At 46.1% G+C, this 70,843-nt stretch overlaps 2 protein-coding genes across 7 annotated transcripts; one reads left to right on the top strand and one right to left on the bottom strand.

Moving 5' to 3' along the window:
- Positions 1-23,964: 23,964 nt before the first annotated feature.
- Positions 23,965-29,682, bottom strand: Rps24 (ribosomal protein S24). Of its 6 annotated transcripts, XM_006252531.5 has the most exons (7): positions 28,560-28,735; positions 27,718-27,783; positions 27,428-27,637; positions 26,260-26,370; positions 25,674-25,691; positions 24,374-24,393; positions 23,965-24,050 (listed from the first exon to the last, which is right to left on the bottom strand). In XM_006252531.5, exons 1-5 carry the CDS (start codon positions 28,560-28,562, stop codon positions 25,686-25,688), a joined length of 396 nt encoding a protein of 131 aa, XP_006252593.1. In that variant the 5' UTR covers positions 28,563-28,735; the 3' UTR covers positions 23,965-24,050; positions 24,374-24,393; positions 25,674-25,685. The 6 variants fall into 6 exon arrangements, with proteins under 6 accessions (XP_006252593.1, XP_006252595.1, XP_063131846.1 ...); XM_006252533.4 differs by lacking the exon at positions 25,674-25,691; NM_031112.1 differs by lacking the exons at positions 24,374-24,393; positions 25,674-25,691 and having other exon boundaries at positions 24,007-24,050; positions 28,560-28,594.
- Positions 29,683-30,050: 368 nt separating this feature from the next.
- Positions 30,051-69,045, top strand: Polr3a (RNA polymerase III subunit A). The gene is made up of 31 exons (NM_001414889.1): positions 30,051-30,255; positions 32,687-32,822; positions 32,954-33,091; positions 34,147-34,318; positions 34,571-34,725; positions 37,073-37,312; positions 37,425-37,587; positions 37,704-37,840; positions 40,279-40,382; positions 41,481-41,622; positions 43,200-43,340; positions 45,509-45,578; positions 46,264-46,391; positions 46,531-46,669; positions 47,751-47,915; positions 49,366-49,538; positions 51,320-51,431; positions 52,278-52,396; positions 52,975-53,112; positions 54,858-55,028; positions 56,325-56,438; positions 59,421-59,507; positions 59,589-59,671; positions 60,727-60,897; positions 61,776-61,869; positions 62,060-62,152; positions 63,286-63,450; positions 63,975-64,139; positions 64,337-64,468; positions 66,114-66,246; positions 67,703-69,045. Exons 1-31 carry the CDS (start codon positions 30,212-30,214, stop codon positions 67,849-67,851), a joined length of 4,173 nt encoding a protein of 1,390 aa, NP_001401818.1. The 5' UTR covers positions 30,051-30,211; the 3' UTR covers positions 67,852-69,045.
- The last annotated feature ends 1,798 nt before the right edge of the window (positions 69,046-70,843 follow it).

The following is a 70,843-nucleotide window of genomic DNA, read 5'->3' as shown; positions in this document are numbered from 1 at the left end:
TTTTTATTCCTATTTTTTGAACTCCTGTCTCTCCCTCAGTTCCAGTGAGGAGAGAGATAATCTCAGGCCTTCCTATTCAAAGCTTATTTTGTTAAAGTTGTCAGAAATGGACCTGGTATTACTGGGTATCTCATCTGATTTTTAGTTTGTACTATTTTATGTGGAAGAGGGGGACCTGTATCTGTAGGAGCATTCACTTCTCCGGCCAAGGACCTCAGATTTTCCCCAGCTTGGTTTTATTTTTTTATTTTTAATTATGTATTGGAGGTATGTATATATGTGAGTGCAGGTTCCCCCCTTAGAGTCTAGAAGAGGGAGAAATATTCTCTGGAGCTGGAGATAAAGGTGATTATAAACCTGCTTGAAACCAAACTGGGGTCCTTTATAAGATCAGTATGTGTTCTTAACTGCTGATTTCTCCAGCCCTCTATCTCAAGCATAACTTAACCAAAGAACTATTGTTTACATGGAGGCTACTGCCCATACCAGGTCACCCTAGCAGCTCCAAAAAACTAGAGGAAAAGTACAAGGAACAAGAGGTGCCACCACTCCTAGGACCTCAAGCCACTTCCTCATTTGTTTAGTCTTTATCAAAATGTAGTGTAGTTGATAAAGTGCTTACCTGGGTACATGAAGTCCTAGATTCAATCCCCATAACTACATAAAACCAAGCATAGTGGTGCATGCCTGCAATCCCAGCACTCAAGAGAGGGAGACAGAAGGTTTAAAAGACTAAAGTCATTCCTCCACTACATAGTGAATTCAAAGTCAACCTGGGATACATAACACAAGCCCCATATTTAAAAAAAATTTAAAAAGGCAAAAAGGAAATAGGGGAAAAGGTAGGAGGAAGAGGATAGGGATGGAGGAAGAGTAGACAGAAGAGAGTAGAGGAGAGGGAGAGGAGAGGAGAGAAGAGAAGAGGAAGAGGAAGAGAAGAGAAGAGAAGAGAAGAGAAGAGAAGAGAAGAGAAGAGAAGAGAAGAGAAGAGAAGAGTTAAGCTAAGTAAAGTGATGAAGGCTTTTTGTGTTGCATAGTATAGCCACAGCAAATGAAGGCTTCTTCGGCTTGAAACCAGAGGAGAAGAAAGGGCAAGTAAAACTCTACCTGCAAAGATACAGAAGACAGGCTCAGAAAGAGGCCATCTTGGCTAGGATTTTGCCAGCTTGACACAAGGTAGAAGTGTCTGGAAAAAGGGAAACTTCATTGAGAAAACATCTCTATCAGATTGGTATACAGGCAAGTCTGTGCTCTTGACTAATGGCTGATATGGAAGGGTTCAGCTCATTGTAGGCAGTACCATCCTAGGAAGGTAGTTCTGCATGGTATAATAAAGCAGACTGAACAAGCCAGGGAGAGCAAGCCAGTAAACAGCACTGCTCCATGGTCTCAATTTCAGTTCTTGCCTCCAGTTTTCTGACTTGAGTTTCTTTTCTGACTTTCCTTCATGATGAACTATAAGCTAGAAGGTAAAGTAAGCCCTTTCCTTCCCCCAAGATTGGTCATGGTGTGTATCCCATTGATAAAATGCAAACCAGGACAGAGACAAAGAGAAAAGAAAGCCAGTGTTATTGTTGAAATCTGAAATGTTCCACACAGGCTCAGGTATTGAATGTTTTCCCAGCTAGTAGTGCCGCCTGGGGTGGTTCTGCAGCCTGTGGGAGGAGGGGCATCACTGGCAGAAGTAGGTCACTAGTATAGGTAATCCCTACCCCTGATTTTGGCCTCGCTGTCTCTGTAAGGAGCCACAGTATCATGTTCCCACTACCATGGATTAGAGCCAGTCTGCCATGCCTTCTTTGGACTGAAATGCCCTAAAAACAAAAGCCAAAATAAAGCTCTTCAAATTAGTCATAGAGACAGAAGAGTATAGCCTCCCATTCCAAGAGAGTTGGACGCTACAGACAGAAACAAAGAAAGAAGCCATCTTGCTCTCTGGTGGCCTCTGAGATCCTGCTCCCATGAACCCTGCCTACCATACTTTCCAACTGAAAGCCCTTGTCCTCCTCCTCCAATATCAGCATACTTTCCAATCCTTGGTACGTGAGCTCACTCCAGTTGGCAGTTTTTCTGCAAGCCAATATTTCCACTAACAGCAATGGAATGGTGTCTTCCATGAGGCACCTGTGTGGAGGCAGGGGCATCATTCAAGGACTCTTGGACCTATCCCAAGGGACATGACCTGAATACCCTTTCTAAGAGTCCAAGAGCCACATACCTGCAGAGATTTCCCCCAAATCCTCTGGGTAAATCTGCATGTTAGGCTCCTATGGACAGCCAGGTTATGTTTGGAGAAGAGAGGAAAAGCCTGAAATACTCCGAGAGTTACTAACATTCACCTCATGTCCAGCCATGACATGAAGGATTGCTTGTTTTGATTGCCTGGAACTGACAAAGTTATAACCCTGCCAGACCACTACATCATTAGCAAGCAAGCTGCTTGGAGTCAAAAGACTTGGGTTTAAATGATGGCTGTACTACCAACCGACTCAATGACCTCAGGAAAATTTCCCAACTTCTCTGCCACTCAGATTTCTCATTTCAGGCCAGGAATATATCTGTCAGTTAGAGAAAGTGGGCACAGAATGGCAGAGGTTTGGTGTCCTGTAGATCAGGAATATTTTCTCATTTCCCAGGGAAATAGGACCTGACTAGTATGGTTTAGAAAATATTTAGCAGAATAGAAGGAGAAACATTTTTCCCAATGGTGTAGCCACTGTCACATTGTCCATGCTCCTATAAGTAACCCTAATTAAAACTTATCGGATCACCAAAAATTGAGAAAAACAGAGGAAGAAGAAGAGGAAGAGGAAGAGGAAGAGGAAGAGGAGAAGAGAAAGGAAGACGAAGAATGAAGTGGAAGTAGAAAATGAGAAGAGGAAAAGGATCAATGTGAGAAGGAAGGGACAAGAGAGGTGATGGGGAGAATGGATATAACCAAAATACATTGCATACATTTATAAAAATATTAATGCGAGAAAAATTTAGCAAAATAAAGCATCAAAATACAAGTGTGCAAGAGGTTGTCTGTCCACCAGACATAGAAATAGCCAGCAATGAAGAGGCATGGAAGAAATGTGTTACAGTGTTGTGGGCTTGAAAGGAGTCAGGGTAGAATAAAGTTTGGAAGGAGATAGAGATAGAAGAACCCAATGACATAGTAAAAAATGCCAACAGTTGGGGGTCACACAACATATTAAAGCATCACAGCATTAGGAAGGTTGAGAATCACTGGTCTAGAGCCTTTCCCATTCTAGGGAACCTTGTCTGTGTGTGTTATTAATACAGAACTTCATCCTTAGGCATGACTTGTAGCTTGTGGTCACTCAAGAACCCAAAGGATCCTACAATTTGTCCATATTCTAATCCTGCTACTCTGCGTTTGGTGACAATGGATACTTGGTTCACCCTCCCTGCATTCTTCCTCAGGTAGAGCATAATTGATGTAGTAAGGTAAGGATGTAGTGAGGCAAATGATTCCCCTGTGAGGACTATGACGAGGGATGAGGAAGCACCAGACCTCTTCATCCTGAGCAGGTAACTGGTGGTTATGGCCAATGTTGTTAAAACAAACACATCTACCTACTACCTGCCCCCTCTCAGCCACTACCATCTCCTTACTCTGCTTCCCCAGTCTCTTCCATGGCTCTGAGGTTGTTTGGGAGAATGAAGAAATAAATTAATGATGTTCTTCTGGAATGTCCACTTCCTAAATTCCCAGGTTCTATTGGTCAGAAAGATGCATTCTGCATGGCCCTATTCCCTCTGTATTAGTGAGGTAGGTGACCAGGAGTCAGATCGGCGGAGAGAAATGCCCTACATGTAATCACAGGAAGAAATTTGGAGCTAAAACATTGGTTTCCCATCAATATTTTAGATAGGGCCTCACTATAACCCAGACTGGTCCCAAACATGGGAGCCCCTACCTCATCCCCCTACTTGTTAAGATTATAGAACTTTGCCACTGTACCTAGTCCAATCTACATGAGAATGTATGTGTGTGTGCACATACAGAGCCAGGCCAGGGAAGAAAATCACCAACTTGACCTCCCAGACAGTTAAGTGGAGGCCATGAACTGTGGGGAGCAGAGCTATGGTAATACCAGAAATCCACGAGGCATATCCTACCATGTACAACATAGCAATAGCATCAGATAAAAATGCTGCCTAGTTAAGGGACCAGATGGAGTTGGGGAGATAGACTCAGATGCAAAGTCATGGACTCAGGAAATAAATAAAAGTCAAAAATGACAGCGATTCAGAATGTAAGAACTGAGTTCAGGATGGCCAGGTCTCTTTAGCTAGTGGTAGGAAGCTGCCTCACCCCAGCTTACCTCCACCCTCAGATGACCCCTCAACAGAAAGAACAAGAGGATGCATCTCACTGTTCTCCATGGTCTCTTGACCATGGGACCACATGCTAGTTGGGTACTCAGTACTCTCCATGTTATTCCAGTCCTCTACACCTTTGTTCTTCCTGTTCCCTTTCCACAGAAACCCTTCCTGCATGTCTCACTTTGTTAATATTATAGTCCAAGACTAAGCTCAGAGGCCACCAAACCAAGCGAGCGTCTCCAGTGCTTAAAAATCTCTCATCTCTTCACGACAGGCTTGTCATGGGTCCTTGGCTCCCACTAGACCAAGGTCTGTCTTGGTTATCTTTGGAACTCCAACACCTATCACAGGACTTGGTGTGAAGTTACCTAATTAATGCAACTCAACTTACATAAGTTCTAACAGTGGAGGAAACAGTGGCTTGGGCTGTAAGAGAGAGAAGGGTAAGGAGAGATATAACAAGGTTGGACATGAGCAGGTTGGAATTTGATGTGATGTCCAAATGCAGACAGAGCCATACAGTACTCGGGGATGGTTGACGAGAGGGTTGTAGGGGTCTGCTACACTGGGCTGGTGACTAGAAGCATAGGAACAACATGAGCTCATTTAGTTAGAAGGTGACTTGATGACAGATAGAAGCAGGGAGAGAACAACACCCTTCATGATGTCCTGAAATCATTCTAGGTAGACATAACCTTTTTACACGAGGGCAAGAGCATGGCAGTTGAAAATTTTACTGTTGCCCAAGTGTTGGACACTGGGCACAAGCCAAGGCAAAGAGAAAGAGAGGGGCACTAGCAATAGATGTATCCCAAAGAGTTTCAACAAAGACCTGACCCAGACCCTCAAATATGGGCCCCACCCCAAACCAACACACACACACACACACACACACACACACACACACACACACACACACACACACGGTGAAAGGGAAAGGAGGACTCAAGAGAGTCACACTCTGAAAAACGTCACTAGAGAGATGAGAAGGTAGTGATTTCCTGCCTGGCTAGGTACCTGCTAATCTGATATTGTTGGGACAGAAGACTGTAGGGTCAGGAGGGAAAACAGGAGTGATTGATGGATGTCCCAGCTCTCTGGAGCACAGTGCTCACATTCTCCTGGAGATCACCAAAGGTAGAAAGCTTCATGGAAATGCCCATACCTCAAGCTGAGGCCTATGACAAAATGTTGAGGGACTCTACATTCCCGGTCCCATGATACTTCCTAATGGTCACCTGAAGGTACAGATGTTAGAAAGTGGATCAAAACCCCAGAACAGTCCAGGACAAACAAGAGCCAACCCAGAAAGAAGAGTAGAGATGTGTGATATTTACGAGGCTGAAGGACTTCCCAGTGCTTTGTGCCAACCTGAATTGAAGACAGTCTCTGACAGTAGTCCCACAGTTCATGTGGAGACCACCACACAAGCTAAAGGAGAAAGCCACACAGAAAATCAGACTACTAGAGTCCCCTTTGACCTTTGTGGGAATTATTTCTCCCTAACCCCTAAGGAAGTCCAATCTCTGACCCCAGAGCAGACCTAGTTACTGACCAAGCTGGTTGGTTGGTAGTAGGTAGGTTCTAGGTCGGACAAGTTGTAACAATATGTACTGTCCCTGCAGCTCCTGTCCTCCAAGTCCAGGTGTGACTCTAAATGAGGTGAGGGGAAATTTCCACCCTTCATTAGCCTAGAGTGTTTTGTTTTAGTGTATGTGCACATGTCTACACATGTGCATGTTTGCATGCATGTGTGCATTTTTGTGTGTTTGTGTGTGTGTGTGTGTGTGTGTGTGTGTGTGTGTGTGTGTGTGTGTGTGTGTATGTTTGACTCCAAGTTCTAAGTAGCCCAGACTAGCTTGGACATCACTATATAACCAAAAGATGACCTTGAACTTCTGATCCTCCTGCCTCTACCTCCCAAGTACTGGTATTATGGGCCTGTGCCACACCAGTTTTATGCAGTGCTGGGGTTTAAAGCCATCTCTTTGTACATGCTAGGCAAGCACTGTACCGACAGAGCTACATCCCTAGCCTGAAACCTGTTTTGACCTCCACAGCTGTCAAGTTATGGACTCCACTGTAGCCAGTGTTAAAGGTAATTTGACAGGGTTCAGCAGTAAGAAGTGCCTGGGGAAAAATTAAACTATTTCATTTCTCCACACCACCAAGTTGACACTCGTCAATAAGCCTGTTGTGCAGAGGCCGTCATGGAGCACAAAATGGGGAACACCTCTCAGCTCCCCACCTCTGTTTCTCACACACATAGAATTCAAGTCAAAAGCCCCTCAGTCTTAATCACCAAACAATAACAACAACAAAAACTCACCAGCCCCTCTCACTGTATGTCTTTATACTGTCATCTGCTCTGGCATTTTAATATCCAACTTCCCGTTGGAAGACAGATGCCTGGATGTTCACACCCAGTTCTAATGGCTTAATACCCTGGGTACTGGAGTGGGGAGGGGACTTTGAAGAAGGGGGAGGATGAAAGCCGCCACCACATTGAACACAACTTTGGAGCAAATGGGTTTGAATATTCATTAAACAACATTTAATTTAAACACCCAAACTCTGGAAGCAGCAACATATGGCCTGTTTTACTTTACATAAACTGAATAGGAGGTGGAGCCATTAGTTTCTGCAGACATAATGTTCATTACCAATGAAGAATGCCTTCCTCTGAGGGTGTCGCAGCATTGTCCTGGGCCCATAGGCCTGATGCCCCTGAGGGTCAGACAAGCCTCCACTGAGGGTTCCCTGGTGGCCCACTTTTGGAGCTGCTACATCAGACAAAGCCCTGCCCCACGAGGACTCAGATTAAGGCTTTGTTCTCTCCTCAGTTCATTCTTGAGTAGAGTAGGTTGGTTGGCATTTTTGTTCTCCTGGACCGAGCCCCCTTAGTAGCTAGAGTCAATGTCTGGTAGCATAAGTCACAGTAGTCAGTGGCTTACCGGCTTCTCCATGTCACCTGCCACCCAGTGGCCTGGGACCTGACTGTGTTTACAGTTGTACAGAAAGCTCTGGCAGGAGCCAGGTATGTATGTCCCCACCCTGTTTATATCAGTCCATGTCCCTGTGCTCCCTGGGTGGGCATGAATATCAGTTGTGGATTCACTTCCAGGGCATGGTACACGGATTCTTGTGCTAGATACAAATGTATAAAGTGTGAATCTATTTTTGAATGCACCTGTGGCTGTGCATGTGTACAGCATGTGTAAGATGAGGGGTGTGTGTGTGTGTGTGTGTGTGTGTGTGTGTGTGTGTGTGTGTGTGTAAAAGGATTGTGGTATGTAAGAACAGAGGTACATACAGCTTCATACATGCATTTGTGGAAATGCTCTCTAACTGCCTTAAACAGTAAGGGATTCTTAACTTGCTGCTCACAGATACCCCTTATGGGGTTCATGAATAGAATGTCCAGGAATGTGAATGTATTAATAAAAAGGCACTTGAGGCAGCAGGGGTTGGTGTGGGAGGGGGGAAGCGGCTCAGTCAGCAAAGCACCTGCTATGCAAACATGAATCCCTGGCCCTGTATAAAAATCTAGGCATAGTGGTGCACGTCTGTAACCCGGCACTTGTGGGAGCAGGTGAGGCAGGGTTCCTTGAAGCACACGGGGTGGTCAGCACAGCTGAATCAATGAGCTCCAGGCAGAGAGCAATGAGGGAAGGCAACTGAGGTAGACCACAAGCCCCACATGCATGTGTACACAGGTGTGTGCACACATACAGAGACAGACAGACAGAGAGACAGAGAGACAGAGAGACAGACAGAGACAGAGACAAATTCAAGGCCAGCCTGGGGTACATGAAACCCAGACTCAAAGTAAAGAGAAAATTTTGGAAAAAAAAAATAACCATGGGTTCTCATCTCAAACAGATAGGCATTTTGCTATAGGTCCTTAACAAACATGGTTTTCTTTATAAATACAAGTTTCTATTTTCTTTTCTGTTGTTGTTTTGACACTGGATCTTGAAATGTTGCCCCCAATAGCTTCAAATTCACAATCCTCCTGCCCCAACCTCCCAATTGCTAGGATGCCAGACACCACACCCAACTCATTTATACATTTACAGACATTTCAGAAAGGAACACACAGGCCACCCCCCAATGGGCGAAGAGAGATGAAGGACCCCATGTGTGGTCTGCAGCAGGTCCCTGTGTCTAAGCATGTGTGTACGGGAACCGTGGCGGCAGAGGTAGATGTGGCCCCAGCTAAGGGAGACAGTGGGAACAGAAGGGAAGTAAAAATGAGCTCGTCCTTGCTCCAAATGTCATCTTCATCCTGGGGGGTCTTCTGTAAGCCACTAACTGCTGTGACAATGCAGGGGGACAAATTTCTCCCATGGCTAAAACCACACTGTCTCCTTTCAGAAAGAAACTCTGTTTAGAGTGTTTCTTGCCCCCTACCCTGCAGGCTAGTGTGGGGCAAGAGCTTGGACAGAAACTTGAAGATTTTTCAAATAAAAGCTATATCAGGCTTTGCCCCAAACTTCTATCACTGCCTGGCGTCCAAATATTAATACCAGCAAGGGCACTTCTCCTGAGCAAGCTGGAGTATCTAGGGACAGGTTCCTCCCCTTGGTGATGGGCCAGGTATCTGGACTCTTTCACCCTGTGGTGCAAAGGCTCTCTCTGACGGTTGTGAGTAGACCGGAGAAAAACCACAACATGAAAGCAGATCTTTTGAGCACCATACAGACAAGCTGATCGTTTTTAATCTATGATCTGCCCAAGAGTCTGCTTTGTTTTTATTTGTACTTAAGTTGTCCTTGTGTCTGTCTCTAGCAGTTTACATGTGATATAAGTACTTACGTTTCTCCTTTCCCACCTTCTGGCTATGCACAGGACTAGACAGATAGTTCAGTGGTTAAGAGCATTTGCCATTCTTGCAAAGGACCCAGGTTTCATTCGTTGCATCCACCTTGGAGGGTGGGGGATGGGGTTCAAAACCAGCTGCACTTCCCGTTCCAGAGGATCTGGTGCCCTCTGCTGGTTACTGCAGGTACCTACCTGCACATGGTACACATACATTCAAGTTGCACATGCAGACACACACACACACACACACACACACACACACACACACACAAAATCTGGTATCATCTGTGTTAAAAAAATTTTTTATTGTTGTTGTTTGAAACAGGATGTCATGTAGCCCAAACTGGCCTCAAATTCAAAATGTACTCGATGCTGACCTTAAACTCTTAGTTCCCTATCTTCACCCTCCAGTGCTGGGATTACAAACTGTACTGCCGTGCCCTGAAAAAGTTGTTTTTTAATGGCAAGTAACAGATAAACATTTTGTTTTGTTTTGTTTTCGAGACAACCTCTCACTATCTAGTCTAGACTGTCCTAGAACTCACTCTGTAGATCAGGCTGGTCTTGAATTCAGAGATCCATCTGCTTCTGCCCCCCAAGTGCTAGGATTGAAAACATATGTCACCATACCTGCCTACAGATTAACCAACTTAAACCACCTTAAATAAATATTTTTAATGATTTTTTTTAGCCTTAAATAATATTGATTAGCCTCTACAACGGGAGCCCAGGGGTATTGAAGTCTTTATGTAGCTTCTCAAGGAGCCAGCTATCTTACTCTCCTCTCCAATTTTAGCAGCCTTTCTTCATGTCAGAAAAATGTCTGTGGTGGAATCAGTGAGCAGGTCTGTACATGATAACTTTTGAAGCAAGAATTTCTATCCTTCATAATAATCACCAATTCTGATAGGGCCAACTTCAGCCAGTCAAGTTAGGCAAGAATGCTTCCCTATGCTGATTGGCTGAACTGCAGACACTGTGCTTCTATTGGTTTGGACCAATCTAAACACCACCCCACCCTAAGCCACAGAAATAGTGGGAACAGTAGGAATACAGAACACAGTAGAGAAATAACTAGAAGATCCGGCAAGATTTATTTTCTCACAAATCACTAAGTCAACATCTCTGTGTCCAACTTAATAGGAAGTGCCTGGGGCAAGAGACACTTTGTGATCTCTGTTGACCAAGTGCAATTGACCATTGAGCAAATCTTTGTGTCCAAGACATAGTGGCAAGAACTCATCCTGCTGCAGAACTCATTAGCGGACACTGAGAATTCACTGAGAAATGAAGAGTTGTCCTTATCCGTCCCCAGCTTTAAAGGGAAACCCCTCTATGTGATCTAATTCCTTCCAAATTAGAGACAGGTGGGGCAGGTGGCTGAAGAGACAGCTCGGTGGTTAAGACGACTGCTGCTCTTACAGAAGACTCAGGTGCAAATCCCAGCACCCACATGGCTGTTGCAAAGCACGTGCCGCTCCAGGCTCAGAGGATCCAATGCCCTTCTCTGCCCTCCTCAGGCACCAGGCACACGTGTAGGTAAAGCATTCACACACATAATATAATAAATCTTTAAAAATTGGGGACTGGGGTTTAGAAAGTGTAACCTATAGACTCTTTGTACAGCTGACATCCACAGTGGGGAAGGGTCCTAAATCTCAGCACCTGACATGAATTACTGTTGCTACCATCACCTTGTGTTAGAAAGAACTTTTTTAAAGAAAGATTTATTTATTATACACAGTAGCTGTCTTCAGACACCAGAAGATGGCATTGGATTACATTACAATGGTTGTGAGCCACCATGTGGTTGCTGGGATTTGAACTCAGAACCTCTGGAAGAGCAGTCAGTGCTCTTAACCACTGAGCCATCTCTCCAGCCCCTAAAAAGAACTCTTACCCAACCTCCTTGCTGTTCTTGCTGCCTGTGTTCCAGCCCAGTCCTTCCCACACACCCTTTGCTCAGTCAGTCAGTCAGTCAGTCAACAAATGCTTATTAGTGTATGCTAGACAATGTTTGAGGCACAAGGACCCAGCAGGGAAAAGGAATGACATATATAATCCCATGTGCTTCCTTTTTGGCAGCAGAAGTTGGTAACCAAGAAGATCCTGAAAGAGCCTGATGAGGAGGACAAACAAGAGCCCACAGAAACGCTCACACAGACACAGTTGTGGCCAAGGAGCAGATGTGAAGCCCCAGAGGGCTTGGGACAAGAGAGCGAGTTTATCAGATTGACATTTTCATAAATGCAGTCCTCTGAGTGGAAAAGTAAGTGGGGAGGGGAGAGATAGTGGTGCGACTCAGTTGGCAAAGCACTTGCCTAGCACGTTCTAAGCACTGGATTCTGTTTCTAGCACCATACTGAGTCTGACGGCAGATGCCTATAACCCCAGAACTCAGGAGGTATAAGCAGGAGGATTTAAAGGTTCAAGGCCACCAGGCATGGTGAAGCATGCCTTTAATCCCTGTGCTCAGGAAGAAAAGGCAGGCACCAGCAAGCAGATCTTTATGAGTTCAATAGCAGATTCAGGCCAGCAGGCTACAGAGTGAGACTCTCTCTCAACAAAACAAAACAAAACAAAATGCAGAAACAACAACAAACATACAAACAAAAAAGAAACATTCAAGGTCATCTGCTGATACAAATAAAGTGTGAGGTCAGCCTGGGTTACATGAGACCTGTGACAAAGGAGTAACTGAAGGGACAAAGGTGTGGGGGTACAGTAACACTGTATGGAAATGACATGGGTAAGAACATGTGTCAATGGCTTAGACAAGAATTGAGCGATGGGGTGGTAAGCAGCTGGACTCCAGATGCGAAAGAAGAGACAATACCAATGAACATAAGAGGAGGGCTCCAGGTTGCAGAGAAATGAGGCTTTCTGTCCAGTCAGGTGAAGGGTCACCCTCCACAGAGCAGTGAAGAGAAGCAGGAAGCAAATGAAAACAGAACCCCAGGGGTTCCGTGTCTGACCCAGGACTTTCTACGATGCACACATAATGGCTCGCACTCCTGCCTCGCATGCCTCCTCCAGTCCTAGCACGTCCTGTAAAGAGCTGCTACAGCCCCTGCACAGTCAGCCCTGCCCACATCCACACCCCCAGCCTCTTTCCCGTACATTCTCTGGCCCAGCACAGCACATCTCCAGGTTTGTGCTTCCCACTCTTCCTGAAGAGGCCTGTATCACATCTGCAGCTCCCAAACACGATCCCTTCACCTCCAAAGGGGAAACGGCAGGCATTGTGCAGTACCAGGTAGTTTTTAAAAAACATCTGCCAGTTATAGTCTGTTGCCCTGGGTTTCTGAAGTTCAACTAAGAGGTTCCCAACTGCAGGCTGGAATGAATGTCCAAGCCAGCTTGAATCCCAGTTGTTCAGGCTTGAAGTGACAGTGCCTGGGAGGATTATAGAAGTTGGTTGCCCTGAAAATCTGAGTAGAAAAAGCATTGACAGCATGCTCTAGAGTAGATAGAGCCAGCCCACCTCTCTAACAAGGCTGTTGAGATGGCTAATATAGATTGTCGACTTGGCAAGATCTCAAATCACCTAGAAAACAAACTTCTGGTCATGTCTAGGAGTACGTTTCTAGATTGACTTAATTGAAGCAGGAAGACTCATCCTAAGATCTGGGCTGACTCTTCCACAGGCTGGGGTTCCAGGATGAATAAAAGGGAGAAAACAGACAGAGCAGCAGGATTCTTCTCTCTCTACTTCCTGGCTGGAGACAGAATGTGACCATCCTCATCACTCTCGCCACCATAATGGACTATTTCCCCTCAAACTGCCAGGCAAAGTAATCTCTTCCTCCCTTAAGCGCTTTTGCCAAATACTTGGTCAGAGCGATGAGAAAAAGAACCGCACTCCACTGGCTGCTTCCCTTCCATTTCTGCTCAACTTCCCCAGCCACTGGGTTCCATTAGCTCCCTCCAGGGGAGGCCGCCACCTCTCCTGCTCCCTGGCTCTGCATCCAGATGCATGCTGTCTGGTTGGTTAAGAAAACCAACTGGAAGTTTCAGCACCAGACTGCAAGGCTCCTCTCTCTTCAAGGAAACCATCGTGAGGTCTGTGGCTTGCCTCCTCTGGTAAAGTAGACACAGTGGCCTTCCCACTGTACCTTGAGGTTCAGGCTTCATGATACAACATAATAGCTTACACCTAGGAACTTGTGCACAATAGGTAGGTCTTAAAGTTTCGTTTTGCTTTGTGGCACTAAACTACCAACAGATTGCCTGAGACAAGAACATCTTTTTGAAAGATGTTCAGTTTACCCAAAGGCAGTCTGTTCCTGAGAGGGCCAGCCCAGGGGACAACAAGGCAGGGCACACTACAGTCCCCAGTTTGCTTCTGAGGCAGGCACCTCCTCTCACCTTCAGGATGTGTAGAAGCCAGAGAGAGATCCTTTCTCATCTCTCTGCTCACTCACCTTCCGCCCAGGGACGTTACGAGAATTAATGGGATGACGGATGAAGCGCCTCCAAGGAAACAGGGTACATAAATCCAAAGTGTTATTATTAAATTCCAAATTTAGTCCTCGGGATCAGTGAGACATGACAAAGCTGGGCTGGAAGCAGTCTCAGCTGCATGGACAGGAAGTCCCTATAAAATCAGAACCCATGACATACAGGCTTTGGGGGCCGAAAGAAACCCTAGTGCCCCCCACATCAGTCTACACTTCACAAAAGGCTGGGAGAGGCACTAAGAGTGTCCCAGCACAGAAGCAGCCAGCTTCTGCTCATCCTGCAGGGACAGGAAGTTCCTGTCTTCTTCCATTACCTTTGAGTTTTAAGAACTTGCTCCTGGGTTCGGGGCTCTCAGTTGGGAGAATGTTTGCCTACTTTGCATAACACCCTGGTACAGTAGCATGTATCTGTAATCCCAGCACTTGAGAGGTGGAGGTAGGAGGACCAGAAGTTCAAGATCTGGCTGGAGAGAAGACTCAGCTGTTAAGAGCACTGGCTCTTCTTACAGAGGTCCTGAGTTCAATTCCCAGCAACCATATGGTAGCCCACAACCATCTATAATGGGATCTGATACCCTCTTCTGTCATGCAGGCATATATGTAAATAGAGCACTCATAGACAGAAATAAATAAATCTTAGGAAAAGAAGTAGTTTAAGATCGTCTTCCTCACTAAATTGCACTAAAGGACACACTGAGCTACATGAGACCTCTTCTCAAAAACAAACAAGTGGCCTATTGTCTAGTCACACCCATTCCCATGCTTCCCATGCCCAGTACTACTTTTAGGCTTTTCCTATAGGATAGCCATGGCCAATAAAACGAGCGTCTTTTCACTCCCAAGTAAAAGCCCCTCACATGCTAACAGACCACACACAGCCATGATCAGAAGTCAAGACCCCTTGACACTCTATTATGCATGGATTCTCCTTGTAATTTCAAAGCCAGATATAACTCCCAGAAAACCCATAAGACAGGACAGAAGAGCAGGTCCTGGCCCTTGCTCCAGGAGCCCATGTTCTTCTAAGGCAGACAGCTGTACACTCAGCTCACATGAAATCACAGCAAGGTATTACATTACCTACATTTAGATTTGGGACCTTGCGTCTGCATTGGAGAGATCTAGATAACACACCTCTAAACACCCCCAGGGGGAGATCTAAGTAATTGGGACTTCTTAGAACAGAGAGTCACAGCGCTTAGAGGAGTCCACCCATGGGAGGTTTGGGAGGAAGGGCAGACATGGGATGGGACATCAATAGACACCTATTAAGTGACTCCTAGTGTCTTAAATTCTCAATTTTAGTTTGCTTTTCTCTCAGATAGGAACACTGATTGGGTTGGTTGGCATGTAATCTCTGGGGGCTAAGGCAGTGAAGTTGAGACTTTTAGGCCAGTCTGGGTTGTACAGTAGCCTAAGGTCAACCCAGTTAATTCAGCCAGACAGTTTCAAAACAAACAAACAAACAAACAAACAAATGATGTGGGGATGCCCATCTCACAAGGGTTGTAGCTCAGTAGTAATGAATTTAGCTAACATGTGCATGTGTGTGGTTCTGTCCCCTACACCACACACACACACACACACACACACACACACACACACACACACACACCACAACCTAATTTTATATTGAGAAAAGGATTTCAAAAGGATGTTTTAAAGGTTTATGTGTTACTTAGTTTTAACTGTCAACCTGCCAACCCAGAATCATAGGGAAAGAGAGTCTTAAGATATATCTGTGGGGATTATCTTGATCGTTAATTGATGTAGGAAGACCCAGCCTACTGTAGGTGGCACCATTCCCTAGACAGGGGACCCTGAACAGTATGAAACTAGATAAGAGCAAAACAGCAATTGAGCATGTATGCATTCATTTCTCTCTGCTCTTGCCTGTAGATGTGATATAAATATCGGTCTCCAGCTCCTGCTGTTGTGACTTCCCAAAGTGATGGACTTGAACCTAGAATAATGAGCTAAAAGAAACTCTTTCCCCTCCAAAGCTGTTTTTGTTAGGGTATTTTTCATAGCCACAGAAATGACAATAGAATAACACATAAACACATGAGAAGATGGTCAAAGCTATTAGTTGGGCTGCTTTGTTTACTTGTCTGTTTGTTTTAAGATAAGGTCCCTCTATGAAGCTCTGGATGTCCTGGAACTTGCTATATAGAACAGGCTGGTCTCAAACTCCCAGTTATATACTTGCCCATACCTTCAGAGTTCTAGAATTAAAGGTGTGTGCTCCCATGCCTTGCAAAACCATTAGTTATTATGAAACATAAATGAAAACTATAATGAAGGCTGGAGATTTAGTTCTAGTTTATAATATAGTCTTTGTCTAAGAGAAATAAGTCTCCAGTTTTGATCCCTAGAGTACCCATACACACCAAAAAGAGGCAATCATAAACCAACTATGCGGCAGACACCTGTAATCCATCACTAGACGGGTTAAGGCAAGAAGATCACATATCCGATGCCATTTGAGGCAACTGTAAGGATTTGAATGAGAATTGCCCCCATGAACTCACATGTTTAAATGCTTGGTTCCCTCAGTTAGTGGAACTGTTTGGGAAGGAAGAGGAGGTGTGGCCTTGTTGGAATAGGTGTGTCATTGGGAATAGGCTTTGAGGTTTCAAAAGCTCATAACAGGCTCACTGTTTCTTTCTGCCTGCTATCTGTGAGTGGGGATTGAAAGCTTTCAGCTACTGATCCAGTATCATAACTGCCTTGTTTCCCACAACAAACATGGACTAATGCTCTAAAACTGTAAGCAAACTCTAATTAAATGGTTTCTTTTATAAGAGTTGCCTGGGTCATGGTGTCTCTTCAGAGCAATAGAACAGGAACTAAGATAGCTATGTAGTGATTTCAAGACCAACTTGAATCATACAATAAGATCTTATTTCAAACAAACAAACAAAACAGAGCTGGAAATGTAGCTCACTTGGTAGAGTGCTTCCCTAGTATACATGAAACCCAGGATTTGCTCTCCAGCATCACATAAAACATAGAGGGCTATAATGGCAGCACTTGGGAAGTAGAGGCAGAAGGGTTGGAAGTTCAAGGTTACCTTCAGCTACATATCCAGTTAGAGGTCAGTCTGGGTAACATTGTAAGACGTTGTGTCAAAAACACCAAAATCATAATTAGCTTACCCCTTCACACTCTGTTCAGCAGCTAAAATCAACACTACAGATATTAACAAGTGTTGGAGAAGATGTAGAGAAACTGGAGCATAAAGCTTGCTCATGCTCTAGAGGGATTTTTCTTGCATCCATCCCAAGGAAGCCTCCAGCACTGTCTGTTTTTCAGTTCTGCTAAATTCCAGTCAGTTTTCTAATAAAAACCCCTCATGCTCCAGAGGTCTCTGGTCAAAGGGACCTCCTCCCCCAAAGAAAAAGCATCCATTGTTTTCCTTCTGCCACAGCAGAGACTGGTACTGGTCCCTAAGCCATTCTCCACTGATGGTTTAGGGTAGAGCTGACCTATGTGGAGAAGGTATGACTTCTCCCAGATGTGCTGATGTTGGGGGAACTGGATCCTTCACCTAGTCATCTGTAATGAAGCTCTCCTAAGACCTCTTATGCTGAACTCTTGTTTCCTTCCCTAGTTCTTAGCCCACCTGTGATTTGTACATGCCACAGCACAGCACTCATATGAGATAGTGAAGAAGAAAAACTATCTGGGCCATTGCTGACCCTAGGGAAATGCTGCATCCAAGCCTAAGACTTCACATATATGAGTGCTAAGTGTCCTGCCTACTCAAAGCTCTTTACACTGAATCTAAGTTACTTGCAGCCAAGATCTCCTCCCAGCCCACTGAATCTATGGCCTAGAAAGCACCAGAGTTGATATGTCAAGCCTCATCCTCCCAGGGGTCACCTCTGTGCTTGTGACAGACTGTGCAGGATGACACAGGACAATGATCTAGAGAGCATGGAAAAGGTACCATGGAGCTTCATGAATTCAAGGATGTAAGGAAAGGGGCTGAGGGGCAGCTCGGATAAAGCATTCTCTCTCCCTGCTTGTTCCATCTCAGCACCACAAGCAAGTGTGTATTGAGGGGATGTCTGTGTGCAGGGGTGGGGTAATTAATGTTTGTGTACGTATAAATGTACCTGAGCTTCTTCAAATGACACATGCTGTCAGGAGGGGCATGAGTTATGGGCGAAGCAGCCTGAAGCCCAGTCCCCTTCTCACCATTAACAAATTCAGAGACCTCAGCAAGTCATTGACACTTCTCTCCACACTTTTGTGGAGGGACTAGATCAGCCAAAAAAAATTCCCTTTGCTTCTCTGGGAAAGCAGATACCTTGTTTAACATGTGCCCTCTAGTGTGGAGGCTTACAGCTCAGTGGTCTTGCTGGTGGGATGGGCAATTTCTAACCAAACGTTGCGTATCATCAGGCATGGTGGCAATCAGCAGAGGGCTAGACTCTCCCTTGGTATTGGGTACTTTTATAAGCTCATATTGGGCAATGCCAGAGGCTCAGTGCCTAACTGGGCACTCAACTGCTTGAGTGTCCAGCCACTGTCAACATAAGACACAGTCCCTGCATTAAGGAGGGAAACGCTGAAGTCACTCTGAGGCGATGTATTTTCTGAAGAAATACACAGTGCAGCCAAGAGGAGACCATGATGTAAATCTTTCCTTCTTCCAAATGCACAGAATAGAAATCTATATAGAGGCAAATCCTGGGTGTCTAAGGACCTGAAAAAAAAATCCAATTTGGTAGGTTCCACCTTACTGCCTTGCAAGTCCCTGGAAAGGCTTACTGAAATGAACACCAGAGATGGATGTCATGTCATAGCTCCCGCAGCCCCCTCAAATCACATGTCTTTCAAAGCAGGAGTTGGGCTCTTCCCCAGTTCCCTGGGGCAGGATTTGTATGTATTTATTTGCATGTGTGTGCACTTACACTTATTTTTGAGAGCAGAGGATCTACATGTCAGAAGCTTCTATTGTACAAGGGGAGGACATGTTTGAACCATGGTTCATTCACTTTGGGGTAGACTAGGAAACAGAGAAAGGTCTGTTGGCTTCCTCCTTTCTTCCCCAGGGCAGGATTTTTAGACACTGAGAGAAAGAGTGGCTGACAGCCACCTAATCAAAGCTACTCCCCTCAACCTAGCTGGGAAACTGAGGCCCAGAGGTGAAGGAAAACTGTCCCAAATCACAAAGCAAAGACTTGAAGATAGTTCCTGGTCCCCATCCGAACAAGACAGCACTATGACACGCAAGGATGCTGAAAGCTGAGCCATAATCGGCTACTGGGGTTCTAGTGCTCCGCTCTTCAAAGGAAAGGTAAGCTGCCAGTCAGGCAGCTACAAAAGGGGAATGTTGTTTGCAGAGGATCTGCAGAGACCTTGCCCCATGGATGGGTAGACATTGCTCGCCATGCCTATGTGAACAGCAGCAAGCCCTCCAGGTTCAGTTTCACTACGAGGGCTGAATCCTGTAAACAAGATTACCACCCCGGCAGACCTTCCCGGAAGAAGAAAGGCTGACCCCTCTATTAATCTGGCAGCAGGCTTTCTTCAGGCTTCCCAGAGCAGCAGCCTTGACAACAAAGCAGGTGATTCCAAGCCTGAACCCACAGTGCCCCCTTGTGGGAGTCAGCCGGAGGGACCACTTTTATTCCACCAAGGAAGATTCAGGATTGTGGCTATCAAAAGCACCCATTACTGGCCTCCACAGATGTCTCCCTCAGCCCCGTACCCTTATCTTTACTCCATACCAGATGCCCCTGCCAGGCTTGTTAAAATCCAGGGCCCCACTCTCTTTCCAGTAGTTGGCTGAGTAGGGTCCTGAAACTCTAATAAGTTATAGCAGGGGTTGTTGTGGCTAGAATGAATGTGCATGACCTTCCTTAGCTCATCAGGCTGACTGTGCTACCTCAATTCCCTGTAAACTTCAACTTCTTCATCTGCAAAATGGGGATTATAGTGCCTCTCTCCTAGACTCAGATCCCAGTATAACCTCAATAAATGTGTTCATGACTATTATGTATATATTTACAGGTGCTTACCTGTGCATGTAGATATGGAGGCCAGAGGTAGACCTCAGATCTTCTCTTAGTCTTCACCTTACTTTTTGAGACTGGGACTCTCATTAAACCTATTCCTCATCATCTAGGCATAGGCTGGGAGTACTCCCAGAAATCTGCCTGTGGCTTCCCTGGCACTAGAGTTCTAGGCAGGCACCCACTTCCGCCCAGCTTTTACGTAGGTGATAGGGATTTGAACTCAGGTCCCCATGTGTGCACAGTAAGCACTTTACCCATTAAGCACCTCCTTAGTTCTGTGCTCAGAATTTTTGTTAGCAATAGTTGTAGCATTATCATTTGCAAGCTTCTTTTGGACAAGATGTGTTGCATAAGAGACATAGGCAGAAAGGACCTTTGTGAACTCAGTCCAAGCCTCAAAGCTGTTAAAATTTCAGATGAATAAATGTCCTACTCCAAGCTACAAGGTGAACACTGGAGTGAACAGCTAAGCATTTTTAACAAACACTCACTACTCAAGCCAGCCCTTGTACCTGATATAGAGGGAGGGGTGGAGGTCCAAATGGTAAGCCCCTCTGTTGCTCTATGGCTCCTGTTGCCTAGAGACTGAGGAGCAGGAACCAGTCTGGACTCCTGGCCTGGCCCCCTTTCCCACCCAGTACACCGCTCAAATACTAGCTCATTAGCCCTCTCCTGCTGTAATCTATCATGCCTGATGAGCAGTCAAACAGTTCAAGTATTCTGTGTGGAAAAACTCAGCATGTGACAAGGACACTTGATCTACTGTTCAATCTCTAATTCTCTACATTTTCTTTTACTCAACCAAAATAATGAATGAGAAAAGCCCTCAGCCTGGCAGTCTTCCTTGGGTTGTTTCCCGAGGGCTTTTCCAAGCACCTTCTGCTCCAGCAGGTCTTACAACCTCACTCCCAGCCTGAAGACACTGGGAGACAGGGCCTCAGGTCTGGCATAGGAGGAAAGTCTGGAGGACAGAGGGACAGCTGTGTAGAGCTTTGGGCTTCAGGAGAGCTTGTGTTGAGTCAGCTGTCCTTGCTGACCTCTGTCCAGAATGGAATTTCTCCTGTAAGAACAGCAGGAATAAAGGACAACTGCCTGAAACCACCAGTCACACAGAGGATTTCCATCTCATCTCTCTTTCCCCTGACCCATGGTGTAATGGCCACTCCCTCATATACATGCTTAATCATTTTTCATGGCCTTGAATGAGAGTTTGAGCCAGATAATGTCACTTAACCGTTACCTCTGGAAACCTTCCAGGATCCAGGTTCTTATACCAAGTTTGGCTGAAGACTGCCACCATGTCCCAACCTGCTAGCCACTCCAGGAGCTAAGACATAAATAAAATACACCCTATTGTCTTACCTTCCCCTAGGTGTCAGGAGCAGGGACTGGTGGTGCACATAGTTAACTTGGCAAATGAAGGATGCGGTTGGCTACCTATGTTCAGTATCCCTATGGCAAATGACCTCACTGACAATGGTATGTCGAAAAGAAAGCAGGTTGGTTCCTGAACATTATATATAGAGGGTCTCACAACTGCAGGCTAATCTCATCCTCACTACCAACCTGGTAGTTAAAACTACCAATTGTCAGACCTCTTCAGTCTGGAAGATACACCTTCCTCTCGAGGTAAATTGTAGACCACTGACCACATAATGTACCATTTGTAACCCCACTTGCCTCAGCCCCGTGAGTTTGGTGTAAGATACTCTTAGAGCAAACAAAACATTTAACTTGGCAAGGAAGGGAAGCAGTGAAGGACAACTGAAAGCTACAAACACACGGGTGCTGGAGCCATCCAAAAGCAGCACCCCAAACGCAATGGAGACACTACACTTGCAGAACCACCTCCAGCCTCTCTCCTCACCCTTGGTGGTTCCTCCGTGGAAGGAAGCTTCCACACCACCCATCAAGAAGGCACAAGTTCTGGAGTTTTGAGTCTTGAGCTCTTGTTCTCTAGACTGACTCATTATTTCCAATTAGAGCTAAGCTGGAGGGGCTGTTTCCTTACTAGAATCAACTTTGCATTCTTCTAAGGGCTTGCCCAAAGCTGCAGAGAGCAGTGTCAGTCTAGTTATCATCATGGCTGTGACAAAGCTCCCAACATTCCCAAGCTTAATAACACAACTGCCCACAACTTAGTTTCCCCTTAGCCTCACTTCCTGTCAGTTGCTCAAGCCCTTCAGCCTCCATAGTTCTGTCATCCTGAGCCTCAAAATAACTTATGATTCAGAATGTCAGAACAGGTACCCTTCAAAGTTCTCAATGTGACATTAACCAGGACAACAAACATCAAGGGGAACTAAAAGCAGCAGAGAGGACAGACTACAGGGGACAAACTGATGAAAATGCTAACTGGCTAAGACAGAGGCTGGTTGCCAGGAAATGCCCATCCGGGCTGCCTACATCCATCACATGGGGAGATGGGCCAGTGGCTTGAGCTATTTCAACAATACCACCATCAAGGAAAGTTTACAGGCAGACTTGTAGAACTGTTTCTCTGGAGAACCTGGCCCACTCTGAGGAGCCCAGGAAGCATGCCTATCTACACAACTGTCCCTGCCTACATCAACCACAGAAAAGGCCCATATACAATTCTTGCCACCCTTCCTACTCGCCCTAGCTAGTTATCAGCTTTAATACCTGATTAAGAAAACTTATTTGTCTCTTGCTCCTTATTCTTTCCCTTTTCCTTCTCTCCCCAATCCCCTCTCCCCACCCTTCCACGTGCTCACGGCCGGCCTCTACTCTGCTCTTCAACTCTTCTCTCATTAAACTTTTCCACATGGAAAAGAAAGAAAACTCATGTGCTTGGGCAAAGGCCTTTAAATCTCAGCACTCAGGAGGCAGCTCGATCTCTGTGCTGCACTCCTTTCAACAGACCAGCTCTATATGGAACTTCCTGCCAACATCAGTCCCCCCTGTACCCATTGGATGCTCCTCTGCTTCCACACTCCAGCTCAGCAGCCAACCTCCTGTTCCAGGCTTCATCTGTGTAGCCCTGGCCATCCTGGAACCAGGTTAGCCCCTGAGATCCACCCTTGCTGGTATAAAGCTCCTGGCTTCATTCTAGCCCTTACTGTTTAGTTAGCTCATCCTACTCCATGTAACCCCGTATCCACAGATAACCAGTTCAGCCCACGGCCCACACTACTCATTTAAGGGAACAGATTCCCTAAAATAAAAGCTTCACTCCCAAGTCTGCAGTGACAAGTCACATCTTTGCTCCCCACATTGAAGTCGTTTTCCAATGAGGTCTCACCTGTACACTGCTTCAAGATGTCCCATTACAATTGTGTGAGGGCAGGAGGGGCTCAGCGATTAAGAGCATTGGTTGCTCAAGGTACCCAGGTTCACTTCCCAGCACTCCATTGCACATCACAACCATCTATTAGCCCCAGTTCCAGGGGATCCAACACCCTCACGCACACATGCAATCAAAACACCAATGCACATAAAATGTTTATTTCCCTGAAACTAGAACTACAAATGATAGTCAACCATGAGGGCATCTTCAAGAGCAAACCCCTGAACCACTCATCTGCAGTCCCAGGAAGTCGCTAGTTTTCCATCCAATGCTGTTGCATTTAATTCCCACATGGACCCATACAAATTGATTAAAAAACCTTTAGAGAAAAACTCACCTAAAAAACCATAGACTGCACATTACTTCCAGCATAAAAACAAATTTAAGCTGCAATTCCTTTCAGGTGACTCCTACCCAATCTGCCCAAACACCTGATTAACTCAGTTCAGGGTCCTGACTTTGATCCCTCCCAAAATCCAGCAAAAGCATAGGTTGCTGGACTGATGGCTATGAGCCACTGTCAGAACATTGGAGTCCTGGCCAAAGGCAGACTCAATTTCCATTGGGGTTAGACAAGATCTGGTAAGTCTGTCTTTTACAGTCTCAAGCAGATCTAGCTTCAACTAAGGCCAGAAGCCAGGTATGGGGGACAAGGAAAACACACCCGAGGAAGGCCGGCCTAGTCTACACAAGGAGTTCCAGACCAATCAAAGCTAGAGACAGACCCTTAGGCGAGTAGGGAGGAAGGCCCAGAAAACCTTTTAAGAATTAGGTTGGAGTCTTGAGACACAGAACGGGGGTCAGCAAAGACAAATGCTAACAGAGCACACACCACACTGGCCCTATACTTTACCAATGTCCTTATTTTCCCATCACCACCCTCAACAGGAGGATGTGTAAGAGCTCCTTACACCAGGCTTCCACAAAGCCCAGTGAACTCAAAGGGGAACCGCAACACCGGAGCAGCCACCAGATACTTCTAATGACCAATAAGCACCAGACTCCAGACTCGCAGAAGCTTTTTTAGTTTATTTTACCCTCAGAAATTTGCATATCACAGCAGAACATCAAGTCACCGTAGAACTACTCCTTTGGCTGTAAATGAAGAAAGAAATTCAGTCAGCGACAGCTCTGAAAAGGTTTCAAAGACAAACAAATTCTAAAAATAACTCATGCAGCACAAGTATTAACCTAAAATAGAAACCGTAAGAATGATACAAACACAGAAACTAAACTAACATTCACGTTAGAAATTAAAATAAAAAAAAAAAACAAGTCAACTTCATTGAATTTTAGACAGTCACTGTTAGTACTGTTACAAACTACACTTGCAAATCTACTTAAAAATGTTCACGTGCTTGTTCAAACTACGTCAGTAACAAGGAGTCTAGTGATCTACATAGTAGCTTGAATTATACCTGTATCCAGTCTCCACTCACTGAATCAGTGGCAGGGAAGGGGATGGGAAGGAGGAAAACAGACAGCTCATTAGTAGTCCCTTCTCAAATAGCAAAGCTATCTATGTGAAGTACATGCAATTAGATACCTCAGGTGACTACCCTGTGGTTGTGTAGAACATTCCTTGCATACCACCTTCCCTGATTACCATGACTCCAAAGTTTACAAAGTAACAAGCACTAGTGCCAGAGTGTGCCACACCCATATTGCCACTACCAGCACATGGAAGGGGGGATGCATTTGAGGCTGGGCCCTTTGGTGGGAATCTTTAGACTCCAATGGGACAACTCCACAGGATTAGGCAAGTCTTTTGAAATCTGTTCAGTTCATGTTTTATACTTTATACCAATCTTGGATACCACAAGGTATACAAGTGACAAAAATTTAGCTGAAATAAAAATCCAATTACTTTGCAAATATATGACCACCAATGCCTTGGTTTAAGCTCTAACATCAAGCAAAATAGTTTAGGCTAGCCTTTCAAAATGGTGCTAGTGAGATTACCAGCTCCACAGAACACCTTTCAGAGGGACAGGCTGGCAAAGAATCCGTGTCACACAGCCTAAAGTTCTGACTCAAAGGACAAATCTATATCAAAGATTTTACTGATCAATAGGTATAATCTGCAACACCCATGCAGTGCGTCTATGGGCAGTGTTCATTAACCAGTGCTGATAGGAAAAGTAGCAAGTCAGTTTGAGTCTGGTCTCAGGCAGACAGCTTGAAAGGTAGGCAGAAGGTAGTAGGCACATTTCTAAAACCATACAAACTTAATCCCACTGCACATTATAAATGTGGAATAGGGAGCCATTCTGACTAAAATGCATGTGATAAAATAGTACCCCAAGCTTCAGGAGGTTACCTCAAAGTTTTCTATTAGGAACAGGAGACTAGTTAACAGAAGTGCTAGAACCAGCTAGCTTGGATGCTGTTCCTAAGAGAATCTGTTAGTCTTGCAGCATCCTAGAGAGGATGGGTCACTGAAGCTATTTCCTGAATACTAGTCTCAAACTACAAATAAAAGGAGACTAGGGCACCTACCTGCCTTTAGTAGATACCTCCCTCCATCTATCCTGTCTTTTTGGGTTTCCAAAATAAATGAGAAAGCTTTTCCTTCTGCTAGTTAAGATACTACTTAAAACAGGCACTGGTGTTTTAATAAGCCATACTATGGAAACCGTCATCTAGAAGCCAACATGCAAAGCATCAGAGCCAGCTCAGTGAAGGTGGCACACCCCACACCGTGCCCAATGGCAGTACCTGCTAGATATTTCATTTCTGTTGAACAAGAAATCCAAGACAGTAGGAGAGGGGAAAAAATTCATAGAACACTTGATTACTCAGCAACCCAACACCTTAATTCCATTCTACTAGTCAAGATTAGCTAGCAAAGCTGCTATAAAGCTACTACTCAAATCACTGTGATCTCAGCTAACGGGAGAGGAAAGCAGTTTGACATCTGAAAAGCACAAGCCACATTGATCCAACTGCTTCAAAAACTATGCTAAAAAAAAACGAAATCCTCGGGAACATGATCAGCTCTCCCTTGAGGGGCCTGTGTCAATTAACATGAGAAGGAAATTCCTAGAACAATCAGGCCTTAAAAGCAGTCACTGAATCAATGTGGCCTTATGTTGGAGTGTGCTAGTCTATGAGCAGAAGAGGTGGGCCAGTCTACTCTAGGATAACTACTAGGCTACTGAGCTTCTCAAAACGTTACCTTCTGCAATCCAGAAGAGGGAAAAGAAAAACACCAAGAAAGATTATTTAGAAAAGAACACCCCTCTTCACAGACAATATTAAGCTTAACAATTAATGACACTTCTGTACCACCCATGAACCATACCTTTTTGCCAGCACCAACATTGGCCTTTGCAGTCCCCCTGACCTTCTTCATTCTGTTCTTTCGTTCTTTTCGCTGTTTGCGGGAGGTCTTTTTCTTCTCATAAAGGCCATGCTACGAGAGAAGAGTGCATCCAATGAAATCATTCCTCACCACTCTGATGGGAAAACTGAGGCAATCAGAGAACTTTGAAATAAAGCTTTACAAACCAATTCAACTTTAAAAGCTGCCAGGACACTGCTCAGCATCTTGCCTTTTAATTCCTGCTTCTCTAGTGAAGGTTGGACACCCTTACTAAGAACCCTACCCTCTCACCTCAGGTCCTAACTCACCAATCTGTTCTTGGCATTCCGGACAGAAATCTTCCCAAGGCTTTCAGCAAGATTCCCAGACCACCACTTTAAAACAGTATCTAGCCAGGTGTGGTACATGCCTCTAATCCCAGAGCTTGGAGACAGAGGCAGGCTGATCCCTGTGACTTGAAGCCAGCTAGGGTAACACCCTATTCTCAACAAACATAGCCTCAGGAAACTTTCATATCCAACTGTTATACTAGAGGATTCATCCTAGCAAGGAGAAATGGATTCAAGAAACTCCTCACATTTACAATCCTAGCACTCAGGAAACTGGGATAAAGTAGCTGCTAGTTTGTGGCTAGCCAGCACTAGAGGCCATGCCTCAAATTAACAATCCAATGAAACAAGACACCACTCTGGAGGCAGAGTTCCAGGCCAGCCTGGTCAACAGTGAGAGCCCACCTAAAGAATGAAACGAAACCAGCCAGGTCAACCCTGATCATCAACCAAGTATCAAGTTTGTTACCCATTGGACTACATGAAATTCTGTCCTAAATTTTTAAAGGTACTGTCTGTGCACTGTAACAAATATGGTAACTAAAGGACTACCAACTTTTCCTCAGCATATATGGCAGCACAGCTCAATAGAAAGCCCAGGGAAGACTGCTAAATTTCACTTTGGAAGGCCAGGTAAACTATGTGGAGATGGGTTAGTGGATAATTACAAGTTTGGCCCAAACTGCTCATTCTATTCCAATATATACTGGAAAACAAAATCTAACTTGCCATGGTAACTGAGCCTGGGCTGGAATTGCAGGCATGTATCCAGAAAGGAACTACGTCTTCAGTAGATGTAGCACAAACAAGATACCTACTCTCGCAAGTCTGTGTTTAGGCTCATTCTTCTTTGCATAATCTAAAGAATCATAGATCATGCCAAAGCCAGTTGTCTTGCCTCCACCAAAGTGGGTTCTGAATCCAAATACAAAGATGACATCTGGTGTGGTTTTGTACATCTTGGCCAGCTTTTCCCGAATTTCTGTCTTTGGTACTGTGGCCTTCCCAGGATGAAGGACATCAATGACCTAAAAAGAGGTGCTTGTTACAGTTAACTACATCTTCAAAAGCAGACATAAAGACCAAATCTTGACACCCTGACCCTTACCATCTGTTTCCTCTGAAGCAGACGGTTTGTCATGAACTTCCTGGTCCGGATGGTTACCGTGTCATTCTGCAGATAACAAACAAGTCAGTAAGATTGTTAAAACCTCGTCTTGCCTTTGCTGATATTTCACCAATTACTAGCAATGCAGTCTAGAAAAAAGCAGGAATTGGGAGCAAGCTATAAAGGAAAGGAAAGGAAAGGAAAGGAAAGGAAAAAAGCCCCAAAAAGTGGGCACCTCATAAACTACCGTGGTAGCTGGCATTCAGCAAGGCTAAGCAGACAAAACAATTTTATCAGAGACCAACTTAAATCAGCAGCTTGCAAATAGCCTTAACGACCTCGACTTGAGTACGAATCAAGTCGCCTCGATAGCACCAAACCCATTAGAGTAAAACAGCCCGCAAGTTTCGCTAAACTCAGTACTTCGCCTCTGAGAGAAATGGGCAAGGCCAGTTTTTGGCAGCCCCTTCCAACCCATCTTAATGTTCCCAAGACACACACATTCTACTCAGGCGCTAAGTTTGCTGACTTACTCGAGGGGCCCACAGGGCCAAGAACTGGAGGCGCCTTCATCACCTTGGCCTGCCAGGGCCTGCCTCACCCGTGCCCCTGAAGCTCAACAGGGATTTCCATGGCCGAGGCCCTGTAGCCCAAAGCCCGGCGTGTTCTCGACGCCCGCACCGGACAGCCGCGACCCGGCGACCCTGGGCTACCGGCCTCTGTGAGGCAGGCCGAAGCAGAGTAAGTGGGCCCTGGATGGCTGCGGCTCCAGTGGCGGGCCTGAGCAGGCAGGGATGGCGTGGATATGCGACGGATAGCGAAGAGAGCCCGAGGAGACTTACCATGATGGCTACGGTGCCCGAGCTGTAAAGGAGGAAAAGAGGACCGCTCACTGCCGACCAATCATATTAACCCGCACTGAAGGACCCCGACGTGGGGGCGTGGCCAAGGTCTCGGGGCAGACCACGCCAATGCCTGACTGAAAGTACCCAAAGTCACGCCTCACTTGCCTTTAGCTACGCCCCCAGAACTGTGGGTTGGCTGACCTGAAGGAAGGTGGATCAGCCAAACGGATTTAGGGTTACACAGTCGCGTGTTCCTTCCCGATTCACTTTCTTTTCCTCCTGCTTTTGTATTTTGTTGTTTTCCCTCCTGTTTCTGTATTTTGGTCTAAAGTGTTTTAGAGTGATGGTCTGTGCCCCATCAGAACTTGGTTCTGCTATGAAACAGACTTAAAACATTTCTCAGAAGCTCTTAACAGCTGGCTGAAGGCTCCTGACCGTATCCGTCAGTCTCCTCTCTGCCTGACAGAGCCCCCACTCCAGTCGTATAAGCCCCTAAAATCGAAAAAGCCCTTGCCACTGGGAGTGGTGGCCTGGTACTTTTTAATAAACCATTCTTTCTCTCCATGGAGAGCTGAAGGATTTGGTGGGTTTTTTGTTGCACCTACTTACAAAACACACAATTAAAAATGAACCATATAGGCTGGAGAGATGACTCAATGATTAAGAGCAGTGACTGCTCTTCCACAGGTCCTGAGTTCAATTCCCAACAACCACATGGTGGCTCACAACCATCTGTAATGGGATCTGATGCCTTTTTCTGAAGGCAACAATGTGTACACCCATACATAAAAATATATATATTTAAAATATATAGAAAAAGGAACCATACATATATAATATGTATTATACATACTGTGTAGGTATAAACATGTTATAATGTGTTTGTATATATGCTTATATACTAGATATGTAAATTTACTTATTTACACCAGGTAGAATGTAATTGAAGCACTGAGAATATGGAGGCAGAGGATGACCAGTAGGGGCTATATATGGAGATCCTTTCTCAGGAAAACACACGCGCGCGCGCGCGCGCGCGCACACACACACACACACACACACACACACACACACGTCCTTGTTTGCTATTGTACATATTACCTTTTCCCTTTAAATAACTTTATAGACCGGAGGCTTGTGTGCATAGCTATTGTCTTCAACTACTTATTTCTTCTTTGGATTGCCTACAAGGTGCTCTTCTGTTTCTTTGACAGGTGGATTTTGGCTTTCGATATCCCTTAAACAATTAGATTTTCTTCAATCACAAAGTACTTACTGATTTCTTTTTAATTTTCTATTTGACGTAACTTTTTGGGATTGTGATTAAAAAAAAAAAAAAGCGGTATTTCCCTTCTGCGGTTTTGAGAACTCCACCGGAAAAGATATTTTTTGATCTGCGCGGCCTAGGTGCATTTTCACGCAGGAGCCGCTAGGTGGCAATCTAGAGGGAGGGCTCAAAGCAGCCTGCGCAAAGCTTCTCTTTACAAAGTCCCGCGGCGGAAGAGGAAGCGGCACGTGCGGCGCTTTACGGTGGCCGAGGAGGCGGCTGCGACTTTCTTACCCCTGAACAGCAAAGCACCCCGGGAAGGTGCACAGACAGTGGTTTTTATAGTCGCAGCTTCGAGGACGGTGTCCAGGCAGCCGGCACCATGGTGAAGGAGCAGTTCCGCGAGACGGATGTGGCTAAGAAAATGTAAGGACGCAGCCAGAGGGGTGGGGGTGAGGTGGAGGCTGAGGTCCCGGGTCCCAGAGGGTCCCAGGTGAGGGACAGTTAAGGGAGCGAAGAAGTTACATGGTGGAATTGCAGATCCTGGAAAGGACGAAGTGAGGTTGGGGTGTATCCCTGAAGTGAAGTGGAGAAAGTGGGATGGACAGAGCAGGGTCGGGACGGGTATTCTGGGTCAAGATGCCACCTCCCGAATCCCTGCGCGGACTCGTCTCAGCGAGCCTTTTCCCGTGGCACGAGGAGACAGTGTGTGCTGACTCAAGGTTGCCAGCTGGAAAGTGGCTTCACAGGCAGCTAGGTGGCAGACTTAGGAACCAGGCAGCTATTCTGGGCTCTCTGCTTCAAAGCTTAGCTATTAAGCCCTAGACTCTCATTATGATAACTTTTCAGTTATTTTTTTTTTTGGCGGGGGAGGCTTAAGGCGCAATTTTTTCATTAAACTTACATAGAGAGTGTACTGAGGCCCGCGTTGTGCACCAAAGACTCTGCACGATTGCAGTCTTTCTGCTTGGTCTATTAGAGGAGACAAATCAGCCATGGCTGTGGCAAATGCAAAGACAAGCAGAGGGCACCGAAAGCACCAAGTAGTGAATAAGTCCGGGCCCAGTGCAGACCAGGCCTCTTTCAGAACTCATTTTGGAGGGACAGGGTGGGCTGATGGAAGTGAAGCAGGGGCCTTACACTACGTGAGTCTTGTAAGCTGTGTCGGACTGCTGGAGTGCTTGACCAGGACAGAGTTTGAGGCTATGGCAGGGCTCCAGACTGGCAATGATGACGACTCGAGCTGGGACCAGGGGTCTGAGGGTGGATGTGGGGACACTGGAGAGAAGTGGATTTAAAGGGGTATAGGGCATAAAATGGAAGAGACAGAGGTATGAACAAGATGAGATTGACTGAATTCTGTGTTGGTCACCATTCACTGGGATAGGCATCTTACCTGGGTGACCTCCCAGCTCTTCTGAGTGTCCACCCATTTCTGTCCTTCACAGCCACCCTACTCACATAAAAGGATCCTCACACAGCAGCCCAGAGATGCTCTTAGAACAAAGACAAGGTCAAGCGAGATGGCGCAAGCCTATACTTACAACACTCAGGCCAACGCAGGAGGTCAGGCGTTTGAGGCTAGTCTAAGCCACAGAGCAAGAACCATCCTTTCAGTGTGAACCAGATCTATGTCACTGGGATCTTCTAGCAGCACTGACACGTGATTCCCTCCTAATTCCCAAACCCTGCCTGCAGGCCTTACTAGGCTCATCTTGTACCCTTAGCGATCTGCGCACCACTGTGCCACTTGTCTATGATTCTTGAGTGATGCCCAGTGCATGTGGGCCAAGGGATCTTTACCTTCTGCTTCAAATGTTCATTCTCCTAACTGCCCCTTCCTACTTAGAATTCAGCTAGAAGGTCACCTTTGCAGAGAAGCATTCTGACCAGACCCTGGTGTCCTCTCAGACTGTACCATTCCATGTCATTTTAATTCTCTGTAACTTTTATGAACAGTTACCACTGCATAGGACATTGGTTCCCACTCTCCCTCCCCCGTCCCACCACTCAAAACAGATAGTTACCTATGAAGATGTTAAGTCCTTTATTCAAAGTGGCACAGTATCTCTAGATAAACTCTCTGTCCATGCACATGGCTGTTTGACTGTGTTTCTTAGAAAATAGCAAAGGGCCGGGAAGCCTGTACGAGTGTGAGATAGACATAACTTTTCAGATACACTGAGCTGGAAATGCCCACGCCCTGTTGGCTAAAGGCGGCTAACCTAAAGAGATTTGGAAGACTATACAAAGGAAATCCCCGAGAGGATTGTACAGTGAAAAGAAGAGGGTTATGACCCAGAATGGCGGTCCACTGTCTAGAGGAAACCTCACAAGACACTAAAGGACTAAATGAAGACAGTAAAAAAGGAGAGTATAAGTAGAGGAGAGGAACGATTGGGAGTAGGGAACCCTGATTGCAGAGACAGGGAAGCAAGTCCAGATGGGGAAGAGAGTGGGGTGAACCCCCAGTGCCCGCAGAACAGTAACCTGAGAAAGGTATGTTCATCCTTAAGACCACCCACCAAGGGAGTGACCTTGAGAGCAATAACATTCTTTTTTCTTTTTTCTTTTTTTCGGAGCTGGGGACCGAACCCAGGGCCTTGCGCTTGCTAGGCAAGCGCTCTACCACTGAGCTAAATCCCCAACCCAGGAATAACATTTCATGAGGAAAATAGAAACTCTTTCCCATAGGATAAAAAGACATTTTGAAGGAGGACCCAATTATTAAACTATATTTGGGTCAGGGAACGAGACTGTGCAGCGAGTCAGAAGGACAGGTTGGTTTTGGTTGTGCCCGTGCGTGTGTGCCTAGATCCATGGGCTTTGATATAACTTTCCTCTGTTCCCACTGCAGAAGCCATATCTGTTTTGGAATGAAGTCCCCTGAGGAGATGCGCCAGCAGGCACATATCCAGGTTGTCAGTAAGAACCTGTACAGCCAAGACAACAACCATGCCCCCTTGTTGTATGGAGTGCTTGACCATAGAATGGTAAGGCCCTGTCCCTCCCAGTGTTCCACAGTCGACACACTAAAGGCTTAGTCCCGACTGGTTGTGAGAAATGAGGATTGGGCTCCTTTCTTGTGCTCTCCACTAATGGCTGGGTGTTCTTTCCTCCAAAGGGGACAAGTGAAAAGGATCGTCCTTGTGAGACCTGTGGGAAGAACCTGGCAGACTGTCTGGGCCACTATGGGTACATTGATCTAGAGCTGCCGTGCTTTCATGTCGGGTACTTCAGAGCTGTCATTGGCATTTTACAGGTAAGCAAGGGAGAAGTTCAGCAGTGCTTGGTCAGGGGCGTTGGCATGAACTGGAACTATGACTGGGGAGGGGCATACCCAGGAGAAGTTTTTATACTAAGTACATCGTATTCTACTCTTGCATTATTTTAAATTTCATACAGATTCTGTAATGTTCTCTTTCCCTTAAGAAAGTAATAGCTGGCAGAGGAGATGGCTTAATGGGTAAAGGCATTTGATGCCAATCTGAGCACCTGAGTTCAATTGCCAGTCCCATGTTGTTGAAGGAGAGTGCTGACTCCTAAGGTCCTCTGATCTCCACACATAAGCTGTAGCTCACACTGAAATAAATGCATGTTAAAAGAAAAAAATCCGCCCAAATGAAAGTGGTAGTTTACTCATTGCAAACAGTGCTAAGCTAGGCTTAACATACACCATAATCTTAGCACTCAAGAAGCAGAAAAGGAGAATCCCAGGTCCAAGACCAGCCTGGGCTGTGTGATGAACCCTTGTCTTAAGGTCTGAAAAGTCCAGATTGCAACTGTTAAAAAAAAACTACAGGAGTGGTGATGTGCACGTGTAATCACAGGGACAGAGGAGCAGAGTCAGGAGGATTGCAGATTTGAAGCTAGCTTGAGACATGTGAGTTCAAGATCAGCCTGATTTAAATAACAAGGGCAGTAGGGTAGATACAGTTCATTAATAAGCATGCGTAGCATGCAGAAGACCCTAGGCTCAATCCCAAACACTGTACCAAAGTGATAACAATTCCAACGACACAGAAAGCACAAAGAAAATACAGCGACAAGATCTTGCCAACAAAGCGGTGACATTTAGTAATATTATTTATTTGTTTCATGTGCGCTTGTTGCACGCACTCAATAGGGGTCAGGATAACTCTCGGGAGTCAGTTTCTCTTAGTGCCTTGTGGCTCCCAGGGATTGGACTCGGGTCATTAGGCTTGGCCTCGAGCACTGCCCGATGCTCTGTCTTAGTAGTTTCGGAAGTGTCATTTTTAAAGAGGAGGGATTGTTTACCCTCTTATCTCTGTCTCCATTCTGTTTAACCTTTGAAAGATGATCTGCAAAACCTGCTGCCACATTATGCTGTCCCAGGAAGAGAAGCAGCAGTTTCTAGATTTCCTGAAGAGGCCTGGCCTAACCTACCTGCAGAAGCGAGGCCTGAAGAAGAAGATCTCAGACAAGTGCCGGAAGAAAAGCACTTGTCACTACTGTGGTGCTTTTAATGGTGAGGCGATTGCCCAAACTCAGTGATGGCCCTTCTGCTCACTCTTTGTTTCTGGGCTTGATCCGGTATGATGTCTTTAAATCAGCTGTTTTCCTATGATTTCCTGTGATTACGGGGCCAGCAGCCAGTGTGTTCCTAGAAAATGTTTCTCTCCCTTGATTGCCGTCGCAGTTTTGTTAGACTATAACCTTTAGATAGCATAGCTGAGAACCTGACTATTTTAATCCTTGGTAAATTAATTCACTCTTGTAGGTACTGTAAAGAAATGTGGTTTGCTGAAGATAATTCATGAAAAATACAAGACAAACAAAAAAGTTGTGGATCCCATTGTATCAAACTTCCTGCAGTCTTTTGAGACAGCCATTGAGCATAACAAAGAGGTTGAACCACTGCTAGGAAGGGCCCAGGTGAGTTGGAAATGTGTGCTGGGCCTTCGCCTGCACCTCTCAAACATCATGCCGGGCCACACACATGCACACACATGCACACAAACTCATCCCTTTCCCCTTCCACTCTCCACCCCCAGTGTACCCTCAGTCTTCAGACGGTAACGAGGGTTTTATGCCTCTGCCCTTAGCACCTCCCATGACTGAGATGGGTGTATATCTGGTGCAAAGTCTATTTGAGTTGGCTTTCTCACTCTACTTGTTTGGTTGTGATTTCCCGTTAGTGTTTTCTTTCCTAGTGGTGGTGGGAGAGTAGACAGGTTCTCGGTGTAGCCCAGGATCTTCCATTCCCATAACTTTTCAGTCTCCTAAGTGCTGGCATTCCAGGCTTGTACTCCCACACCCAGAAGAACCTATGGCAATTGGACAGAAATTATAGTCTGTCCCCAAAAGACTAGTGAGTCCTCAAACTCCTGTCACACAGTGTATGTCCCGACGTGGTGAACGGTCCCTCCATAGAGGTCGGCAATCTCCCACATCTTCTACCTGCTTCCCGTGTTCCTTACCTGTAGTTCCTGGTCTCTGCGCTGGTCTGTGGTTCAGTTGCCAGCAGCCTCTTTCCAGTCCAGTGCCCCAGAGAGCTGCTCTTGCTAATAAGTGTCTTAGACTTTACAGTCCTTGGGCCTTTCAGTTCCATGACATTCCAGTGTCCTGTCTCGCTGCAGCTGGTTCTCTCTCTGTCCCTTTCCTACCATTTCTCAATGGACTTGAAGATTTCCTACCTTATTTTATCATGTGGTAGGGAGGTGTTCATGGCTGGAAGACAGGAGCTCCTTAACCTGTGTCATCCCTGCTGTCCACAGTTGCCTTCCATGCTTTGGGGTCCTGATGGCAGTAGCTATGCAGACGTTTCTTTCTAACTTTGTTTCTTTCCTAGACCCTTTAGGACATGTTTGTTAATGTCAACTTAAGTAACATTTCATTATAACTAATTATATATATATATATATATATATATATATATATATATGATTTTATTTACTTATTTTCTGTGAGTACATGTGGCTGTCTTCAGACACACCAGAAGAGGGCATCAGATCCCGTCACAGATGGTTGTGAGCCACCATGTGGTTGCTGGGAATTGAACTCAGGACCTCTGGGAGAGCAGTCAGTGCTCCTTTTCGCGGCAAGGTCTTTCTTTGTCAGTGTTTCTCGATCTGCATTTTGACCACAGGGATCCAACAACCCTTTCACACAGGTCACCTGAGACCATTGGAAAACACAGTAACAAAATTACAGTTAGGAAGTAATAATGAAAATAATTTTGTGGTTGGGGATCACCACCGTATGAGGAACTGTATTAAAGAATCAAAGCACTAGGAAGGTTGAGAACCGCTGTTCTATGTAGTCCTGGCTGTCCTGGAACTCACTACGTAGACCAAGCTGGTCTGCCTCTGTTTCCCAAAAGCTGGTATTAAAGGTGTATGACACCATGCTTGGCTACATTCTTAGGATCTTTAGATCTCTGATCACTTGCATAGTTTGTAATAAGTTAGCAACTCATATCTTAACATTTTTAATATAATAATTTTATGTTCACATATGCGTGCAATATATTTTCATCATATTCACCCTACTTTTCTTCTACATCCCCTCAGATTCATGGCTTGTCCCTTCCTACCTTCATGATCTTTGTCTTTTTATTAACCCACCAAGTCAAATTTATGCTGCCCATGTATCAAGAGTGAGGTCATCACTGGAGCACGGTTAACCCAACAGGAGCCACACCCTTAAAGAGAATTGGCTCTTCTTTTCCTAAGGGCTATCAACTAGCAATGGTTCCTCAGCTAGGAGTGGAGTCTTGTGAGCCCTGGCCTCCTTCACAGTCTAACACTTTTTTTTTTTTTTTTTTTTTGGTTTTTTTTTTTCGGAGCTGGGGATCGAACCCAGGGCCTTGCGCTTCCTAGGCAAGCGCTCTACCACTGAGCTAAATCCCCAGCCGCCACAGTCTAACACTTAATGAGCTTAATTCAAAAGTAATGCATATAAGCTTATTAAGAAAAATTCGATTATAATAAAAAGAAAGATTCAGTCAGTTAAGTGCTTGCAAAAGGATTTGTGATGAATATCTAGAACTCAAATGTCAAGCCAGTGTGATGGTATGTGCTTATAATCCCAGCCGTGGGGAAGCAGAGACAGGCGTAACCCTAGGGCTTGGCTGGCCAGCCTGCCCTAGGCAATTCTCCATTACATAGTAAGCTTGAGGCTATTTGGGATCCTGTCTCCAAGCAAAGCAGACAGGGAAGGATAACCTTACCAACCTGAAAAAAACTAACCTACTCTCCCTATTCCTTCCTACTTCCTGTAGGAGAACTTGAATCCCTTAGTAGTTCTGAACTTGTTTAAGCGCATCCCAGCTGAAGATGTCCCGTTACTTCTGATGAACCCAGAAGCTGGAAAGCCCTCTGATTTGATTCTCACCCGACTTTTGGTGCCTCCCCTGTGTATCAGACCTTCTGTCGTGAGTGATTTGAAGTCTGGAACCAATGAAGATGATCTGACAATGAAACTGACCGAGATCATTTTCCTAAATGATGTTATTAAAAAGGTCAGTGTCTCCCGTTAACCTTTGCATCCTGCAGTGGCTGCATCTGGAGATGTTGCTTAGTTTCAGTTGGCGAAGACGCAGAGAACAGGCTTGTTTCTGATCTCTACTCTAGCACCGCATCTCTGGAGCCAAGACACAGATGATCATGGAGGACTGGGATTTCCTGCAGCTACAGTGTGCCCTCTATATCAACAGTGAGCTCTCTGGCATCCCTCTCAACATGGCACCTAAGAAGTGGACTCGAGGCTTTGTCCAGCGTCTGAAGGGGAAGCAGGGTAGGCTCCTGACAGGATGTGCCATTGTCACCTCGTGAGGGAGTAGATGTCTGTTCCGATAACTGCCAAACAGCACAGTGTGTCGTGGAACTCATGATGTGTTTTGATTTATTTAGGTCGATTTAGAGGTAATCTGTCAGGGAAGAGGGTGGATTTTTCTGGCCGAACAGTCATCTCACCTGACCCCAACCTCCGCATTGATGAAGTAGCTGTGCCAGTTCATGTGGCCAAAATTCTAACTTTTCCTGAGAAGGTTCGTAGCATTCAGCTGCCCAGTTCTTTGGTTTCAGTGCAGTGTTTCCTATCGGATGGGTCATGCTACACATACAGGCAAATCCCCAGAAACACACAGCTTTGTGAGAAGATCTCATTCCTCTTTGTTTATGGGGGTTTTGTTTGTTTTGAAATGGGTGCCCTGTCTGCGTACATCTGCAGGACAGAAGGGGGCATCAGATCCAGATGGTGGTTATCCACCATGAGAAATTGCTGGAAATTGAGTTCAGTGCTCTTAACCCCTCCGCCATCTCTCCATCTCACTTTAAACACACACAGCACACACAGTAACATCTACACTGGCATAGTCATCATTGTAGCTGGCGCTTGTTGGATGTTTGTTGTAGTTGTAGAGGTCTAACCTCGGACCACTGGTGCCAGTCACATAAGCACTCAACCGTTGACTTGCACCCTCTCCACAGACCAAAAGCAGCCTCTCACCGACTCTAAGGAGACAGTTATTATCAAATAGCTATAGTGAATAATAGCTTTTTGTTTTTTAAGATTTTATTTATTTTACCTACACTGTTGCTCTCTTCAGACACACCAGAAGAGGGCATCGGATCCCATTACAGACGGTTGTGAGCCACCATGTGGTTGCTGGGAGTTGAACTCAGGACCTCTGGAAGAGCAGTCAGTGCTCTTAACCGCTGAGCCATCTCTCCAGCCCATTGATAATAGTTTAAGTGTTTTGGTTTTTGGTAAGGTGTGGTTTGTTTTTTTTTTTTTTTTTTTTTTTTTTTGAGACAGGGTCTCACTCACTATGTAACCCTGGCTGTTCTGGAGTTCACTATGTGGACCAGGCAGGCCTTGAACTCACAGAGCTCCTCCTGTTTCTGCCTCCCAAGTGTTGGGATTAAAGGCATGTGCCACCTCTGCCCAGATCAGCTTTTTAAGGTTTTAAAGGGAAGATTGATAATGTGTCTAAGTTACTTTCGTTGTATTTTGTTTTTATTCTGATTGCATATATGTGTGTACACTTACATGAGTGTGAGTGTACATGACCTATAGTGTGCATTTTACCAAACCAAGGAGCCACCTCACCAGTTCTTACCAAATTGCTGTCAGAGACAGCTGCAAATGAAAACAGAACACTTCTTTATATTTGCAAAACAAAAAGAGTCAGCTTTTCCTTTTGATGTTTTTTTCCCTTTTGTCTACGTTCTATAGTTGAAGGCCTCATCTCAGGTTCATTCAGCAGTGTTTTTTGTTTGTTTGTTTTTTTGGTTTTTTTTTTTTTTTTTGGAGCTGGGGACCGAACCCAGGGCCTTGCGCTTCCTAGGTAAGCGCTCTACCACTGAGCTAAATCCCCAGCCCCTCAGCAGTGTTTTAAAACAAAAAGTCATGCCTTCTCTGTCAGGCTTCCCCCAAACACCAAAACCCACTCCATCTATTTTCAGTTCCGTCAGTGTTACTTAACCATTCTGGGGTGCACATTTTGGGGGCGTGTCGAGATGCGCGACAGTGTGGTCCCTGGAGTCCCTCTCTTTCCTGCTTGTGAATGCATACATTCCATACATTCCACCTCTGCTCCCTGCTGACATCTTCAGCACCTTTGTTGGTTTAATCCTCACATTTAAACTATTTCCATGAAAATGTTTTTCCTAAATGGTACCTAAGTAAAATAAGCAGTGTTTCTCATTTGCTTGTACATTTTGCAGTCTAGCCATCCAAAAACTTCTGGACACACAATTGTCAAAATAGTCAAAACCATCAGTTCTTCCTAGTTAGTTTTTTGGGATGGGGTGTTAGTTTTTAAACTGTAGAATCACAGAGTCAAGGAGTTTGATCATTAGAAAGCTGTTGCTGGTCACCCAGAAAGCCTGTATCAGTCTGCACTCAGTTCATGCGCAGTGAGTTTATATAAGATGGTGGTTACAGAACACCCAAAACTGAGCTCTGCATGGACACCTAGAGCACTGTAGGGCCTGCTCATAAAAACTCACTGATTGATTGCATACCTGTGATTTATAGACAGCCTGGATCATCGGTGCTTATAGTAAACCTGTTCCTCGTGTCCTCGTTAGAATGAAAAACGATCTAATGCCCTCCCATGGAACTGCTGACTGAGAAGTTAGAGAGTATGGCTGGAGCAGGCCACGGCCCGTGGTGTTGGCTGCCGCATCTCTAGGTCTTAGAGCCTAGTACACATTGGCAGATGAAGCTGCCTCAGACTGCAATCCAGTACAGTATTACACTGTGCAGTACAGAGTGGTACAGATGGGGACACTGGAGACTGAGAAGAGACTTAGCCATGCCTCCTTAGATCTAGTCTCCTGCCTGCCAGCTCACTGTTCTCTTTTTCTCTTAGAATCTATACAAGGAACAACTGAGTGCTGTTGGCTAGCTTATGAAAGGAAAGATTGTTTCATTGTGTGTGGGTCTTTTTGTTTTTTGTTTTTTATCATGGTCCCATAGGTGAACAAAGCAAACATCAATTTTTTGAGGAAACTGGTTCGAAATGGCCCAGATGTTCACCCAGGAGCCAATTTTATCCAACAGAGGCACATGCAGATGAAAAGGTAATGCCTTCCCAATTGGGATTAACTTGCTTTACAGCACTGCTCCCCAGGACCATGGCGTGCATTCCAAATAGTGGCGTGTTGGAGTGTAGTGTGCATGTTTCAGTCGAGTGTACTTATGTCTGTTACTGTTTAATCACTGCATGTGCAGGAAGTATATTGGTCTTTAGCACGCGACATTATTAGACCTGGATGCACAGAGCACCTTGAGGTACAGATGTCTGTTTTCTCTGTTACGCTCACTGGTGCTCATTTCACCAGGTTTGGTTTGCGGCACCAGGTGAGGTGACCGCTAATGGCTTCTGTCATGGGGATCTTAAGAATCCTGTGCAAAAAGGCGCACTACTATATTGCTATGATTCTAAAACAAAATACTTTAGTGTTTAACACCTGTCTCTCCTGGGTCTGGAGAATGAATCCGGAACTTTGAGGATGCTAAGCAAACATCCTATGTCCTGCAGAGCCATACCTCCAGCTCCCAGTACCCTCTTTTTAAAAGTTGGGTCTCACTGAGTGATGGCAGCACACCTTTAACCCAGCACTGGGGAAATAGAGGCAGACAGAGCTCCAAGTTTGAGGCCAGCCTTGTCTACAGAGTGAGTGCCAGGACAGTCAGGGCTACACAGAGAAACCCTGTTTTGAAAAAACAAAGAGCAGGGGTGGGGGTGTGTGGTGTGTGTGTGTCTCGATGTATAGTCCATATTGGGGTGTACTCAGCTGGGATTTGAACCTAGGGCTCTGCCACTGAGCCATATTCTTAGCTGTTTTCTCATTTCTAAAAGTAGGGCATGTCTTATAATCAACTTGGCATAGGTTAACAGCTTTTTTCCTGATGATACATAGACTAGTGTTATATCTTGAAAATGGAGCCGTGTGTGGTGGCAGAGGCACTTGGAAGCCCACACTAAGGCAAGAAGGAGGCTTACAAGTTCCAGGTCAGCCTGGCTACATGGGAAGACCTTGTCTCAAATTAGTCAGTCAGATGGTAATGTCTGTCTCAGACTAGTTTAAGTGTCATAGACACCAGTTCCTGATCTGCAGGACGAGAACTGTAGGGGAGAACTTCGTTCAGAGACCTTGTGCATTCTGCACCTGTAGGTTCCTGAAGTATGGGAATCGGGAAAAGATGGCTCAGGAGCTCAAGTTCGGTGACATTGTAGAGAGACACCTGATAGATGGAGACGTGGTATTGTTCAACCGGCAGCCCTCACTGCACAAACTGAGCATCATGGCCCATCTGGTGAGTGTGAGGTTCCCACTCTTACTTCCTGCTGAGTGGGAACTTACAGCGTATATAGTGTGCTGAATTGTCAGTGAGTTAACTTAAAAATGCTGAAAATCTCCAAGTTTTATAACTTTGAACTTTCCATTTCAGTTTAAAGAAAACTTGTTTAAAATCGTGTGTGTGTGTGTGTGTGTGTGTGTGTGTGTGTGTGTGTGTGTGTGTGTGTGTCTGTGTCTGTGTCTATGTCTATGTCTATGTGTCTGTCTGTGTGACTGTGTCTATGGTCATGCCATGATGCATATGTGGAGTTAGGGAACAATGCACAGAAACTGATTCTCTTTTCCTATGTGCTTCCCAGAGATCAAACTCAGGTTGTCAGAAATAGAACTTTTTAATTTTTACTTTATTTTTTAGAGTTTATTATTATTATTTTTTTTATTATTATTATTATTGGAGAGAGAGAGTGTGTGTGTGTGTACGCGCACATGCATGTGCGTGCGTGCCATGTGTGTGCAGATACCTAAGAGGGTATGAGATCCCTTGAACTGGAATTATAGGCAGTGTGAGAGGACCAGAATGGGTTGGGAACCAGATTTGCGTGCTCTGGAGTAGCAAGCACTTCTAACCTCAGAACCCTCTGCAGCCCCTCCCTAAAGAGTTCTTCACATTCAAGCTGTAAGAACCATACCCAGCCCACAGTGGCACAGATCTAATTGAGAGTTGGTGTGAAAACAGCAGAAATGGTTTCATTTTGCAAAGGCAAACGTGTTGTGCATACAGCTTTGTATAAAATAGGCAGAAAATCATTTGGTTTTGCTTTTGCCTGTTAACTTAGCAACTGAAATGCTTAAAGGACTTGTATCAGCAGGCCTCCTGAAGAGTGTCGAATGTCATAGGCACCAGCAGAGGCAGACATGGTTTTGGAGAGCTGTGTTGTGGGCCCCCCTGCAGATGAGGCTCTGCTCCTGCTACTGCTTTTCATCCCTGTGAGCTCAAAATGAGCCTGAAGATATCCCCAGATTCAGGTTCGCCTTTTTGGCAGAACTGATGTCTAAATGGTGTTGGTTATTGTGTTTGGCTTATTTGGGGAGGTTCGTGTAATCTGGCCACCCACTCTGGTTGATGCTAATAAAAAGATTCAAATACTGAGGCCTAATTTCTAATTTCTTTCTGTTCTCCTGCATTATCCAGACAAGTTTAATGAAAGTTTTTCCTTGCTGTTGGAGCAGTGGCTCCCCCTGAAGTGCAGTTCACAGAGGAAAGAGTATTCATGGCTAGTTCTTTCCCTTCCTTTTCAGTCGGTGGAGGTGAGACGCAGGCACTTCCAGTTTACTTACTTGATAGGTTTGTTTTTTTGACTTCCACCTGTTATAAACTCAGTGTGAAACTTAATGACTGCTTGGGTACTGTGGAGTGTACATGTCATATCCTGTGTTGGTGTCTGCCTTATAGTATGTTACATTTGTTTTGGTCACCAGAGCTTGTTAACTAGATCTACAAATGATGTTTACCACAACAGAACATGTAGAAGTGCTTTTCTTCTGGACACGCCTAAGTCCTTTTCATATTTCATTTTGTTTGGTGTTCTATAGGCCAAGGTCAAGCCTCATCGAACCTTCAGATTCAATGAATGTGTCTGCACTCCCTACAATGCAGACTTCGATGGGGATGAAATGAACCTTCATCTTCCCCAGACAGAGGAAGCCAAAGCAGAGGCCCTTGTTCTCATGGGGGTAGGTAGTGCCTGTGAGACGGGCCCCACATGAAATGGCAGTGCAGGTCAATGCCAGGCTCAGCTGGGCAGTAGTGGTGGCAGAGGCAGGCGAATCTCTGAGTTCAAGGCCAGCCTGCTCTACAGTGTGAGTTCTAGGTCAGCCAGGGCTACGCAGAGAAACTGTGTCTAAGGAAAAGAAGAAAAGAGAAGAGAAGAAATAGCCTGACATGGTACTGCTTGCCTGTAACTCCAGCACTTAAGAACCTTAGCTATTGAGTGAGACCCAGCCCACTGGAGGTAGAGACAAGAACATTATAAGTTCAAGGCCAGCATGGATTACATGATCCTATCTCAAAAAAGTTGGCAGGGGGGTGTGAATCAGTGCCAGTATGGCCCTTGTCGGGGAAGATGCCCAACCAAGTGGATTTCCCAGTAGCTTTTGGCACATGTATGTTCTAAATGAAGCTTCCCTGAAGTGTATTTCATGTTACTTTGGCCTCTTAAAGGGCACAGCACTAACTCTTTTCTCCTCCAGACTTAAAATGAGACTGCTGTGGCTGCAGAGGTTCTATGATAGGGAGGTTGGCACCTGCTTAGAGGAGTTGGTCTCTGTCTATGCACTGTCCTCACTGCCCTTCCTATTCCTGCGGCACATGGCACTATTGGGGGTCTTCTCTGTCAGACTCTGCCCTTTAATAATTCCTGACTGGTTCCTTTGTAGAGCTTTGGGTTTTGTGGATTCTAATTGGGACCTAGGTGTGTTGCCTGTGTTAGCCTTGAAGTCATGAGCTCAAGTGATCCTCCTGCCTCAGTCTCCTAAGTGGTCAAACTATACATTACACTACATCTGGCTTGGCCTTTTTTTCCTCTGGCTTACATTTCTACATTATAAACTAACCTATGTCATAGTTGTAAGTATTCTATAATCCTACCCCAAAAAAATCACTTGTAGGGAGAGTATGGCTATGGCGCTATGGTGGACTCTTTGCTGACATGCTCAAAGCTGTTAATTCAGTTCCCAGTCCCTCTAAATGTAAATAGGTTTTTTTTTTAAAGGCCAGTTATTTCTTTGATCCAGCTTTTCTTCTGTAGTGTTGGGATTTACTCCTTGGCTTGTACTCTCGACCACTAAGGCACACTCCGCCTCCACACGTTCATTGTTGAGATGGGCTTGCTCTGTAGCACAGGCTAGCTGAGAACTCACCATGATCCTCCTACATCTGCTTTTAGCCTTAATATAATAGACTTACAATACTGCACTTAGCTACAGGCTTCATCACTGATGTGATACTTCAGACTTAACACTGATTTAGGCCTTAGTCCATGTATTAATTCTGAGGTTTGCATTGTCTGCCTTTGTAGGGTTTTTGTTTGTTTTTCTAACAGAAAGTACCTGCTGTTTTGTAATTAAAAGTAATACTAAAATGTTCTCAGGAAGAATAGCTAGCACTTGGACTCATCCAGTCAGAATCTGCTTGTAGGGGCCACACCATTGTTGTTCTGTTAGACGAACTTCTTGGCTAAAATCACAACTGTTAACTATAGGCTTAGACACTTGCATGTGTGTGGGGTCTGCTCTATCTGAACAAATGTTTGAGTTTCACTCAAAACCTAGGGGACATGGGGGTCATCACTGCATGGTGGCTTACAGTTGGGAAGTAAAAGGTCTGGCAGGGTCTTGGAGGTAGCAAGGAGGCCCAGAAAACCCAGTCTCACAGCAGTGCTCTGTATCACTTCATGGACATTGGAAGATTCCCACTCTGACATGGAAACTTCTGCCTGTTCTCAAGTGCTGTTAGAACTTGACAGCTCAAACACGAGAAATTGCTCAGTCCTGCTGTGATTGTGGAGAAACATGGACTTGTTGATTTCAGAGCTAACACTCTCTTAGCACTCACTGAAGGGCATTCTTAGCTGGACTGGTTCCACACTTGTTAATGCTAGTGCTTGGGAAGCTGGTGCTGGAGGATCACTGTGAGTTCCAGTCTAGCCTGGATTACAGAGTGAGCTCTAGGCCAACCTGGGCTACAGAATGAGTGCCTACTAGAGAGTTTTCTTTTCCCTTGGTAGATAAGGAAGCTACCAGATAATAAGGATGCTGGGGTAGAGACCTCACAGTTCAACAGTCACAGATGCAGGCTGCAGTGTACAGCTAGAGTGTCTGACTTGTACTTGTTTCTCCTTCAGACCAAAGCGAACCTTGTAACCCCAAGAAATGGGGAGCCACTCATTGCTGCCATTCAGGACTTCCTAACAGGTGAGTTTGGGAAGCCACAGTGATTCCTATGATGGCCTGAACTGAACACTGCTCATTGTATGCTATTCACTTGTTGGTTTGTGACAGGGTCCCCTGGGTGGCTTAGGCTGGGCTGGTGCTCAGAATCCTGCCCCACTCTCCCAGGTGTCATCGGTATAGGTGTGCACCTCCGTGCTCTGCCCTGTGCTTTTAGGTTTGTCGTTTACCCTTGAGCTTGCTGGAGGTATTTATTTTAAACCGGTTGATTATCATTTGATTCTGGGTGCACTCACTGAGCTCTACAGACTTTGCATTTATTTTTCTGTTGTTTCTTTTATGGTGGAGGCTTAGGGAGAGGAGGTGGGGGCAAAGAGTGTTGCTTCAGGTAGGCTGAGTCTGGGGATTTGGTGGGGCTTCATATAGGCTGAGCATGTGTTGGGAGATGTTCATTAGGGTTTCCTCTGGGCTGACTGAGCTTATGATGAAACTAGAGGGGCCTAGTATCTGGCCCAGGTACTGACTGCCACAGCTCTAACTGAGGCAGGGGATGGGACAAAGCCACTTCACTAACTTAGGGGTAGAGTCGGGGGCACAGTCAGTACCTCTGTTTGAATTCTAATCTAGGAAACAGACTTAAAGGTTAAAAATGTGTGCGCTTCCCCAATATGGTTTCTTTTCCTTTTGTGCTGGTTCCTTACCTTCTTAGGTGCCTACCTCCTCACCCTCAAGGACACTTTCTTTGATCGAGCCAAGGCTTGCCAGATCATTGCTTCAATACTGGTTGGCAAAGATGAAAAAATTAAAGTGCGCCTCCCACCCCCTACAATACTAAAGGTGTGTTGGGGTCCACGTGGGTTGGGGTGGAGTGAAGGGGGCCATGCCGTTGCTGGGCTTGCCTGTCCCCACTGCACCCTCTTGCCTTTCTGAAGTGGAGAGAGAAGACCAGCGCTCATCTGTCCCTCCTTTCCTCCAGCCTGTCACCCTGTGGACCGGAAAGCAAATCTTCAGTGTCATCCTCAGGCCTAGTGACGACAATCCAGTGAGGGCCAACCTTCGAACCAAGGGCAAGCAGTACTGTGGCAAGGGGGAAGACCTCTGCACCAACGATTCCTGTGAGTGGAAGGGAAGGGATGGGATGGCAAAGAGTGAACTCCACTCTTGTTCCTACAAAGGCCTCAGGAGGAAGTGATCTTTTTCGGAAATATCAGTCTTGGTTCCTCTAGATGGCAGAGATCCAGGGGTCAGAGTGGTCCTTTTTAATGGTTTTGTCAGTTAGTGCAATTTCTCTTTTTTTCTGGGGAGTGGGGAGCAGGTGAGCATCAAAGGTTGTTTAAGGTTTATAAGTTACTATCATAATTATTATTATTATTATATATGCCTTTTAGACAATATATTCATTGTCTAACAGCACAACTACTAACTAGGTGAGCTTTTAATGGAGGTAAAGTCTCACACTGTAGCCCAAACCAACATGGAGCTAACAGCATCTTTCTGCTTCACTTCAAGAGTGCTGGCTGGCACTTCCGTGGTGAGCAGTCCCACCTTGCTCTGCTTTGGTAGTGAGGATTGAACTCAGGGCCTTATGCATGATGCTCTCACAGAACTACACCCCTCCTCAAGACTGATGGGTTTAATTTATTTGGTCAGAAAGAAGTCTTGCTAACATGAAGATTTGGCATAACAGAAAGAGGATTTTTTTTTTCTTTTTTTCGGAGCTGGGGACCGAACCCAGGGCCTTGTGCTTGCTAGGCAAGTGCTCTACCGCTGAGCTAAATCCCCAACCCCCAGAAAGAGGATTTAAATACAGTTCATTCATGTCTCTTTAGTAAAATCAGTGACTCTGAGTGAGATTCACAACCAGCATCCAGTGGTTACTGTCTAGCACAATCGTTTTAGCTCTCCCAGCTCCTGGCAAGCAGTCCCTGGCATAGCGAAGGTCAGAATGAGCATGGCTAGCAGGGCCTTGGGACTAGCTCTGTGACTATCCGGGATGCCCTGCTGAGCTCTCTGAAGGTCAGACTAGACTGTGTCTAGTGTTTGGAGGGATACTTTCTTCTCATATTTGTTGCCTTATCAGAAAACAAGGTTTTAAGGAGAAATTCTTTGGCTGTACTTTGAATTTTCGGGATGTTAACATTATTGTTGACCAGATAACTGTCCACCTAAATGCATTGTCAAGTATCACCCTTCCAGATGTCACCATCCAGAACAGCGAGTTGATGTGCGGCAGCATGGACAAAGGGACTCTGGGGTCGGGGTCCAAGAACAACATCTTCTACATCTTGCTTCGAGACTGGGGGCAGAACGAGGCTGCCGATGCCATGTCTCGGCTTGCCAGGCTGGCTCCTGTCTACCTGTGTGAGTGTCTCAGTAGCTTCATGTTTCATGTTAATGCCGCTGCAGTAGGGAAGGCTTAATGTGTTCTAAGTGCTCTTCCACCGCTTCATCCTCACGCCCACACAGGACAGAATGCTAAGTCATGTGTGCATGTAGCAGTAAGGTCAACTCAGGCCTGCCAAATTGGGGATGTGAATTTGATTTTCTTTTTTTCTTCCTAATCAGAACTTTCAGTAGCTTCCCATTGTCTATAAATGGGCTCACTGCATATAAAGCCCTTTATGTGACACTGCCCAGGTACTTGGGAATGGTCCCTCTGGGCTTCTCTTGATCCCAACCACTCATACTGTGTGTGTGTGTGTGTGTGTGTGTGTGTGTGTGTGTGTGTGTGTGTGTGTGTGTGTGTGTTGTCTTGTGCTTTTTGGAAAAGTTCATAGTGGTAAGCCCTGGTATATGTAAGCCTTTTCATTTCTTATGCTAATCAGTCAGTCATAAATTTGCAACCGTGTCCTTTCTTTCTGGAAATTTCCTCATTATTTCTTGGATAATGTTATCTTCATTTCTTGCTGTTTTTACCTTGTGTTAATTACATTTCTATTTACTTCATAAATTGTGCTTTTTATACCTTTTTTCTATTACCTATGTCTTTACTGTTGATTCATCTCTTATCATTTCTGTTGATACGTGTTGGTCTGCAGTGAGAAGGCCGACTCTCAGTTCAACCAAGGAACCTAGGGGACCATCAAACCCACAGCCCCATTTCCAATCAGCGATTAGTACATCGCACCCAAAGGGCCACCACTTATCTCCAGCAGTAACAGGTTTCCCTAGGGAGGCTTGATTCCCTCAGAGGCATCAGAAGACATGTCTTCCCCAGGGATAGTGACTTGGAAGCTGGACAGGAGGGGCTCAGATTTCCCTGCTCTGTATTGCACAGGTGGTTCTCCAGTGTCATGTCGTCCTATCGGCTGTGACTAGTATTCCCAAATCTGGAGCCCTTGGTTCCTTCCTGAGTATGTGTCCTGCTGTCTCCCTTTGGAGCACAGCCAGAGCCTGTTCCTTACACAGACTTCCCACCCGTTCGTCTGGTTTTGAGTATATTCATCTCCATGTCTGTAGGACCTAGCAATCTCAGGCTTAAGCCTTGTTGGTTCTCCACCTCCCGACATGGGAGGTCCTCTCCTTTCCCATGCAGCTGAGACTGACCACTCAGCCACGCTTCTTCACATTGAAGCTTAGTCCCGGCCTACCGGAAATGGCATTTATATTGCCTTTTCGTTCCCCACTGGGGACAGAACCCAGATTTACACAGCTCTTTCCCCTCGGAGTTACACCCCAGCCTAACACTTCCTCCTTTTCTCTCTTTGAAAGTGGTTTCTGAGAAGAGGGCAGGCGGTAGGATGAGCTCTGCCTGACAGGTTAACGGAAAATGGTTATCACTCTCTTACCCTGCCTGCCAATTCTTCTTCAGCTAACCGTGGGTTCTCCATTGGGATTGGTGACGTCACGCCTGGCCAGGGACTGCTGAAAGCCAAGTATGAGCTACTAAATGCTGGCTACAAAAAATGTGACGAATACATTGAAGCCCTGAACACAGGCAAGCTGCAGCAGCAGCCAGGCTGCACTGCTGAGGAGACACTAGAGGTGAGACTGCCTTCCAGATCGGCACGGTCAGTTGTCCTGCTTACAGTGTGCTTGGGGATGGGCTAAAAGTCATGAAGAGGAGATGGCAGAGGAGCGAGAAGGGAAGCACCATCTGTTGCAGTCCTGGCCTGTGTTCTTATTTTCTGACAAGACAGGGCCTTTGCTCCATGCTCTCTGGTATGGAAACATGATATCTGTTCTTTGACCTCATGGGGCTGCTCTGACTGTCACTCAGTGCCTCTGCCCTCCCTGCCTCCAGCATCCTTCCATAGACACCAAACTCTAGCTCTCAGTGGGCTGATCATTACCATGGCTTGGGTATGTATAGGGCAGGAAATACTCATGCTGGACGGTCTTACACACAGCCTCCTCACGTGCGAAACTGCTTGGCTGAGTCCTGAGCTGGCCCCATCAAAATCTGTTAACCTCTCCTCTAGAAGCATAAAGTTCTAGAGTAACTGGGGTGCCAGCAGGTGGGGCACCCCCAGCAGGTGGGGCACCCCCCAGCAGGTGGGGCACCCCCCAGCAGGTGGGGCACCCCCAGCAGGTGGGGCACCCCCAGCAGGTGGGGCACCCCCCAGCAGGTGGGGCACCCCCCCAGCAGGTGGGGCACCCCCCCAGCAGGTGGGGCACCCCCCCAGCAGGTGGGGCACCCCCCCAGCAGGTGGGGCACCCCCCCAGCAGGTGGGGCACTGGGCTTTGTTTTGTTCTGTTTCATGAGAGTCTCACTCTGTAGCTCAGGCTGGTCTCTAATTCAAACTCTTCTGACCTCAGTGTCCTTGAGCCTTGGGATTCGCAAGTATGTGTTACCATATCTCTCTTTTTCTGCCTTCTCTGTGACCTGACCCCTATGCCTTTATCTCACTGTAGTGGGGAAGATAGGCTCTTGAAGCGTTAAGTTTTCCAAGCTGGACGTGGTGGCACACACCTATAATCCCAGTCACGTGGAGGCTGAGGCAGGAAAATGGATAGTTCAAAGCTAGTATTTTATTTTCTCTTCAGATCATATAAATATTTTGCTAAAGAGGGTTCAAGACCAGATTAGGCAACTTTAACAATATTATGACTAAAAAAAGGTGGAGAGAAGAAGAATTCTTTTCGTGATGGGTGTTTGAGACAAGGTTACTCTATGTAAGCCTTCATAGTCTCTAATTACAATCCCGCCATAGCCTCCTGCGTATATATAGTATATATAGTAATCCCCTGGAAGACATTTAAGTCTTACTGGGATGCTTCAAATTACTAGAGTCCTCAATAGGACCAGGACTTCTAGGGGGTTCACCAGGCACCTTAAATTGTGTGTTATGACTGTGCTCATAGGTAAGGGGGCTCCTGGAGTCATCTTGTCACATTCTTTGCTCTTACAAGTTGAAAGCATGCTTGGTGAGAACAGGTAGAGAGACAAGCAGAGTGAGCAGTTCTTCTTCACATGCCACATGTGTCTTTACAGGGCCATGTGTGCATATACACAGTGGGATATCCAGGAGCTGACACAGACAGCAATACACAAGGCCATGTATACATTCTGCTTCATGAACAATTGGACTTTTTGTTTCAGGATTTTATTATAATTAGCTATTCACACTCTTTCAGAGCTCTCCAGAAGAAAGGCCTCTATGCCACTTGGACTTTTTGATTATCAGAGCTCAGTAAACTTCACTGATTGGAAATTGGACATCATTTGAATTTTCTGTAAATGTCACATTGAAGCTTTGTGATCTGTAGAGCCAGAGCATGGCTTCTCACGGACTGCATTTTCTTCCCTGTCCCACTCGCCCCAGGCTCTGATCCTGAAGGAGCTGTCTGTGATCCGGGACCATGCTGGCAGTGCCTGCCTCCGAGAGCTGGACAAGAGCAACAGCCCTCTCACCATGGCCCTGTGTGGTTCCAAAGGTGAGCTAAGCCAACAGGGTTGGATGTTTGTGTGGCCTGCCAGGGGCTTGGCTGAAGAATACAGATATTTGGTACTTGTAACTTTATAGAGGTTCTTCATTTCATTAAGTGCCTGTTTCTAAATCATGGATGACTGAACCTTTGCATTTAGGGCAGTTTAAGTCTTTTGGAGAAACTAGTTGGTAATATGACTGGGTTCCTGAGTTCAAAGGTAATAGATTTAGTGATGTAGCACTATTTCCTTTTTTCTGTTTTGTGGTGTTGAGTATCAAATCTAGGGCTTTGTGCATCTTAGGCAGGTGCTCTATTACTGACCTGTTGTAGCTCTGTCTCAGATGTGGCAAAATGTAACCGTATTTACTCAGACCTGTAAAAGTATCAGATTTCATAATCTGTGCTCAAACTCAGAACCTGAGGCTTCTATTGCTGTAATTTTTGTTTATTATGAAATAGAATTCTAGCTCTCTACCTTGGCTGCCTTTTACCCATTGTTCTACTTCCTGTCCCTGGTGTGCACCTTGGGTTTCCACTCCTCAGTCTTTGCTTCTTTCTCTTGCACTCACTTTCAGATTCCTTCTCCCTGTCCTCCTATGTATGCAAACCCCATTCTGGTGACCATCTGAAAGGTCCCAAAGGGGCTTCCCTCCACCTCACACATGCACATGCCCCTGAGCCCTTTCATTGCCTTCACCTATGTTGCCGTAGCAACCCGTGGACTCCTAGGTTGTGAGCATAAGGGTTGTGCTGTGTCCCATTCTATTTTATCCCCTGTTCTGCCTGGCTTCTGTTACTGTTCTGCATTTTTACATTTTTCTAGTATAATTTACATTCTGACCTGTGCCCTAGGTTCCTTCATTAACATATCACAGATGATTGCCTGTGTGGGACAGCAAGCCATCAGTGGCTCCCGTGTTCCAGATGGCTTTGAGAACAGATCTTTGCCTCACTTTGAGAAGCATTCAAAGGTAAATGGCAGTGGAGGATTGGGAAGGTTTGTCTAGGTTGTCCTCTAGGAACACAGAGCTGTCAGGGTATAATGCCACCATTGGTTTTTCCATGGGATGTTTAATATGATGTGTGGCTGTGGCATTGAGGTCCCCTTCACATCAGTCTTGAAGCATTTGAAGTGCTTGTTAGTGACTGTCGATATGTGAGAGTTTCACCACCATCAATCACAACAGTTCATTTTTAAGGTTTTAGTCCACCTCTTATGTGGAGGTGGGTAGTGCTGGCCCACAATAAGGACGTCTTGAAGGCAGCAGCTTCCCAGGAATGGGTCTGGCACCTGCCGAGTTCCTTAACACTTTGGGACGGCAGCTCCAACTCACACTTCGCTCTCTGAAGCACTCACGTGCACTGGCATTCCTGCAGAGAAGGCCTGTTCAAATCGTTTCTACTGCAGGCAAAGCATACAGCATCTACCAGTTCTTCAGCCTCTGGCTGGGTGTGAGAAGCCTCCAGGGAACATTTTCTTATGTGGATGGATTTCACAATTTTGGATCTTGAACTTCATTTGATTTTCTTCTTTCCTGCTTCTTTTTAGCTCCCTGCTGCCAAAGGCTTTGTGGCTAACAGCTTTTACTCTGGCTTAACGCCTACTGAATTTTTCTTCCACACAATGGCTGGTCGGGAGGGTCTGGTGGACACAGCTGTAAAGACTGCTGAAACAGGATACATGCAGGTAAGTGAGGAAGTATCATTAGCTGCAGAGCAGCAGCTCTGTGTGTGTGACAGAGAGAGAGAGAGAGAGAGAGAGAGAGAGAGAGAGAGAGAGGAGACAGAGAGAGACAGACAGAGAGAGAGAGAGAGAGAAAGAGAGAGAGAGAGAATATGTGTCTATGTCTGTGTGTTTTTGTTTTTGTTCATGAGCTGTGGTTTACCACCATCTTGGTATTGAAGGGGAACATTTAGACATGTAGGTGCTCCAGAACAAAATAGTAACCCAATTCAGATTGTCCTATGGACCCTGAATGGTAGAGACTCAGTGCCCTAGAGGAAGATGCTCAGCTTATAGCCCAAACTTGTGATTCGCCCTCTCTAGCAGTTTCCTAGCAATGAAGGGTGTGAGGTGACACTGGCCTGGTAGTTACTGAGTAGTTTCTGCCTCCCACTTTGCTACTGTTTGGATCCCATTATTCTCTCTTTCCATGGCTCCCGGGAATTACAGCTGCAGGGTAGCAGGGCTGAGCTAGAGGATTTTTGCTGCACTTAACGAATGGCTGTCAACCTTGACCCTATGTATCTCCTGTAAGGGAGCAGCAGGATTTATTTCCAGATCCTGGTGGAGGTCATTTCCACTCTCCACATATCAGCTCTGTGTGTTACAAGACAGTCTTTGTGTGCTTCTGTTGCTTGGAGCACAGGGCCTCCCAGATGCTAGGCCAGGGCTTTAACTGCTGAGCATAGTGCTAGCCCCACAAAAACTCTCCATGTTTTTTACCGGCACCACTGAAAATTAACAGGCCCCATTATTGGGCCACAAACTTGATTCTGGCTTGCTTCCTGTCTCTCCTGGAAATGCGGTCCCTATAGACCAGGATTGATGAACCAGTGAGCCAAACAAAGGTTATGAGGGTAAAATAGAGGCAGAAGATACATGTTCAAGTCAGAGCCCTGTCTGTGCCGTGTTTGGTATCACCTGGTGCTGTCGGTGCTAGGAGTCACCCTTTGCTCCTGAAGTGTGCCACTTTTCTCAGAAACCCAATGGACTGTAAATGCTTTTCCTATTCCTGCAAGACAAGCCATAACTGAGGGTATGAACGTATGTAATGTTAATTTCTGGAGCAGTGTGTTAACTCAGAGGCAGTGGTTCTGGCAATGGGAAATTTGTTTTTCTAAGGTACAATGCTGGACGCTGGTGGAAGGCTCTCCCAAGCAGAGTTGAGAAATGGTTGCTGCTCTTGGTTTAGATTCTTGCCCTGCTTTCTCCTCCTCTATCCTAAAAACAGAGTTTGCATCGATTCTCTGTCCTGGGTCTACAGGTGTCCTGGCTTGAGTATGTGTAGAAACTATAGTTTGTACCACAGGGAGCTGAGTGGGAAGGCAAAGCAGTTCAGGAAAGCAGTGTGGGAGTTGTTGGGACTGTCGAGATTTCTGTCACACGGAGACTTAACACAGTGAAGACGAGGTTAGAGCAAGAGCTGCCTCTCACTGCACCTGTGGCTCACTGCTCTCGGGCGTGGGAGGCCCTTTGAGGGAATCTCTGATAAGTGCTGTTGAGGTAACTCCAGTGCTTGTAACCCAGGGCTGGGATAAGGCTTGATGATCAAGTGCTTACTGGTGCTCATATGGCCCTGGCTTGATCTCTAGCACCAGGAAAAACAAACAAATAAATGACCTGTGACCTTAAAACTTTGAAAGGCAAGTCTGATTGTGTGGTGTGGAGCAGTTTTCAGTGGGCAGCTAAGCTTTCTTCTCTTCCTGTAGAGAAGACTGGTCAAATCCCTGGAAGACCTCTGTTCCCAGTATGATCTGACCGTTCGGAGTTCCACCGGTGACATCATCCAGTTCATCTATGGAGGGGATGGCTTAGATCCTGCCGCCATGGAGGGCAAAGATGAACCACTGGAGTTTAAAAGAGTTCTGGACAACATCAAGGTGAGATACAGCACTCTGTTGGGGGCTACAGACTTCTGGGGTAGGGGGGCTGTGTCCTGTGCTGGCACTGTTTGTGCTACCACACTTAAAGCGTCCCTCTAAGTCACCTCTACCTGCGTATTAGGTTCCTACCCTTCTCTGAGTGACTCTGTTTTCATTTGGGCACCTGTTAGTCCAAATCAGGTACAAATGGAAGAGGCCTGGTTCCTCTCATCTAGTGGAGTGAACTAGAGATGAATTTTATAAAGAGTGGTATTAGGCAGTAGGCTCTTTTCATATACTAGAGCCAGGAATATAAGTTGGACAGTATTCATCTTGGTTTCAGTTTAGTGCTTTTGACACAGCAATTTTAGTGAGAGGAGGTTGTTCCATTGCGGTGTTTTTTTCCAGTTGTTCTAGCAGTTGCAAACTACCAGTTCAGAATGGGTCAAAATGTAGTAAAACTTTGAGGAAACCCCATGTGCTTAAGATGTGTTAAAATATTTTCCCTCTTGAAATGTTTAATTGGCTGGTTGTCATCTGTAGTCCTGAAGTGGAGGCCAGAGCCTGGATTACGCTGGGAAAGGGCTCTAGCATGAGCCACATCTTTGATCCTTTGTTACTTTTGTTGATTTTCAGGCTAAGTCTTACTTGGCTGCCAACTGCAGCTAAATATATTCTGTAGCTTAGGCAAGCTAGAACTTGTGGGCCACTAGGCCTGGTGACAGCAATGTACATTTTTACAAATATAAAATATTCCAGGCAGTACTAATCCCAACATTTTGTAGGCAGAAGCAGGCAAATCTCTGAGTTTGAGGCCAGCCTGGTCTACAGAGCAAGTTCCAGTACAGCCCTGGCTACACAGAGAAATCCTGTCTCACAAAAAACAAAGAACAACAACAAAACCCCTAAGTAGAAATCTGGGCTGTATTTGAGTTGGGAAGCAGTAGATCCATACTTGCCAATGTAACATGGAACTCGTTAAATAATGTGGGGGTTCCTGATGGGATAGCGCATCCCTATAATCCTTTCACTTGGGAGGGAAGAAGATCAGGAATTAAAGGCCAACTTCCACTGTGTAGTAAGCTTGCGGTCAGCCTAAGCTACACAGGACACTGCCTCAGTCAGACAAAATAGAAGGCAGAGCTTATCTGGTGTTCATTTGCATATGAGATGTTGAGTCCAGAGTTAGCAAAGAAAACCACAGGTTGCTAAGAGCTCACTCTGCAGAATTTTATATCTGGGAAATTTCTCTGCCTAGTCCTCTCCCTTACCCCTCCCCAGGCACATATAACACCATGTTCTTCTGATACTCAGGCAGTGTATCCATGTCAGAGTGAACGTGCTCTCAGTAAGAATGAGCTCACCTTGACCACTGAGGCCATCATGAAGAAGAACGAGTTCCTGTGCTGCCAAGACAGCTTCCTGCAGGTAGGTTCCACCTGGTGGGCCTGAAGCCTCTGACTAGTACCTCCCACTTGTTTTTTTTTTTTTTTTGGTTCTTTTTTTCGGAGCTGGGGACCGAACCCAGGGCCTTGCGCTTCCTAGGTAAGCGCTCTACCACTGAGCTAAATCCCCAGCCCTCCTCCCACTTGTTTTATAAAACAGGGTTTTATTGTGGGAAAATTTGTGTCCCAGGCAGTTTCTCTCTATCCAGAATGAAGAATAATGTCTTGTGTTTCACACAAGTGACTCGTGTTAGAAGGAACCTAGAGATCTTGTCTATGTAATCCTTTTGCCAGCCCCGTGTCCATTTCTTCTTTTTTTCTGCAGCCATTCTGAACGCCTGTCTTCACTGACTGCCATCTGCCTCAGTTACAGCTTCTTTCTCTCACAGATCAGAAACCAATTGAGTGATCTTCTACTTCCTCCTGGGGCCATCACCATAGTGTGCCTTGGCTTGCTTTTTGTTTTTGGCCAGTGAGGACCTGCTCCAGCAGTGTCTCCTCATCTATAATCATGGCTAGGATCAAAAGCAGAGAGGTCGAGACCCCAACCAGTGCTTGCCTTTGGGATTGAGTCCACAGGCTAGTTTTGTGTCTGCAGCAGGACCAGAGGGAAATCCTGGGGAGACCCCACTCCCTGTAATCCTGTGTGGAGGAAAGGTGAAAGGTCTCTTCAAAGTACCACTTCTGTTGGATTTTACCCCAGACGTCATCTTCCTCTTTTGCTATTTAGAGGTTAGAATGGCAGTTTTGTTTTCCACCTGACTATATTAGCTATCTTCTCTTTGCCCTCAAGGACCTTCCCTGAGAAGTAACAGCCATGTGCTGTGTTAGCCTGGCCTACGAGCCAGCAGACGACCTGTTGCCAGCGTACAGCTACACATTTCTGTCCCATTGTAGCAAACACAGGTTCCTCTTCTGGCTGATTCTTACGCCTTTGGCCAGTTTCCATAGGTGGCCTTGTGGCCAGCAGTTTCTTCAGTGAGCACTGGCTCATTTTGTCCACTGTGTCACTCATGTTAAAGACTTGATGATATGACAATGATGAAGCATGTCCCCTCTACCCAGTCTCTCACAATCTGAGGAACTCAGATGCACTAACAGAACTAAAATTCAGTGCTGAGCTCAGCCCGTTCTACAGTTGAGGCAGGTCTGAGTAGCTGGCCCTTGTTCCCCCACCCTGAGCAGAGGCCAGTATGAATGCTTTAGGTGTACCCGGATGAGCGTGAGACTAGCGAGTTGCCTATATGTTGATTTGCCTGCTGAGTGCTATGTGTGTGTCTTCCCCTTAGCATGCGTAGACTCGCCCGCCAGAGCTTGGTGCTTGTATAAGGTTGGGTTCTTCCATGTGACTCTACCATTTCTAGAAACTTCACATCCAGTGTGTGTGCCCCCTAGACTTCATTCCTTTCCACAAGCCCCTGGGAGCGTGTCGCATGGGGAGCCACTGACAGATGTTACTCTAGTGCCTGTAGCCTGTTGTATGGTGTGTGTGTCTGGTTGTGTGTGTGTCTCTGTGTGTGTGTGTGTGTCTGTGTGTGTGTGTGTGTGTGTGTCTCTGTGTGTGTGTGTGTCTGTGTGTGTGTGTGTGTGTGTGTGTCTGTGTGTGTGTCTGTGTGTGTGTGTCTCTGTGTGTGTGTGTGTGTGTGTGTGTCTGTGTGTGTGTCTGTGTGTGTGTGTGTGTGTGTGTGTGTGTGTTTGTCCTCTTTGCCTTCTGCTGTTTGTTCCCCTCGCTGAAAGAGTTGTCACAGCTCCTGGGCCATTAGATCTCAGCCCTGAGCCAGACCACACGTAGTAAGGTGTGAAAGCCACTAATGAGCAGGGTTTTTATTTTTTGCCCTGAGTGGCACAGAGAGAAGCCTGCCCAGTGCAGTGGCTTCCCACCTTTCCTTTGCAGGTTGTCTTTTGCAGTCACTCAGTATCCCAAACCAGCTGCAGGCGACTGATTAGTCTGGAGAATTTTTCTTTTCTTTTCAACATTACTGCCTTTTCATTTATATTCTGGGTGGTGTGCATACTCTGCCATGGCAAGCATATGGGAATCAGAGGACAACTCCTCCTCCCATATGGTCTTGGGGACAGAACTCAGGCTATCAGGCTTTGGGACAGGCACTTTACCCCCCACCCCAACCCATCTCACAAACAATGAGATTTTCTGCCACATCAGTCTGTGAGGCATAATTTTAAAAATTATTTTATGTATAGTGTATTTTGCCTGCATGTGTGTGTCTGCACCACTTGCATCCCTGGTGTCCTTGGAGGCCAGGAGACAGGGTGTCAAGTCCACTGAGACTTCCTTGTGAGTGCTAGAAACCGAACCTGGATGTCCTGGAACAGTAACCAGTGTTTCAACTGCTGAGCGTTCTCTCCAGCCCATCCTGAGACTTTAAGTCTTACAATGTAAAAAAGCTCTTTCTAAAATGAAATCGTTTCTATGTAGACGGAAGTCTGAACTGCAGAGTCACCCTCCTTGTCTCTCACCTTCTCAAAAGAATGACTGAGTTGAGTATCCCAGGCAGTTATGAGGCCTGCAGCTCACCACAGGAGAGACGCAGTGATGTTTAGGGTGACTGCCAATGCTTCCAAAGAGGTCTTCACTGTGGAGTCATGAGGGTTCTGAGCGTGGAATCTTACACCTTGTAGAGTCCCCGAGAGCTATGCCAAGCTCCTTCCTATTGCCATGTGGCTGAGATAAGGGTCCAGGATAACTGATTGGAAAAGGTTGGGTAGTGAGGCCTAACGAACATCTTAAGCAGAGGGCAAGTTTCCCCAGGTAGGAAAGCCCAGTGGGCTCCTTACAAACACAGAGAACCAGCATCTGTGCTGCATCCTGGATGCTGTGTAGTCACCAGTTGCTAAGATGTAGAGTACTGCATCCATTGCTGACTTATGGAGTGGTTTTGCTGTCTAAATCATTGACAATCATTGAAAATCCTACAAATTGGTATGTGTTCCATAATCTTTTCAGGAAATAAAAACATTCATTAAAGGGGTGTCTGAGAAGATTAAGAAAACCAGAGATAAATACGGCATCAATGACAACGGCACAACAGAGGTACTGCCTTCTCAGACTGCTGGGCGCAGAGGTTCACAGACAGAGCGCGTGCTGACCGTGCTCTCACCTTTGTCCTTCCAGCCTCGTGTGCTGTACCAGTTGGACCGTATTACCCGTACCCAAATAGAGAAGTTTCTGGAGACCTGTAGGGATAAGTACATGAGGTAGGCACGCTCACTGTCCTACACTGCCAGGCGTCCACCCAGGACTCCCATGTCCTGGGTGTTCTCTCTGGGTTCAGGATCCTGGCTGGTCTGGTTTCATCTCCGTTGATGGGGTCAAATACTTTGTCCAAAAACAACATAGGGGAGAAAGGTGATTTTTAGCTCACAGTTCCAGGTAATTATTCATGTGGGGAAGTCAAGGCAAGAACTCACCTAGTTTCATCACAGTGACACTCGAGCAGAGGGAAGAGGGGCAGCCATGCTGCCTGCTTGACTCTCAGTCAGGTGGTCACATCACACCCACAGTCGGGAGCAGAGGGAAGGGGGGCAGCCATGCTGCCTGATCGCCTCTGCCTGTGCTCTGGCTTCCTTCATGTTGCACAGTTCAGGTCCCCCACGATGAAGTGATTCTGACCTCTCCCACCTCAATTAATGATCTGTACAGTCCTCCTCGGGCATGCCCACAGTCAGTGTAACATAGATTATTCCCTATTGAGGGTCTGTCTTTCCCCATGAATCTGCGTCAGGTCAGGCTGATGGTATCAATGAGCAAGCGCACTGACCGACATTACTCCAGGCTTTGGACAGATCTGTGCCTCACATCTATTCTCTCCAGTCGGACCCTAACCTGGATGCTCCTAAACAGGAAAGGACTTGCAAAGAAATGTCCCAAATGTCCTGTACCCATAAGGAAGCTCACAGTGTGTATGATAGATTCAAGCTCTCTGACCAACTTCATTACACATAAGAGCAAATCACTTCTACTTACCCCACACAGTGGACACCAACCATGTGTATTTCATAAGCTAATCACATAGAATTTAATCATATTGTCTGCCCCTCTGACCATCTCACTCCATTGATGACACTTGTTCCTCACCTGTGCCAGCCCCTTCCTCTGCCACAAACACTGCCTGGCCCATTGCTCTTTCCACCCTAAACCTGACAGAATTTACATATTTTCCTTTAAGAGGCAGTGACCTGAAGCCCTGTCCCGCACGTTTGATGGCCTTTTCCTTGTTGTGTCATATCTGCTTCTGCACCTTTTCTCCTAGGGCACAGATGGAGCCAGGCTCTGCAGTGGGTGCACTCTGTGCACAGAGCATTGGTGAGCCGGGCACCCAGATGACCCTGAAGACTTTCCACTTTGCAGGGGTAGCGTCCATGAACATCACCCTGGGTGTGCCTCGGATCAAGGAGATCATCAATGCTTCCAAGGCCATCAGGTAGCTGTGCCCTGGCCTGTTTCTTGGGGACCAGTGGTCCTTGTGCTCACGAACGCCTGTGATTTATTAACTGGGAAGTCCTAGTGTCCAGAGGGCAGGTCTACTGTATTGATCGTTGTTTGGATTTTTAGAAAGTGGCTCAAATCAAAACTTGTTTAATTTTATGGCCATTCCCTACATGAAATATAGAATATTACTCAAGCTAGCAGTATTGAGGAATAGGTCAGTAGACATTTCATTCCTTTGGTGGCATTGCTCCGTGCTTGAAGTGCTGACTGATTATTCTCCTGCCTGATTTAGAGACATTCTCTGTGAGCCCCTAGTGATTCGGACAAGTTTTCAAGAGACCTTGGATTAGAAGAACTAGAGAGACATCGTGTTTTTAGGGCTAAAAAATCACTCTGTCTATTCTCTAAGTTTTGTAGTAGAAATAACAACTTAGGAAGAGCTAAAGATAGCAGATCCTGGTGGTAGACCAGCCCCTGTGCACAGCCAGGGAGGTTGGAGGTCTGCTTGCCTCCTGCAGGCTGGTCAGGTCTGACCCAAGGTCCCGTGTTGATTGGACACTGTCCCTGTGAGAACAGAAGGTGACAATGGTGGTCAGAGGAGCAGGGGCATTATTATTGCAGAGGGACAGAGGGAGAGGAAATGGTTCCCTGAGGTCAAGAGCTAAGAGGTAGGTTTTCCCACAAGGGAATTTCGTGTCACAGACACTGGGCCCCAGGGTCTCCTGAAACTAGGAGAGTTCTTTATTGTAGGCCTCCCTGAATCGAGCTCTGGTAAAGTCCTCATGGCTAAGTAGCACTCTGACTCAATGCAGGATGGCTCTGTGCAGTCCAGGTCCCTTCCTGTGTGCTGATCCTTGCTCCTCCTTGCAGCACTCCAATTATCACAGCACAGCTAGACATGGATGACGATGCAGATTATGCACGCCTGGTGAAGGGCAGGATTGAGAAAACCCTCCTGGGGGAGGTAAGGAATCCCTTTTGATGACAAGAGAATGTTGTCAGACATCCTCTCCTCTCCACAGTGCTGAGGATGTGGCAGAGCGGCTGCTGTGGGGGCCTGTGGCTAAGTCCATGTGGCGTGTGTGCCTGTGTAGGGTTGAGACGGGGAAGGGGCCCTGAGGATGGAGGTAACCACCTGCTCTTTGCCATGGCAGATCTCAGAGTACATTGAAGAAGTGTTTCTTCCTGATGACTGCTTTATTCTTGTCAAGCTGTCCCTGGAACGGATCCGACTTCTGAGACTGGAGGTGAGTCATAAGAATGTGTGGATGTGAAGTTCAGCAGCCAGAGAAACAGCATAAAGATTTTGGCTGGTGGTTGTTGATGCAGATGACACATGGCCACCACAGTAAATGACTTGGTGGGTGTAATTTATGTTTACTGCTTTACCTTCACATGTGTTAGGATAACTTATTTCTGTGCATCTTCATGTGGTGTGGAAGGAGCCTGGGCCAGTTCTGTCGTAGTAACCTATGGATCCTTAGCATAGCACTTGGCTGGTTTGCACTGTTTTCAGTTGTGGGTTAACCTGGCCTCTCTTACTGGTATGTGTGGGGATAGATAACGGTTAACTGATAGCAACCTTGGTGGGGGTAAGCAGAGGTCAGCTGCTAATTAAGCCTATTTTAGCCTTGAAAAATCTTGAAGCTTTTCTCAAGTTTTCTCATGTTTCCCATATGACCGTCAGTCCTGTCTTGTTGTATAACTTGTGACTCTGATAACACTCGCTTTATAGGCCTTGATGGAGCTTGGTAGTAGAGTAATTGCCTCCTGTGTATAAACAAGACCCATGTGTTTATCTAGGGATTGGAAAAAAATAAGAACTGAAGGATGCATTTGCATCTGGGTATATAGCATGAAACCCACAAACTTTTCAGCCTTTCTGGCCTCTGTTCTCCAGACACCCTAGAGGTTTCTCCATTGCTTATGTTTGTTTTCCTGAGTTGAGCATGAATGTTCAATGAGAAAAATATTCCTTTTTTTAAGTGGAAAAAATCTTCTGTTTATGAATAAAGCACAGGTATTGAACATCAATACACAATATAGCAACATTTGTGGGCTTGAAGAGATGACTGAACAGTTAAGAGTACTCACTGCTCTTCCAGGAGGCAAGAATTCTGCTCCAGCACCCACATAGATTATCTCAAAACCTTCTGTAACTCCATCTCTAAGGGTCTGAACCCCTCCTTTTGTCTTCATGTGTACCTACAAATAGGTGACATACTTTCACACAGGCATACATAACACATACACATGAATAAAATTTTGTGGCAAAATTGACTCCCCAGACTTCTTAAAGAGTCATCCCGTAATTAAGGAAGAAAGCCATTGCTGTGGAAGTCTGCATATGTCTGTTGGTAACGGCCCTGGCACCCTGCAGGTTAATGCTGAGACAGTGCGCTACTCCATCTGCACATCCAAGCTCCGAGTGAAGCCTGGCGATGTGGCGGTTCATGGGGAGGCCGTGGTGTGTGTCACCCCCAGGGAAAACAGCAAGAGCTCCATGTATTATGTGCTGCAGTTTCTAAAAGAGGATCTACCCAAGGTGAGGTAAAGCATCCTCTGTTGGAGAAACAGCCAGGGTGGAGCTGAGGACTAGGTCACTATAAGACCAAGGATGGCACCCCAGCCCTTCATGGCCATATACCCACGGGTTCAGTCTTGCTCTTCTTAATAAGTGTTTCTGGAGGTGTGGGAGTGTGTGGTGCTTGTGGTACTTGGATCTCTCTACCTTTGGGACCTTAGAATCAAACCTGGGGTTTCAGGCTGTGGGGGGAGACTTATAGACTGAGACTTCAGCCTGCTTTTATATTTTATTCTGCGGCTGAAGCTCTGTCCTTTGGTCTTCTTTCTCCTCTCTCTCCAAGCTGATTGTAGGTTGGGCACTGCTGTCCCCTGGACCGTCTTCCCCTAACCCCAAACAGTGCATAGCCCCTGGATCACACACACTGGGGTGGGGATGGCCGAGAATGACGAGTCAGGTTATCACCCATTCCTCTGCCCTGTGTCTGAGGCTCCTGGGTAGGACCAAGGGGTTATTTCATCTTGAACATTTTATGTTGAATGTAGGTGGTGGTACAGGGCATCCCAGAGGTGTCAAGAGCAGTCATCCACATTGACGAGCAGAGTGGGAAGGAGAAGTTCAAGCTTCTAGTAGAAGGTGACAACCTGCGGGCAGTCATGGCCACCCATGGTGTGAAAGGCACGCGAACCACTTCTAATAACACCTATGAGGTACCATCCCCCTTTGGACCCTTGGCCAATACCCAGCACAGTTCCTGATCCTGACATTTACTTTCTCTAACCCCACCAACTGCACAGCATGTGCTGTGGAAATAGAGCAGGGTTTGCTTTGCACTTGTCTGACACCTGGAGTAGGAGTGGGGTGGATCCTGCAGGGGCTGCCTCTGCTCACTCCATGCTTTTCCTAGGTGGAAAAAACCCTGGGTATTGAGGCTGCGAGGACAACCATCATCAATGAGATCCAGTACACGATGGTCAACCATGGCATGAGCATTGACAGGAGGCACGTGATGCTGCTCTCTGATCTGATGACCTACAAGGTGTGAGACAAGGGAGGCTCCAGCTTGTCAGCAGTCGTGAATTCACTACCTGGCAAACAGCCAGAGAGCTTCTATGGCGTGTGAAGCACACTGGTGCGAGGACTAACCTGGACAGGGAGTAAGGTGTCACCACCAAAAAGCATTAAGTGTGGAAATGGGGCCGGGTGTTCTGGTTAATTCCCAGGGTCAGCATTTCAACACAGCCAATTTTTGGGAGAGAAGTGAGTGAACATGGCTTTTTCCATTTCCTCAGTCCAGTTCTATAGCAAAACTGGCCATTACCAAAACTAGGATGCCACGGCCACTTGGGGTGTTGTTCACTTGTGCTGATTGTTTAGCTGTTTCCAGAGAATAGGGCTGGGGATGTTGCTCAGTCACAGATTGTCTGCCTACCAAGCATGGGCCTTGTGCTTGAACTCCATCAACACACACACACACACACACAGACACAGACACACACACACACAGACACACACAGACACACACACACACACACACACAGAGACAGACAGACAGACAGAGATCTGCCCTGTTCTCAAGTGAGTGTGGGGAAGCTGCAGTCCATCAGTTTTCATGATAACCCACTACTACAATAAAGGGCTTTTAGGACCCAGACGTATAAGTCAGAGGTGGGGAGCACAGTGATGATAAATATCCCTGTCCCTGGCTTCTGTGACAATAGCGTCCCTAAAGCAGGTATCTCAGGTGCGCCTTCTGGTATTTGAGCGCATGTGCTATTTTACTGTGGCTGCCAGACAGGTTTCGTTCCATTTGTGTGTGGTGTATACATGGGTGTGTGTAATCACAAGTGCATTCCTTCATGCATGAAGGTCAGAGTTCAAGTGTGGGTACTGATCCTCAGACATTGACCTTTGACTTTTAAAGCCTTTTTGTTCTTTTTGGCTTTTCAAGACAGTTTGTCTGTATAGCTCTGGCTGTCATGGACTGGTTTTATAGACAAGTCCTGGCCTGGAACTCAGAGACCACCTGCCTCTGCCTTCTGAGTGCTGGAATTGAAGCTGTGCACTTCCATGTCATGGTTTTTAGATGTTTTTATTGGCACATGTTAATGGTGCATTGCCTGGGCTTGCACTTTGACCATTTGGTGTGGTTTTTTTGGAGTCACCTCCGTTTGCCTTGTCTTATTGACTCCCTTCTGCTCGTCCCATTCTTCCTCCCAGATCATCCTCGTTTTCATGTCCCCCTTTGTAAAGGCCCAGTGAATCTCACTATGGCTGCTTAGAGGGTCAGGGTGAGGGAGGAGTCCTTTACAAGAGCACGGGCACCTTACCAGTGTCTATACCACTGGAGAATGTCTGTCACTGACTGTGCCCATGAAAAATGTAAATCCTCACAGAAGGGTTCCTGAAGCCCTCCCTTCCACCCTAAGATGTTGACAGCACCAGTCTTGTGTGTGCTTGGCGTGTGTCCTACATTTACCGGAAATACCTGCATTGCAGTATTAGCTTCACAGAAGGAAGACGCTACCTCCACCCCCATCCCCTTTTTAAAAAAAAACTCAGAGGTTGACTCGATTCCTTGAATAGCTGCTTGGCTGCTTTTGGTGTTTCTGTTGTTGGGATATTACCTGTTGCTTTGCTATGAAAATTCTGAGAGTGACTTCTGACAATCTCTGCTGACACAGGGTGAAGTACTGGGTATAACCAGGTTTGGCCTGGCCAAGATGAAGGAGAGTGTGTTGATGCTGGCCTCCTTTGAGAAGACAGCTGACCATCTCTTTGATGCTGCCTACTTTGGGCAGAAGGACTCCGTGTGTGGTAGGTTTGGAGTGGATCTGTTGTCTCTAGAACCCAGCTGGGCACCTTGCTCTCCTACTTAGTGTGAACTACTTTCAGTGCAGACAGTTTTTGAGTTCCAAAAGAATATATGGATCCTGAGTTGGCCCGCTTGACTAAGCCTACATTGCCCAGGGTTGACAGGCGATGGACAGTGTAAGTACCACAAGGAGGAGAGGAGAGTGGCCTGTGGTCATGCCTCCTGGTGAGACATTGAACATCATTTCAAAAGTCAAGCGCCACAGAGAATGAGGAAAGACACAAGGTGAAGAAAGAGAGAAGAGGGTGGGAGTGGGAATGACTAGAAAGTCAGGCCAGGTGGTGCACATCCCTAATCCCAGGTCAAAAGAGGCAGAGGCAAGCAGAAACCTGTGAGTTCCATGCCAGGCTGCTCTACACAGTGAGTTCAGCCCGGTCAAGGCTACACAGTGAGAGCTTGTCTTAAAAACACCAGAAGGAAGTGAAAAAAAAGTGAGGAGGCTTAGCATGGGAGAGGCTCAGGCACAAGCCAGAGTAGAGCTAGATGTGAGGTACTAGGGCCTGGCACCCACCTGATCTAGGAGGCAAGTCTTTGCTTGAGCTCGACAGCACCCACTTTCTGTGACAGCATGCAGTCTTAGTCCACCTTCTGTCCCCCATCCCACTTTGAAATTGCCCCTGCCTCTATGCCTGTAGTACTCTAAACCAACAGTAGCTCTCCCTGTCTATTGGACTTGGATCAGCTCCTTGCCTCTCTGGTTCTGTCATTGTCTGTGGCATCAACCTGTATTGCATCTGCCTCTTGCTTGCTTCCTAGAGAATCAGATTTCTATAATGGAGACTGTACTTAGAGCTTTTAAAACTGACTAAAACTGTCCAGTGGTGCTGCACACCAGTGATCCCAAGCACTGTGAAGGCAGAAGCAGAGTTTGAGGCCAGGCTGGTGTACAGTGTGAGTTCCAGGGCTTCCAGGGGTAAGCAGAGAAACTGCCTTGAAAAAACGGAAACAGAAAAGAAGAATGAGTTGAAGTGAAGCCAAGAAGGGGTTCTGCACCCATCCCCTCTAGAAGTCAATGGAAACCTCCTCAGTGTTCTGATCCTGTCACTGGTTCCCAGGGCCCTGCACGTCCAGCTGTTTGTCTTCCTTTCTTCTAGGCACTAGAGTAAGGAAAATAGTGACAAACTCATCATCTACTGATCATGTGCAGGCTGCCTGGTGTCAGAGCTGTTTCCCTAAGACTATCTATCCACTCTTGTTTTAGAAATGGCTGAGCTGAATTGGTTTCCAGTGACCTGCAGACTGTGGTAGGCGCTGTCCTTCCAGAGACAGGGTCCCGAGCTTTTGTCCTTTGCTACATGGAGGGGCTAGGCCTCAAATCTCAAGTTTACAATTCTAACTCAGTACTGTTTTCTCCACTCTGTGAATCCTTTCACTAACCAAGGTTCTGGTTGGTTTCAGGTGTGTCTGAGTGCATCATCATGGGAATCCCAATGAACATTGGAACTGGTCTCTTCAAACTGCTACACAAAGCCAACAGGGACCCAAAACCACCCAGGAGGCCCCTGATATTTGACACACATGAATTCCACATCCCTCTTGTCACATAGTTTGTGGCAAGAGGTTGCCATTCCTGACCATGGCTCCTTGTCCTATGTACTGCTGAATGGAAGGACTTTGTTTAACTTGGACAGATGTCTACGTGAACTTAACATGGTTAGACGAAGCCCATGCCCTCAGCAGGAGCTCCTTGATTGGGACGCTGGGATTCTCTTCACTGAGGGGCGTCGACGCTGCTGCTCAACCTGCTCAAGACCCATGCCACCTCTCTCCGTTTCTACAGAAGGTTGTAAGGTGCCCATGCCTGCCCTGTGAGCTAGGTCTAGACCCAAGAGACTAGGACACAGTCCTGGTTTCCCATCGTTCAGTTATGCCAGATTTTCCAATGATGAACTAATGTAAATACATTTTCTTTATTTATTTGTTCTGAGGTATTAAGTGTTTATTGTTATTTTACTTTGAGATAGAGGCTGTAGAAACAACACCATCTTCAAAGCATACTGGGAAAGAACCTAAGAATGTGAGGTCCAGTGTGGGATGGCTAGGCCCTGGTCAGGCCCTGTCCAGGCCCTGTCCATGTAACTGTAAATTACATGAGAGGGAAGCTGAGTTGCCTAGTAACGTGAGACACTTGGGAGGACTCGGTCGCTTGTGGCATCCAAGTAAAGACTGGAATATCACTAGCAAGAAGAGCAGTGGTTCCCCTAAATTCTCTTAACAGCAGTGTTATTTTATTTACTCAGTCTTTTAACAAATGTGGGCCCATGGATATACCAAGACGTATACCAAGGTATTCATCATTTATGCAGATGCTTGAACTTCACCCTGTTCTGATCTATGGTGGGTTGTATGATCTAGTGCGGGTTTCAGGTGTGGTTAAATAGCCCACTAACATCCAATGGATCATCTTGATTTAATCTCTGGCCAGGGAAGTGTGATGTCCCTGATGACAAGGGGCAAGACTAAGCAGCACATTTCCTATTCTGGCACCATCAGTCCTCACTCCCAAATTCAAGTTTCTATCCTGATACCAGCCATGTCTCTTGTTTCCATCAACAGCTTGTTACTGAACTGACCCTCAGAAGAAGTAGCAACCAGGGCATCGTTGTTTGACTACTGACATGGGAAGTGATGACTACATGTGTGGTCTTAAAGGGCGGTGGTATACTAAACACTTTGTGGTATCATTAAAGATGTAAGATATCAAAATGTCTTTCGACACATGAGGGACATTTTAAATACCAGTAATAGGGTTTGCTTAATGACCCCCAAAAACACTTTAATCACTAACTGGCAAGTTTTGTGTTAATAGCTGTGAACGAGACCAGCATTTCATGTTCTAGAAGGATGGAAGGAGGGGTCAATAATAAATGAATCCCCTAAAAAGGGGTTGGGGAGATAGATGACTCAGTGTTTAGAGCTCTCGCCTGTACCAGTGTGAGGACCAGCGTTCAGATCCTCAGGACCCACATGAAGTCTGGCACGGTAGCCAACATTTGTAATCCCAGTGTTCTTATAGCCAGATGGGAGGAAGAGACCAGTAAATGGCTGGAAACTCAAGGACCAGCTATCCTGTCATACCTGAGCACCCTGTCTCAGACGAACACCCAGGTTGTCCTCTGGTCTGGTCTTCTGGATTCTCCTCTGTCTCTGTCTCTGTCTCTGTCTCTGTCTCTGTCTCTCTCTCACACACACACACACACACACACACACACACTGTTTTTTTTTTAAGTAGCTGGAAGGGTAGGGAAAAAACATGATTGAAATGAGTTCTTAAGTATACACCAGAGATAGTAGGTGTCTTAGCATTCTCTTGTTGTGAAGAGACACCATGACCAAGGCAAATCCTATAAAATAAAGCACTTAATTGGGGGGTGGCTTACAGTAGAGGGTTGGTCCATGGTCATCATGGTGGGGGTATGGCAGAAGGGCCGAAAGTATGTGCTGGAGCAGTAGCTGAGAGTTTTACATCCTGATAGCAAGGGGGAGACAGAGAGCAACACTGACCCAGCATGGGCTTCTGAAACCTCAAAGCCACTCTCGGTGACACACTTCCTCCAACAAGGACGTATTTCCTAAGGTTCCAAATAGTTTATCAACTGGGGACTAAACTTGCATACACACACACACACACACACACACACACACACACACACACACACACACACACACACACATATACTTGGGAGCCAATAACATTCAAACTCCTGTAGTAGACAAAGGGGAAAGGGAGTAGCATTCTAGACAGGGACAAGGATCAGCAAGAAATACTGTGGATGGCTGGGAAGACAGGGTACCTGGGCCTTAGGAAGCATCAGAAGCCATGTTTGCAGCCAAGTGTGATGCACACCTGATCCCAGCACTGGGAAGCTGAAACGGGAAGGTTTGGGTTTTTTTTTTGTTTTTAATACTAAGCTAGCCTGACTTACACAGCCAGACCAGACCCTACTTCAACCACAGGAAGATCTGCAAATGCCATGAGCATATAGAGACACCGGAAAGGAGGTGACTGGACTGAATCAGGAAAGTCCTCAGTTTGGTCGGGTCAGCCCAATCTTATCGTTGTGGAGCCCTAGATCTCTGCCTAAGGGTTTGATCAAAGGTGGTTTGATCATTTCTGTGCGCTGATAAAAATACTCTGACAAAATCCATCACAGAGATTTGGTTTAGAGTCCATTGTTATGGAGGAAGTTAGGGACAGGCATCTTAACATCACGCCCTCTCCACAGTCAGGACCAGAGAGAAGCAAGTGCACCCATGCTGCCTCCCTGCTCACTCTAAGCTAGATTTCTCCACTCCACCTCTCAGGGTCTGTCCCAGGAAATGGTACTTACTGCCTTCCTTCAGGGTGGGTCTTCCCACCTCAATTTACAGACAAGACACCCACAACACACGCCCAAACCCACAGGCCATCCCTCAGTAAGACTTTTCTTAGGTGATTTTAGGCTGACAGTTAAAAAGCAATCGGCAAAGACAGATCACCTGTAATAGACAGACAATGCATCTGTGGGCAAGGAAATGTCCCCGGACCAATTCTGGCAT

Source organism: Rattus norvegicus, chromosome 16 (assembly GCF_036323735.1).
Source record: "Rattus norvegicus strain BN/NHsdMcwi chromosome 16, GRCr8, whole genome shotgun sequence".
NCBI classification, from domain to species: Eukaryota; Metazoa; Chordata; class Mammalia; order Rodentia; family Muridae; genus Rattus; species Rattus norvegicus.
Note: the sequence above shows the minus strand (reverse complement) of the source record. Positions and strands in the feature narration are given on the sequence as shown.

Coding starts and splice junctions, on each gene's coding strand:
- Rps24 (XM_063275774.1), bottom strand. Junction 27,638..27,717: donor TGCTTCAGAGGAAACAGATG/GTAAGGGTCAGG, acceptor ACCTCTTTTTAG/GTCATTGATGTCCTTCATCC. Junction 26,371..27,427: donor CTAAACACAGACTTGCGAGA/GTAGGTATCTTG, acceptor CTTCTCTCGTAG/CATGGCCTTTATGAGAAGAA.
- Polr3a (NM_001414889.1), top strand. CDS start 30,212: ATGGTGAAGGAGCAGTTCCGCGAGACGGATGTGGCTAAGAAAAT. Junction 46,392..46,530: donor CACCCCCTACAATACTAAAG/GTGTGTTGGGGT, acceptor CCTTTCCTCCAG/CCTGTCACCCTGTGGACCGG. Junction 53,113..54,857: donor CTGAAACAGGATACATGCAG/GTAAGTGAGGAA, acceptor CTCTTCCTGTAG/AGAAGACTGGTCAAATCCCT.